This window comes from Ranitomeya variabilis, chromosome 5 (genome assembly GCF_051348905.1).
Source record: "Ranitomeya variabilis isolate aRanVar5 chromosome 5, aRanVar5.hap1, whole genome shotgun sequence".
NCBI lineage: Eukaryota > Metazoa > Chordata > Amphibia > Anura > Dendrobatidae > Ranitomeya > Ranitomeya variabilis.
The window spans coordinates 47,028,278-47,100,366 of NC_135236.1; positions in this window are offsets into that span (position 1 = coordinate 47,028,278).

Sequence of the window (72,089 nt, forward strand, 5' to 3'; positions counted from 1 at the left end):
ACTTTCTAGGGGGCAAAATGTGGGCTCTGTTTTCTACGGCACTTGCACCCGGCATTACTATATTATAGAGGGGTGCTTTAGAATTTAGAGGGTACAGAGAACCACAGAGTAGGTGCAGTAATAGGGTCACATATGGCAGCAGCGGCTCAGTATTGGGGTATCAGGGGCAGTAATAGTACACATACGGCAGCAGCGGCTCAGTATTGGGGTATCAGGTGCAGTAATAGGGACACATATGGCAGCAGCAGCTCAGTATTGGGGTATCAGGTGCAGTAATAGGGACACATAGCAGCAGCGGCTCAGTATTGGGGTATCAGGGGCAGTAATAGGGACACATACGGCAGCAGCGGCTCAGTATTAGGGTATCAGGGGCAGTAATAGGGACACATGGCAGCAGCGGCTCAGTATTGGGATATCAGCAGGATGAGGAGTTTGTGCAGGTTGGGAATAGATTGTGATGGCTGGAATGTGAGAAGTGGAATGTGTCTTTGTTGTATTCTCTGCACGTGAGTCGTTGCTGGAAGAAGTTGTCATGTCGGTCTGGGCCAGATGGAAAAGACGGGAAAAGTGACGATTCCATCATAAAGAACGTCAGCGGTAAGTCATTATCTATAACTGTGCTGTGATCTCTTATATGTTGTGTAGGGCTGGTATCTACCACTGACCATATGGCGGTAATATCCATGTTGGTCGTTATATAGAGATTATCTTCAGTAACAGCGCGGTCATTTTCTGAGGTTCTCCTCCACTATTAGGGTGCGTCACCGAGTTGTAATCAAGGTTACCTGATTAGGGGCCCACTCAGAAGCTTCGCCCCCCCTGGACCAAAACCCTAGCTACGCTTCTGCTCTGAATGTATCCATATCCATTCTGGACACCTCGTTTGCTTAGACGGTCTACCTTGACTCCAGTTTGGCGGGAAATTTCTTGCAGGAAACCATAGTGGATCACTACCAAATTTCCATCTTATGCCTCCAGAGAAGAATGCTTTTTTTGTGCTGCCTGGTCAGTTGCGCCCACTACTCCTGAGTCTTCTGTGGCTGCGTACTCATGATCCCGTCTGAGGATCCAGTGAGGTGCTTCATTGGGGACTGTCTTGTCACAAGAGATGTCTGGTCCCTGTATATCCAGTCCAGTCACCAGCAATGCCATCTTCTCCGCCAGGTCTGCTGTTGTGAATTCCGCTCTTGGGCTCCCTCCGGTGGTTGTAAGTAGCACTTTTGTGAATTCTGCTCTTGGGCTCCCTCCTGTGGTTTTGAGTGGTATAGCTGCTTCTTGGATTTAGCATCAGCAGCTGCTTCCACTGATCGTCTTTCTGGCTCGGCTATTTTAGTCTGGCCTTATCCCTCAATCAATGCCAGTTGTCAATTGTTCCTGCTTGGAGCCACTGCTCTTTTGGATTTCCCTGACACTCTGTCCAGTTCAGCAAAGATAAGTCCTTGCTTGTCCTTTTGCAGTCCACTTGTTGTGGACTTTATTGTTCAGCACATTCTATGTTTTGCTCATTTGTCCAGCTTATCAGTATGGATCTATTCAGCTAAGCTGGAAGCTCTGGGCTGCAGATTTTGCCCTCCACACCTTTAGTCAGGTGTGGAGATTTTTGCATATCTCTGCGGTGGACTTTTTCTAGTTTTTATTACTGACCGCACAGTGTTCTTTCCTGTACTATCTATCTAGCTATAAGTGGCCTCCTTTGCTAAATCTTGTTTCATACTACGTATGTCATTTCCTTCTCCTCTCACAGCCAATATTTGTGGGGGCTGTCTGTTATGGTTCTCAATGGCAAGAGAACATAGCCCAGCAACATAAGAACTAGCTCTTGGAAGGATGGAAACTAAACTGACCATGAACTAAACCTGCCGCACAACTAACAGTAGCCGGGTAGCGTAGCCTGCGTTTATCCCTAGACGCCCAGCGCCGGCCGGAGGACTAACTAATCCTGGCAGAGGAAAATATAGTCCTGGCTCACCTCTAGAGAAATTTCCCCGAAAGGCAGACAGAGGCCCCCACAAATATTGGCGGTGATTTTAGATGAAATGACAAACGTAGTATGAAAATAGGTTTAGCAAAATTGAGGTCCGCTTACTAGATAGCAGGAAGACAGAAAGGGCACTTTCATGGTCAGCTGAAAACCCTATCAAAATACCATCCTGAAATTACTTTAAGACTCTAGTATTAACTCATAACATCAGAGTGGCAATTTCAGATCACAAGAGCTTTCCAGACACAGAAACGAAACTACAGCTGTGAACTGGAACAAAATGCAAAAACAAACAAGGACTAAGTCCAACTTAGCTGGGAGTTGTCTAGCAGCAGGAACATGCACAGAAAGGCTTCTGATTACAATGTTGACCGGCATGGAAGTGACAGAGGAGCAAGGCTAAATAGCGACTCCCACATCCTGATGGAAACAGGTGAACAGAGAGGATGATGCACACCAGTTCAATTCCACCAGTGGCCACCGGGGGAGCCCAAAATCCAATTTCACAACAGTACCCCCCCCTCAAGGAGGGGGCACCGAACCCTCACCAGAACCACCAGGGCGATCAGGATGAGCCCTATGAAAGGCACGGACCAAATCGGAGGCATGAACATCAGAGGCAGTCACCCAAGAATTATCCTCCTGACCGTATCCCTTCCATTTGACCAGATACTGGAGTTTCCGTCTGGAAACACGGGAGTCCAAGATTTTTTCCACAACGTACTCCAACTCGCCCTCAACCAACACCGGAGCAGGAGGCTCAACGGAAGGCACAACCGGTACCTCATACCTGCGCAATAATGACCGATGAAAAACATTATGAATAGAAAAAGATGCAGGGAGGTCCAAACGGAAGGACACAGGGTTAAGAATCTCCAATATCCTGTACGGGCCGATGAACCGAGGCTTAAACTTGGGAGAAGAAACCCTCATAGGGACAAAACGAGAAGACAACCACACCAAGTCCCCAACACAAAGCCGAGGACCAACCCGACGCCGGCGGTTGGCAAAAAGCTGAGTCTTCTCCTGGGACAACTTCAAATTGTCCACTACCTGCCCCCAAATCTGATGCAACCTCTCCACCACAGCATCCACTCCAGGACAATCCGAAGATTCCACCTGACCAGAAGAAAATCGAGGATGAAACCCCGAATTACAGAAAAAGGGAGACACCAAGGTGGCAGAGCTGGCCCGATTATTGAGGGCAAACTCCGCTAAAGGCAAAAAAGCAACCCAATCATCCTGATCTGCAGACACAAAACACCTCAAATATGTCTCCAAGGTCTGATTCGTCCGCTCGGTCTGGCCATTAGTCTGAGGATGGAAAGCAGACGAGAAAGACAAATCTATGCCCATCCTAGCACAGAATGCTCGCCAAAATCTAGACACGAATTGGGTACCTCTGTCAGAAACGATATTCTCCGGAATACCATGCAAACGGACCACATTTTGAAAAAACAGAGGAACCAACTCGGAAGAAGAAGGCAACTTAGGCAGGGGAACCAAATGGACCATCTTAGAGAAACGATCACACACCACCCAGATGACAGACATCTTCTGAGAAACAGGAAGATCCGAAATAAAATCCATCGAGATGTGCGTCCAGGGCCTCTTCGGGATAGGCAAGGGCAACAACAATCCACTAGCCCGAGAACAACAAGGCTTGGCCCGAGCACAAACGTCACAAGACTGCACGAAGCCTCGCACATCTCGAGACAGGGAAGGCCACCAGAAGGACCTTGCCACCAAATCCCTGGTACCAAAGATTCCAGGATGACCTGCCAACGCAGAAGAATGAACCTCAGAAATGACTTTACTGGTCCAATCATCAGGAACAAACAGTCTACCAGGTGGGCAACGATCAGGTCTATCCGCCTGAAACTCCTGCAAGGCCCGCCGCAGGTCTGGAGAAACGGCAGACAATATCACTCCATCCTTAAGGATACCTGTAGGTTCAGAATTACCAGGGGAGTCAGGCTCAAAACTCCTAGAAAGGGCATCCGCCTTAACATTCTTAGAACCCGGCAGGTAGGACACCAAAAAATCAAACCGAGAGAAAAACAACGACCAGCGCGCCTGTCTAGGATTCAGGCGTCTGGCGGACTCAAGATAAATTAGATTTTTGTGGTCAGTCAATACCACCACCTGATGTCTAGCCCCCTCAAGCCAATGACGCCACTCCTCAAAAGCCCACTTCATGGCCAAAAGCTCCCGATTCCCAACATCATAATTCCGCTCGGCGGGCGAAAATTTACGCGAGAAAAAAGCACAAGGTCTCATCACAGAGCAATCGGAACTTCTCTGCGACAAAACCGCCCCAGCTCCGATTTCAGAAGCGTCGACCTCAACCTGAAAAGGAAGAGCAACATCAGGCTGACGCAACACAGGGGCGGAAGAAAAGCGGCGCTTAAGCTCCCGAAAGGCCTCCACAGCAGCAGGGGACCAATCAGCAACATCAGCACCCTTCTTAGTCAAATCAGTCAATGGTTTAACAACATCAGAAAAACCAGCAATAAATCGACGATAAAAGTTAGCAAAGCCCAAAAATTTCTGAAGACTCTTAAGAGAAGAGGGTTGCGTCCAATCACAAATAGCCTGAACCTTGACAGGATCCATCTCGATGGAAGAGGGGGAAAAAATATATCCCAAAAAGGAAATCTTTTGAACCCCAAAAACGCACTTAGAACCCTTCACACACAAGGAATTAGACCGCAAAACCTGAAAAACCCTCCTGACCTGCTGGACATGAGAGTCCCAGTCATCCGAAAAAATCAAAATATCATCCAGATACACAATCATAAATTTATCCAAATAATCACGGAAAATGTCATGCATAAAGGACTGAAAGACTGAAGGGGCATTTGAAAGACCAAAAGGCATCACCAAATACTCAAAGTGGCCCTCGGGCGTATTAAATGCGGTTTTCCACTCATCCCCCTGCTTAATTCGCACCAAATTATACGCCCCACGAAGATCTATCTTAGAGAACCACTTGGCCCCCTTTATGCGAGCAAACAAATCAGTCAGCAGTGGCAACGGATATTGATATTTAACCGTGATTTTATTCAAAAGCCGATAATCAATGCACGGCCTCAAAGAGCCATCTTTCTTAGCCACAAAGAAAAAACCGGCTCCTAAGGGAGATGACGAAGGACGAATATGTCCCTTTTCCAAGGACTCCTTTATATATTCTCGCATAGCAGCATGTTCAGGCACAGACAGATTAAATAAACGACCCTTAGGGTATTTACTACCCGGAATCAAATCTATGGCACAATCGCACTCCCGGTGCGGAGGTAATGAACCAAGCTTAGGTTCTTCAAAAACGTCACGATATTCAGTCAAGAATTCAGGAATCTCAGAGGGAATAGATGATGAAATGGAAACCACAGGTGCGTCCCCATGCGTCCCCTTACATCCCCAGCTTAACACAGACATAGCTTTCCAGTCAAGGACTGGGTTATGAGATTGCAGCCATGGCAATCCAAGCACCAACACATCATGTAGGTTATACAGCACAAGAAAGCGAATAATCTCCTGGTGATCCGGATTAATCCGCATAGTTACTTGTGTCCAGTATTGTGGTTTATTGCTAGCCAATGGGGTGGAGTCAATCCCCTTCAGGGGTATAGGAGTTTCAAGAGGCTCCAAATCATACCCACAGCGTTTGGCAAAGGACCAATCCATAAGACTCAAAGCGGCGCCAGAGTCGACATAGGCATCCGCGGTAATAGATGATAAAGAACAAATCAGGGTCACAGATAGAATAAACTTAGACTGTAAAGTGCCAATTGAAACAGACTTATCAAGCTTCTTAGTACGCTTAGAGCATGCTGATATAACATGAGTTGAATCACCGCAATAGAAGCACAACCCATTTTTTCATCTAAAATTCTGCCGTTCACTTCTGGACAGAATTCTATCACATTGCATATTCTCTGGTGTCTTCTCAGTAGACACCGCCAAATGGTGCACAGGTTTGCGCTCCCGCAGACGCCTATCGATCTGGATAGCCATTGTCATGGACTCATTCAGACCCGTAGGCACAGGGAACCCCACCATAACATCCTTAATGGCATCAGAGAGACCCTCTCTGAAATTCGCCGCCAGGGCGCACTCATTCCACTGAGTAAGCACAGCCCATTTACGGAATTTCTGGCAGTATATTTCAGCTTCGTCTTGCCCCTGAGATAGGGACATCAAGGCCTTTTCCGCCTGAAGTTCTAACTGAGGTTCCTCATAAAGCAACCCCAAGGCCAGAAAAAACGCATCCACATTGAGCAACGCAGGATCCCCTGGAGCCAATGCAAAAGCCCAATCCTGAGGGTCGCCCCGGAGCAAAGAAATCACAATCCTGACCTGCTGAGCAGGATCTCCAGCAGAGCGAGATTTCAGGGACAAAAACAACTTGCAATTATTTTTGAAATTTTGAAAGCAAGATCTATTCCCCGAGAAAAATTCAGGCAAAGGAACTCTAGGTTCAGATATAGGAACATGAACAACAAAATCTTGTAAGTTTTGAACTTTCGTGGTGAGATTATTCAAACCTGCAGCTAAACTCTGAATATCCATTTTAAACAGGTGAACACAGAGCCATTCCAGGATTAGAAGGAGAGAGAGAGAGAAAGGCTGCAATATAGGCAGACTTGCAAGAGATTCAATTACAAGCACACTCAGAACTGAGAAAAAAAAAAAAAAAAAAAAATCTTCAGCAGACTTCTCTTATCTCTCCTTTCTCTGTCAATTAATTTAACCCTTTTAGGCCGGTCAAACTGTTATGGTTCTCAATGGCAAGAGAACATAGCCCAGCAACATAAGAACTAGCTCTTGGAAGGATGGAAACTAAACTGACCATGAACTAAACCTGCCGCACAACTAACAGTAGCCGGGTAGCGTAGCCTGCGTTTATCCCTAGACGCCCAGCGCCGGCCGGAGGACTAACTAATCCTGGCAGAGGAAAATATAGTCCTGGCTCACCTCTAGAGAAATTTCCCCGAAAGGCAGACAGAGGCCCCCACAAATATTGGCGGTGATTTTAGATGAAATGACAAACGTAGTATGAAAATAGGTTTAGCAAAATTGAGGTCCGCTTACTAGATAGCAGGAAGACAGAAAGGGCACTTTCATGGTCAGCTGAAAACCCTATCAAAATACCATCCTGAAATTACTTTAAGACTCTAGTATTAACTCATAACATCAGAGTGGCAATTTCAGATCACAAGAGCTTTCCAGACACAGAAACGAAACTACAGCTGTGAACTGGAACAAAATGCAAAAACAAACAAGGACTAAGTCCAACTTAGCTGGGAGTTGTCTAGCAGCAGGAACATGCACAGAAAGGCTTCTGATTACAATGTTGACCGGCATGGAAGTGACAGAGGAGCAAGGCTAAATAGCGACTCCCACATCCTGATGGAAACAGGTGAACAGAGAGGATGATGCACACCAGTTCAATTCCACCAGTGGCCACCGGGGGAGCCCAAAATTCAATTTCACAACAGCTGTCCTATCCTTTGGGGATCTTCTCTGAGGCAAGATAGCTTTCCTATCCCTACCTTTAGGGGTAGCTAGTTCTCCGGCTGTGACGAGGTGTCCAGGGAGTGACAGGAACATCCCACGGCTACTGCTAGTGTTGTGTTAAGATCAGGAACTGCGGTCTGTATAGTTACCACCTGCTCAGAGCTAGTCGCATGTCGCTCCTAAATTACCAGTCCATAACAGTACAACTGGCCAAAAATGAGTTGAATGCATCTCAAAAGAAGGAAAAGAAAAAGAGTTCTGAGCCATTTTTTTTTTCTTTAGTCTGTTTTGTCTTTTTCCTTCCTCTTAATCTCTGGGTGGATTTGGGCGCGGACATGGATGTTCAGGGTTTGTTTTCTCGTGTGGATCAGCTTGCTGCAAGAGTTCAGAGTATCCAAGATTATGTTGTTCAGACTCCAGCCTTAGAGCCTAGAATTCCTACTCCAGATTTGTTTTACGGGGATAGATCTAAGTTTTTGAACTTTAAAAATAACTACAAATTGTTTTTTGCTCTGAAACCTCGTTCCTCTGGTGACCCCACTCAGCAAGTTAAAATAGTTATTTCTCTGCTGCATGGTGACTCTCAGGACTGGCATTCTCCCTTTAGTCAGGGGATCCGGCATTGCTTAATGTAGATGCATTTTTTTCAATCGCTTGGATTATTGTATGACGAACCTAACTCTGTGGATCATGCGGAAAAAACCTTGTTGGCCCTGTGCCAGGGTCAGGAAGCGGCAGAATTATACTGCCAGAAATTTAGAAAATGGTCTGTGCTCACTAAATGGAATGAGGACGCTCTGGCAGCAATTTTCAGAAAGGGTCTTTCTGAAGCCCTTAAAGATGTTATGGTGGGGTTCCCCACGCCTGTTAGTCTGAGCGAATCTATGTCTCTAGCCATTCAGATTGATCGGCGCCTGCGCGAGCGCAAAGTGGTGCACCATATGGCAGCATCCTCTGAACAGAGTCCTGAGCCTATGCAATGTGATAGGATGCGGAACAGAGGGGATACAGACGTCAGAATGGGCTGTGTTTTTACTGTGGTGATTCAGCTCATACTATCTCTGATTGCCCTAAGCGTATTAAGAGGGTCGCTAGATCTGTTACCATTAGTACTGTACAGCCTAAGTTTCTCCTGTCTGTGACCCTGATTTGCTCACTGTCATCTTTCTCTGTCATGGCATTTGTGGATTCAGGCGCTGCCCTGAACTTAATGGACTTAGAATTCGCCAGGCACTGTGGTTTTTCTTTGCAGCCTTTGCAAAGCCCTATTCCTTTGAGGGGTATTGATGCTACACCGTTGGCCAAGAATAAACCTCAGTATTGGACTCAGCTGACTATGTGCATGGCTCCAGCACATCAGGAAGATTGTCGTTTTCTGGTGTTGCATAATTTACATGATGTTGTTGTACTGGGTTTTCCATGGTTACAAGTACGCAATCCAGTGTTGGATTGGAAATCGATGTCTGTGACTAGTTGGGGTTGTCAAGGGGTACATAGTGACGTTCCTTTAATGTCAATTTCCTCTTCCCCCTCTTCTGATGTTTCTGAATTTTTGTCAGATTTCCAGGATATATTCGATGAGCCCAAGTCCAGTTCCCTTCCTCCACATAGGGACTGTGATTGTGCTATTGACTTGATTCCAGGCTCTAAGTTCCCTAAGGGCCGACTTTTTAACCTGTCTGTGCCAGAACATACCGCTATGCGGAGCTATGTTAAGGAGTCCTTGGAGAAGGGGCATATTCGGCCGTCTTCGTCACCATTGGGAGCGGGATTCTTTTTTGTTGCCAAGAAGGATGGCTCCTTGAGACCCTGTATTGATTATCGCCTTCTTAATAAGATCACGGTCAAAGTCCAATACCCTTTACCTTTGCTCTCTGATTTGTTTGCTCGGATTAAGGGGGCTAGTTGGTTTACCAAGATTGACCTTCGAGGGGCATATAATCTTGTTCGTATTAAACAGGGTGACGAATGGAAAACTGCATTTAATACGCCCGAAGGCCATTTTGAATACCTGGTGATGCCTTTCGGGCTTTCTAATGCTCCTTCTGTATTTCAGTCCTTCATGCATGACATTTTTCGCAATTATCTTGATAAATTCTTGATTGTGTATTTGGATGATATTTTGATTTTTTCCAATGATTGGGAGTCTCATGTGAAGCAGGTCAGGATGGTATTCCAGATCCTTCGTGATAATGCTCTATTTGTGAAGGGGTCTAAGTGCCTATTTGGAGTTCAGAAGGTCTCTTTTTTGGGGTTTATTTTTTCTCCTTTGTCTATAGAAATGGATCCTGTTAAGGTCCAAGCCATTCATGACTGGATTCAACCCACATCTGTGAAGACCCTTCAGAAATTTTTGGGCTTTGCTAATTTTTATCGCCGTTTCATTGCCAACTTCTCTAGTGTGGTTAAGCCCCTGACCGATTTGACGAAGAAAGGCGCTGATGTAACAAATTGGTCCCCTGAGGCTGTTTAGGCCTTTCAGGAGCTTAAGCGCCGATTTACTTCTGCCCCTGTCTTGCGTCAGCCGGATGTGTTTCTTCCTTTTCAGGTAGAGGTTGACGCTTCTGAGATTGGGGCAGGGGCCGTTTTGTCACAGAGGAATTCTGATGGTTCCTTGATGAAACCATGTGCCTTCTTTTCCCGAAAGTTTTCGCCTGCGGAACGCAATTATGCTGTCGGCAATCAGGAGTTGTTGGCTATGAAGTGGGCATTTGAGGAGTGGCGACATTGGCTTGAAGGAGCCAAGCACCGCGTTGTGGTCTTGACCGATCTTAAGAATTTGATTTACCTCGAGTCGGCCAAGCGGCTGAACCCTAGACAGGCTCGATGGTCCCTGTTTTTCTCCCGTTTCGATTTTGTGGTTTCATATCTTCCGGGATCTAAGAATGTTAAAGCGGATGCCCTCTCTAGGAGTTTTTTGCCTGATTCTCCTGGAGTTCTTGAGCTGGTTGGCATTCTTAGGGAAGGGGTGATTCTTTCTGCCATCTCCTCTGATTTACGGCGGGTGCTTCAGGAATTTCAGGCTGATAAACCTGACCGCTGTCCTGTGGGGAAGCTGTTTGTTCCTGATAGATGGACAAGTAAGGTAATTTCTGAGGTCCATTGTTCGGTGTTGGCCGGTCATCCTGGGATTTTTGGTACCAGAGATTTGGTGGCTAGGTCCTTTTGGTGGCCTTCCTTGTCGCAGGATGTGCGTTCTTTTGTGCAGTCCTGTGGGACTTGTGCCCAGGCTAAGCCTTGCTGTTCCCGCGCTAGTGGGTTGCTTTTGCCTTTGCCTGTCCCTGAGAGGCCCTGGATGCATATTTCCATGGATTTTATTTCGGATCTTCCTGTGTCCCAGAGGATGTCTGTTATCTGGGTGGTTTGTGACCGGTTCTCTAAAATGGTCCATTTGGTACCTTTGCCTAAATTGCCTTCCTCCTCTGATTTGGTTCCATTGTTTTTTCAGCATGTGGTTCGTTTGCATGGCATTCCGGAAAATATTGTGTCTGACAGAGGTTCCCAGCTTGTTTCCAGGTTTTGCCGGGCCTTTTGTGCTAGAATGGGCATTAATTTGTCTTTTTCTTCGGCGTTCCATCCTCAGACAAATGGCCAAACTGAGCGAACTAATCAAACCTTGAAAACCTATTTGAGATGCTTTGTGTCTGCTGATTAGGATGATTGGGTGGATTTCTCGCCGTTGGCCGAGTTTGCCCTTAATAATCGGGCCAGTTCGGCTACTTTGGTTTCACCTTTTTTTTGTAATTTTGGTTTCCATCCTTGTTTTTCTTCAGGGCAGGTTGAGCCTTCTGATTGTCCTGGTGTAGATTCTGTGATGGACAGGTTACAGCAGATTTGGACTCATGTGGTAGACAATTTGACGTTGTCTCAGGAAAAGGCTCAGCGTTTTGCTAACCGCCGTCGGTGTGTTGGTCCTCGGCTTCGTGTGGGGGATTTAGTCTGGTTATCTTCTCGTCATGTTCCTATGAAGGTTTCTTCCCCTAAGTTCAAGCCTCGGTTTATTGGTCCTTATAAGATTTCTGAGATTATCAATCCAGTGTCTTTTCGTTTGGCCCTTCCAGCCTCTTTTGCCATCCACAATGTTTTCCATAGATCTTTGTTGCGGAGATATGTGGTACCCGTTGTTCTCTCTGTTGATCCTCCTGCCCCAGTGTTGGTTGAGGGGGAGTTGGAATATGTGGTTGAGAAAATTTTGGATTCTCGTTTTTCGAGGCGGAGGCTTCAGTATCTTGTTAAGTGGAAGGGTTATGGCCAGGAGGATAATTCTTGGGTGGTTGCCTCCGATGTCCATGCTGCCGATTTGGTTCGTGCTTTTCACTTGGCTCGTCCTGATCGGCCTGGGGGCTCTGGTGAGGGTTCGGTGGCCCCTCCTCAAGGGGGGGGTACTGTTGTGAATTCCGCTCTTGGGCTCCCTCCGGTGGTTGTAAGTAGCACTTTTGTGAATTCTGCTCTTGGGCTCTCTCCTGTGGTTTTGAGTGGTATAGCTGCTTCTTGGATTTAGCATCAGCAGCTGCTTCCACTGATCGTCTTACTGGCACGGCTATTTTAGTATGGCCTTATCCCTCAATCAATGCCAGTTGTCAATTGTTCCTGCTTGGAGCCACTGCTCTTTTGGATTTCCCTGACACTCTGTCCAGTTCAGCAAAGATAAGTCCTTGCTTGTCCTTTTGCAGTCCACTTGTTGTGGACTTTATTGTTCAGCACATTCTATGTTTTGCTCATTTGTCCAGCTTATCAGTATGGATCTCATCAGCTAAGCTGGAAGCTCTGGGCTGCAGATTTTGCCCTCCACACCTTTAGTCAGGTGTGGAGATTTTTGCATATCTCTGCGGTGGACTTTTTCTAGTTTTTATTACTGACCACACAGTGTTCTTTCCTGTACTATCTATCTAGCTAGAAGTGGCCTCCTTTGCTAAATCTTGTTTCATACTACGTATGTCATTTCCTTCTCCTCTCACAGCCAATATTTGTGGGGGGCTGTCCTATCCTTTGGGGATCTTCTCTGAGGCAAGATAGCTTTCCTATCCCTACCTTTAGGGGTAGCTAGTTCTCCGGCTGTGACGAGGTGTCCAGGGAGTGACAGGAACATCCCACGGCCACTGCTAGTGTTGTGTTAAGATCAGGAACTGCGGTCTGTATAGTTACCACCTGCTCAGAGCTAGTCGCATGTCGCTCCTAAATTACCAGTCCATAACAGTCTGCCTTACACTTGCCGGTCGTGTGCTGCTGATATCTTCAACGTTAACAAAGTGAAGACTTTGTGTCCCTGGGATACCGCAGCAGAGCAAGGTCAGATGATAGTAGCGTCTAATAACACACCTGTGGCTTCACTGTTCTATTAGCAGTTCTGGCTTTCTTTTGTTCTGGTGTTTCAAGGCTTAAACTGTTTATTTGGACTTCTGGAGTTCTTTGTCTTAGGTTGTATCAGCTGTTCTGAGTTTGTTACTTCCAGGAGGTATAAGAGTCTTGAACTTGCCAGTGATAGTTACCACTGCCTGGTTCTTAGTTGATGGAGAGAGTTCAGTGTCTGAAGTAGATGGTTGGAGAGTGTTTTAAGGCAATTGAGATTGATTGAATGGAGTTGGTTTGCATGTTTATCCTTATCCTCTCCCATTTGTTTTTTTCCTTTCTATTCCTACCCAGTTTCCCATTGTGTTCTTTTCTGACTATATTTGTATGATTGTAGTTTTCTTTTACTCCTGTCTGTTTACTTGTCTAGTTAGTGTTTGCCTATATGGAGCGCCCTCCAGGGCCGTGGGGTACTCAGTACTGGGTCCGTTACTTAAAGGGATGTGTCACTGCAGCGGTGACCCAGTCCGTGGCCCTGGGCGCCCATGTTAAAGGGACGGTTTTTAAAGGGGTTTGTAAGTTAATTAATGTTCGTGACGCCACCTGTGGTATTCTATCAGAAGTCACCGACGCTGCTTAAAGGGGTTCACTGGGGTGGTATGACTTCCCGAAGGTGAAGATAGGTGTAGTAGATGAAGATGGTGGTGTAGTAAGAAACAGAGGACACAGGGTTGCAGTCTCTTTACCTCTTTACTTGGTTTAAGGCAGCCACAGTCCAGGGTACTGGATCATGGATGCTGGTGTGCTCCGGCCGGTTTGGAAGCGAATTGCAAATCCCTCTAACCAGGTGGGGTTGGAAGCCTTCCTCCTAGCCCGGTGTTGTAGTCTCTTGCTGCCTTAGGCCTCACACAAGGTCCTCAAGTTCTCCTCTCTGTCCCCCTTTAGGTAGGTCACTAACCAGTACAACAGGTAGCTCGAGCCTTTTTACAGGATCTCTATCACGCCCTGGGCTCTATCTGCTACTGTGTCCTTGGGTGTTAATGGTGGACAGGTAGCGTGCAATCAGCTGGGCGCCAGTTTCTGCTGTGGGGCATGAAGTTACCCCCACAACCTCGGTCTTCTGGCTACCGGTATCTGCACTCAGCGTGGAGAAAGCTCAATCGCAGCTTCCCTCTTCAGCTCTTCACTCTCCTGTGCTTCTTCTCTGTCTCCTACAGACTGCTCTGCTTTCTCTTTCCTTCCTAGGAGCCGCAGAATCACTCATCTCCATGGCCCCAGCTTTCCTTCCTCTCTCCTTGCTCTCCTCTTACCAACTGTCTAACTCCAACTGCCTAGCAACTGCCCAGCAACTGACTCCTCCTCCCGACCAGAGAGAGCAGCTCCCCTGAAGTAGGGTGTAGAGCTCCCCCTTCTGGCCTGGAGTCAGAACATTGTTGTATGTGCTGAATACCTGTCAAAGGGATCCTTCCTCGCTTCCAAGCGTGATATCACTCTCCCCGTGAGGAAAGCAATGCCAATGTAACAACCGGTTACCTGGGGTGTTACATATACACTTCGCCTCACAACTGTATGGGCTGGGGAGGGAACAGATAAGGGTAAGATAGGAGCATATCATGGTATGAGACCCCGGCATCTTCACCATTCGGGCTAATCCAGAGGACAGAGATAGCCTAGGGCGCCCCTAGTTCAAGGGATCGAGTAGGTGCCCACAGTCTCTTGTCACTATGTGACATTATCACTGGCCACACCTTTTTGCATCCATTTTGGATCCTGTGGCTGCTCTGGCAGGGCAGCTACAACAGCTCAGCCTGGAGATGGCACACTTGCGCTCAGTTTCATTGCAGTGCCCACTGACTCTAGGCTTAGGGCCCATGGCTCCTGGGAAACCTCTGGTGGAGCCCAAGATCATTTTGCCGGATAGGTTCTCTGGGGGTCGGTATAAGGTTTTCAGGGAGGCATTCAAACTTTATTTTAGGTTATGTCCTCACTCCTCGGGTACTGAGGAGCAATAGGTTGGGATCATAATATCTCTTCTCCAGGGTGACCCTCAAGGCTGGGCATTTTCTCTCCTGTCTGATTTCCAGTTACTTTATCAGATGGTAAAGACATTTTTACAGGTTTTGGGTCTTATCTATGACTATCCCGACCATGTATTTCTGGCTGGGTCTAAACTACATCAGCTTCAGCAAGGAGACTGTCCATGGTAGGAATATTGCTACGAGATTCGTAGGTGGTCTACAGATACTAGGTGGAATGACCCCATGCCCTATAGTCAGTTTTGTCAGGGGCTTTGAGCGAGGGTAAAGGATGCCTTTTCTCTGTATGAGACACCGGTTTCCCTGGAAGCGACCATGTGTCTAGCTATCAGTGTAGATCGCTGTCTAAGAGAGAGACAAAAGGTGACATCTCATTTTTCGGGAAGGCATGTATCTAATGAACCTAGGCCTGAGTCTACTGAGAAACCCATGCAAATGATGGGGGAGACAACACGCTGCACCGTCCTCCAGAGGATCGGCACAAAAGGGGAGTGTGTTTTTTGTAGGGGGATGGGATATTTTGTTGGTTCCTGCCCATACAGACATCACAGCAAAACTAAGAAGCCCAGGTTGTGTGGAGGTTAGCAAACTGGGTGTACATATTTCCTCCCTTGGCAGGTTGCACTTCTTAATACCTGCCAAAATCTTGGGAGGGAGAAAAATGTCTATTTCTCCATTTTTTGACAGTGAAGAGGGGTTTAATCTGGTTGACACCCAGTTAGTCCAGAGCCAGAGCCTTATTACTCATGAGTTGTCAAGACCTATTTCAATGATAGATTCTGCACCCTGGAGTCAGGTGGCTCAGGGTATACATCTTCAGATTGGGGCCATGCACACTGAATCCATCAAATGTTACAAGTATGTGTTAGAGGGCTTGCCCTCCCCAGTGATTCTTGACCTACCTTGGCTGAGGTTTCACATTCCTGTACTATACAGGCAGGCATGGGAGGTAGTAAGGTGGAGCAACTACTGTCAAAACAACTGCATGATCACTCGTTTCAGCACTTTGCAAACAACATTTTCCATCATCTGGCATCCAGTTTTCTATCAAGATGACAAATTGATTTATTCACATCAGGTACATGTCAGGCAGTTCCTACAAATACCCAGGAAAAATGCATTTTTGTGACTTGAAAGAAAGTTTATGTTTATTGTTCAGGAGATTCCTTTACCTTAATTTCTATTAACTGTCATCGACTTTCATAAGGATCTTGTGAACGTCTGGGTTGTACTGGATTGGGATCGTGCTGAAAATGTAAAAGCTGTACAGCAGTTTCTAGGTTTCACCAACTGTTCTGTCTCCGCCATCTAATTTGTTACCTCCAATTATCTGTTTGCATAATTTGCAGTTTCTCAGCCAGTATACAGGACTTGATATATTCATACCTTTATTTGTAGTGCTTTGGCTCCCTCTAGCGGTCAGAGTCATGTTGACAGTTGTATTTTTCTGTTATGTATTTTTTATGTCTGATTCTCCTCCTCCTTTGCAATGCATTATGGTAGCTCAGCCTACATTTCCCTCCATTATCATTTCACTTCCAGTTTGCCTTCCAGGAAAGAAGCTTACACTTCATCCCCCTTGCGATTGCATTGCCGGTATGTCTTTATGCTCTCTGTAGATATTTCTGCTCTATATTAGCCTAGCTTAACCAGTTGCACTCCTAGTTCAGTTACTAGCCTTCTAAATGTAATGCATAACGTTTATCATGTGTAGTATGTATTTGTTCCCTACCATGCACTGATTCTATGTATATCATTGTTCACAGTTTCACCGCATCAATATACCACTACGTTTAATAAAGCACAGACTCAACCACAGTCTCCTTATTGGAATCCGGTATAGCGGTTTAGCTGACTGGATAGCTACTTGGGCCTGTCTCATTTAATGAGGACAGAACAGTGAAACGGCAGCCATCCAACTAGTGGGATTCAAGTCACCGGCTACTCAGAGACTAAATACAGCTACAGCAATCTCTGCACAGCCAAGCACTTTCCCAAGATACCATGTCTCACAAATCGCATAGAACAAGATCTGTTACTTCCGTCTCCTCAAAGACAACATCCATCAGCAGCGCGGTCGCCATTGCCCGCGCAAATGCTAAAGCCGCCAAAATACGAGCAAGCTTTGCTGACCAAGAGATGCAACTTAAATTAGAAAAAACACGCCTAGATGATGAAGAGAGAAGGTCACGCTTAGAGAGAGCACGCATAGATGATGAAGAGAGAAGGACACAGAGAAGGCACGTGTGGATGCCGCCTTAGAAAGCTTAGCAGCAAAAAGGGAAGCTGCCGCAGCCCTCGCTGAAGCGGAGTCGCTAGAAGCCGCGCAAAGTCCCAAGCTGCATAGCCAAAGCAGTATGTCGAGTCTGGAGTTTCCACTACAAGACTCACCACAACGCACATCTCAGTATGTTAATGAACTTCCTGATCCAAACTATAACCCTGAACCAGCACCAAAACGAGAATACGACGTCTCCAGCGAAGTGAGCGAGAGTCACCACGAGGCTCAGCTCCAGGACAGAAACAAACTCGAAAACGTGACACAAAACAACTCTGCTAATGACTACCTTGCCCCTCACCAGGTAAACAACGTGGATCACCCTGCTGACACACCGTACGTCAGACCGAAGCAATACGACACCGGCTGGCGCCACCCTGAGGACACTAACAGGTATGAACGCACCTCACATCACTATCAGGGCGACCCATCACCAGTATACTCTGCTGACAACCGGTTCACGACAGAATTTGCCAGGTTCTTCACACGACGTGAACTGGTTGCCAAGGGGCTCATGAAATTCACTGACCAAGCTGAAGGATACAGAGCTTGGAAAGCTTCCTTCCAAAATGTCATTAGAGACTTGGGGCTACAACACAGGGAAGAGATAGACCTGTTAGTCAAATACCTGGGAGAAGAGTCAGTCAAACACGCAGTAAGAATCAGAGACATTAATATAAACCGCCCTGAGACTGGCCTCAAAGAGATCTGGAAGAGGCTGGATGAGTGTTACGGTTCGGCAGAGGTAATAGAAAGAGCCTTGTTAAAAAGAATCGATGACTTTCCTAAAATTTCTAACAAAGGTCTCCAGAAACTTAGAGAGCTAAGCAACCTACTAAAGGAAGTCCAAGTTGCCAAATACGAGGACGACCTACAGGGACTTGCATTTCTCGACACAGCCAGAGGTGTTAACCTTATAGTCCAGAAGTTGCCCTACAATTTACAGGAGAGGTGGCTCACACATGGTTCCACGTACAAATACAAACACAGTGTTCCATTTCCCCCCTTCTCCGTTTTTGTAGACTTTATACACCAACAAGCGAGAATTAGAAACGATCCCAGCTTTGACTTTGCAATGCCATATGCCACACCGTCACCACCTGCGAATCCACGCAGAACATCTGTGGCAGTACACAAGACTTATGTTTCTTCTCCAGGTTCTAATTACAGGTCTGCTGGCTGCTCCCAATCAGAGACAAAGGTGCAGGACCCTGACAAGCAGTGCCCACTTCATCAGAAGCCTCATCCTCTCCTGAAATGCAGAGCCTTCAGAGGAAAATCTATGCCAGACCGCAGAAGCTTCCTGAAAGAGAACGGTATCTGCTACAAGTGCTGCTCGTCCACAACTCATCTCGCCAAGGACTGCAAGGTCAGTGTAAAATGCACAGAATGTGGCACCACAGACCATAACACTGCTCTACACCCAGGCCCAGCTCCATGGAGTGCACAAAACAAGCCAGCTGACAGTGAGCATGGCGGGGAGGAAAGGAACACTGATACAGCTACGCCAGAGATCACTTCACAATGTACCGAGGTCTGCAAAGGGACAATAGACAGTAGGTCCTGTTCAAAAATATGCCTTGTCAGAGTATACCCAAAAGGCCATAGAGACCAGGCTGTAAGACTGTATGCTATCTTGGATGATCAAAGTAATCGATCCTTGGCAAGATCAACATTCTTTGACCTATTCAACATCAAAGGGCCAAGCACTCCCTACTCATTAAAGACATGTGCAGGTACTGTGACAACAGCAGGCAGGAAAGCTACAGACTACCAAATCGAGTCATTAGACGGACAATTCTGCCTACCACTACCTACGATCATCGAATGTAACCAGATCCCAGACAACAGATCTGAAATCCCTACGCCAGATGTAGCAATCCATCACGCTCACTTAAAGCGAATAGCACACCTTATACCGGAACTCGACCATCAGGCCCAGATAATTCTGCTGTTGGGGAGAGATATCCTGCAGGTTCATAAAGTGAGACGTCATATCAATGGACTCCACAATGCTCCCTATGCCCAAAAACTAGACCTAGGATGGGTCATAATTGGCAATGTATGCTTGGGACGCATGCACGCCCCATCTTCTGTGACAAGCATGCTGACAAATACATTGGAGAAAGGACGTCCATCTCTGTTTCAACCTTGTATCAATGAGTTCCATGTCAGGGAACTGCCACACAGCATCCAACTGCCCAACCATTTAATAGACTTTACTCACGACAGCAGTATAGTGTCGGGAAGCTATGAGGATCAGTTAGGGTGCACAGTCTTCCAGAGAACTAAGCAGGACAACCAAGTGGCAATGTCGGTAGAGGACAAGTTGTTCTTGGAGGTAATGGACAAGGGACTCGTTAAAGATGAGGCCAACAGCTGGGTCGCACCTCTTCCCTTCAAAACCCACAGACCACGTCTACAGAACAACAGAAATCAGGCATTACAACGTTTCTCCTCTCTCAAACGTAATCTGCAAAAGAAACCAGAGATGAAAGATCACCTTTTCTCCTTCATGTCAAAGATTTTTGAAAACTGTCACGCAGAACTAGCTCCCACTCTCAAAGACTCTGAAGAATGCTGGTTCCTACCTATGTTCGGAGTATACCACCCTAAGAAACCAGGCCAGATTAGAGTCGTGTTCGATTCCAGTGCCAAATTTAATGATGTCTCCCTAAATGACGTTTCACTAACAGGACCAGACCTCAATAACAAACTGCTGGGAGTACTTATGCGCTTCCGTAAGGATTCCATTGCCTTCATCGCTGACATCCAGCAAATGTTCCATTGTTTCCTTGTGAGAGAGAGAGACAGGAACTTCCTAAGATTCTTCTGGTACAGAGACAATGATCCTACTAAAGAAGTCACAGAGTATCGCATGAGAGTGCACATCTTCGGCAACAGTCCTTCCCCTGCCGTCGCCATTTACGGACTCAAAAGGTCAGCTCAGGAAGGAGAAGCAGAATACGGAGCAGATGTCAGACGATTCATAGAAAAGGACTTTTATGTCGACGACTGTCTAAAAGCCATGCCTTCAAATGAGACTGCCATCAGTCTTCTCAGGAGAGCCCAGGACATGCTTGCCTGCTCGAACCTTAGGCTTCATAAAATAGCCTCAAACAGCCAAGAACTCATGGAAGCATTCCCTTCTCAGGACCTATGTAATGGTCTCAGAGACCTGGACCTGGGGTCAGACCCTGCACCAATGCAATGCAGCCTTGGGCTTCTCTGGAATCTACAGTCAGACACTTTCACCTTTCAGGTCAACCAGGAAGAAAGGCCTTTCACACGTAGAGGCGTCCTGTCTACCATCAACAGTCTGTACGATCCCTTGGGTTTCGCAGCTCCTGTTACTATACAAGGCAAGGCCCTACTAAGAGACTTAACTAGGGAAACATCTGACTGGGATGCACCTCTGCCACCTGATAAGAGGATCCAGTGGGAAGAGTGGAAGAACTCATTAGCGGCACTCTCCAACCTGAATGTGCCAAGACCATACGCCCCTGTGCCATCTACTGAAATACAAAGCCAAAGACTGTACGTATTTGCAGATGCTTCCGTCAAAGCAATTGCCGCTGTTGCCTACCTCAAAACTGTAGACTCCAAATGTCAGTGCCACATTGGTTTCGCACCACAACCAGAGCACACTATACCCAGGTTAGAGCTTTGTGCCGCAGTCTTAGCCGTTGAGTTAGCAGAGTTCATCACATCCGAAATGGATATCGACCTGACACAGGCCAAGTTCTACTCAGACAGCAAAGTAGTCCTGGGATATATCCACAACGAAACCAGGCGATTCTACGTTTATGTTAATAACAGAGTGCTACGAATCAGGAGATCAGTTCATCCAAAGCAGTGGCATTACAGACCCTTGGTTCCAGTTCCTAATGACCCTGAGGAGCCCTTGCTATTGACTCCAGCTACTCTACTTACCCAGAAAACGGGACTGTCCAGTGCCCCTCCAGGAGGATTCGACGCTAAGGACCTCTACAAGCGCCAATGGAGACAGGTACAAAGTCTTCCAAATACTTTCTGGGACAGGTGGCGCAAATGCAGCGCCCCAGAGTCCTGGTCGTTGCAGTACTGTGGCTCCGCCACTATGGGGAGCTATGGTGCGTCTGATGGCACTGAAGGGGTTCATCTGATCAGGTATCACAGACACCAATACATTTCACAGCTGGGCCTCCGGGGGGAGCTAAGGGTGCTATTCATTAGGCCACTCCCCACCATAGTGGGTAAACTGGGGGTCAGGCAGGAAGTTAGAGAAAAAAGCTGACTGGGTTGGAACCAGGCAACACCTTGTGGCAGAGGGTGTTGTGGGGGAAGATACAGTAGGGTCTCTGTCAGGGGTGGGATCCTGACAGAGGCTTGGCAACAAGAAAGAACGTAACGGGACCGTGCCTGCTCCGGGTAGCGGCGGTACCCAAGAAAGGATTAGAAGCGAGATAGATTGTGCTGAGTGAGAAACGAGATCACGCAAAGGAGAAATACCAGTAGGAGTCGTGCTGTAAGACCGAAGCAACATCCTACTGAGGCGCACTACCGGTGGCCGGAACGCCGAGGGAGTAGAATAACATTCAGCTTCAAGCAATACTCCAAACAGCGGCAGGACAGTCAGTCTGAGGCGGGCTGTCTAACACATATCACCTATGCAGTCTTGGGGGGCAACTTGTGGAGAGGGGCGACTCTAGGGTCCCGGAAGAGCTCCGAGCCTACCCGTCAAACGGGTGCCGTCCCAACCAGAACACCAGGGAGGGACGGAGGATTAGCAGAACATCATCTAATCGAGTTGTGAGGGAACTTAAGAAACAGACACAACAGTTGTGGGGGACTTTCCGTAAGCACAGCAGGGAAGGACCACAACACATAGCGCTAGTAGGAAGGCACCGATTTCCACCTGTGAAGAGAACTCTGGAGGTGCCATTGGACCGGCCGGACTTGCGCAGCCTGGTGAACCGTGTTCTGGACTGAGGACTCAGAGATCTTCAGTAAAGAGGTAAAGAGACTGCAACCTGGTGTCCTCGTTATTTACTGCACTGCACCACTACAGCGTCACCACCATCATCCACACCTGTTATTCACTGAGCGCCCCACGGCAGGGTCACGGACCGGGGCCTAGCCGCCGTGACAACCCCAGAGCAGAGACTCAGAGGCCCGGTACCGGGTATCCCTCGGCCCTGCGGCGGTGGGGGCGCCGCAACTTGGCATCACGAACAGGATCTACTTAAGCCTGAAGAATCAGGTCATGTGTGCCTTGGAACTGTGATTTATGGTGCTTGGACTGTACATTATTGCAAGGACTGTGCTGCGCCATTTGCCGCCAAAATCCGCCGCCATTGCAGCGCTGAGGAGAGCGCAGGAAGAGAAGAGGGGCGTGAAGTGGGCGTAGGCAAGCTGGAGAGCGCGAACAGCAATGGCCGCCCAGTCCAAATATTTCTGTGTCCTGAGGACGTGTCCGTCAACAGCTGAGGTCCGCCTCCTGATCCTGTTTGGAGGGTGGAGACCATGGAGACGGGGCCGCCCACAAAAGAGACCGCGGGAAGAAGACATTGGAGAGGAGACAAAGATGGCGATGCCGGAGGCACCGCGCGGGAATGGTCGAACCTGGAGAGAGGCTGGACAGCCCGAGGTGGCTCAGGATACGCCGTCACTGCGGGAGCTGACCCTGACGGAGCCAACGATGGGCCGACCCCCCCAGCCGCCGTCAGAAGAGTGTATGGCCGCAGCCGAGGCCCGGCGGATCGCTGCCCGCCTGGAGGCCGATGCCCGTGTGACTGCTCGGCTGGGCCAGCCCATGGAGGTCTGCTTGTCTCCAATGTCCCCTGCTCCTCTCAACCCGGTCGCGGCTGAAAGTACGCCGCAGACACCGGGCCTGAAGCTCATGCCCGAGGCCGAGCACCTGCGGCGCTTGATGGCTGCATGGCGAGCCCGACCACAACCGGTAACCCAGGTTGACTTAACCACTGTTGCGGAGCCCCCCTTGTCCCACTGGGGTGTAGTGGTCTCCTTCAACCCCCGACATGGGCGCGGGGTTATCCAGGAGATCGGGGAGCCGCTACAAGTCCACGTGGACCGAGAGGAGGTGGAACCTTGCAGTGGAAGGTTTGATCGCGACCTGGAGCCGGGTGATGCCGTCACTTACACCAGGTGGAGGAGAGCAACCGGCGAAGCAGGCTGGATGGCGCGGGGCGTCCAGCGGTGCATTGCGCTCCAGGCCGCCGCTGTAACTCCCGAAGATAAACCTCCCGCCAAAAGGACAACGGAACCTGATCCTGTGGAGCAGCGAGGGACCCGGACCTACCGTGGGGGCGTGCTGGATCCTCGGTAAAAAGAACCTCCCGGCGAGGGATCCTGTCGTTGTTGGGGAGGGACCTGATCCTTGAACCAGCAGGACGACCCGTTGGTCTGGTGATGCCCGGGAGGAAACCATCTTCCTCCCCGAAAAACGAGTAAGCATAATGCTTTAAAGATGTACATAGTTTTTAATTGTTTGTTTCCCGATTTTTGCTGTTGAACCCGTCCAGGGTTAACTCTTAAGGGGATCCTTCTGTGGACCTGGGATCCCTATTGTTTTGTTTTCCTGTTTGTTTTCCAAGTTTTTGCACAAAGTTTACAGAACTGCTGAAATCATGAACAGTGCATGATCCGAACTTCTTGTATATAGTTTGCACCTTATTAAAGGCGCTCCCTACTGGTTTTACTTAAAGAAGGACTCTTTGTGAAGATACCACACTGGAACCTTTGCTGAGTATGGACTGGTAGCTTGAGAAGGCGTGCTACCTCATAGAGACTTGGTCCCCTCTTAAAGGGGATGTTCATTTGTTGCGCTTAAACTGTGATATTGCTTAAGATAGGAAGCAATAATATCTTGACCACAGAAAGAGATGATAATGTTTACATGAGAAAGTTATATGTATCTAATTAGTTAGTTGTGAAGAAATACTGATGATGTTCTCTGAGAAGAAAAAGGTGAAAGATAGAAGAAGGATGCAGTGGGCCCGTAGGGATAGACGTGGTGTCCAGCATGCATGATAGAAAGAAAGATAATGAGAAGGCTTAATGTTCAATAGAAAATGTTTTGATAATGTTGATAGATAGTTAGGATAGAAGGTAAACCCTGAGTCCTCATAGGAGTCATGTAGAGATGGCTCAGTGCTCTTAAACTGAAAGTAATGTTATGTTCTATACTGTGTATAGTAGTTGAAAAGGCAGTAGGCCCTGGCTGAACGGGGCGGTCCTGTAAGAAAGGAGAGGCAGAAGGTCTGGTGCCGATAGGACAGGCGGTCCTGCAGATCTAAAGAAGGAGAATGAACAAGTTAAATTACCTTATAATGTGATTATAGGAAGGTCTTTAGTGGATTAAGAGTGTATGTCCTTAAAGGCAATGTTAAATTATTGTTCAACAATTTTGCACTTAGTAGAATACCCGGTTGGGTAACAGGAGTTATTTATAGCCTGTAATTTATAATGTTAACCATGTTTGTAACGTTCAAGTGTCCTTACCTCCCATAAAGGGAAGCCTGTTCAAGTATACTTATTGTTATTGCACTCAACAAAACTGTATGTCTTTTTGCTAACTTGTATTGTTGTTTTCTTCCCAGTCCCGGAGTACTGTGTTTAACCAGGGGGGAGTGCAGCGCCCCAGAGTCCTGGTCGTTGCAGTACTGTGGCTCCGCCACTATGGGGAGCTATGGTGCGTCTGATGGCACTGAAGGGGTTCATCTGATCAGGTATCACAGACACCAATACATTTCACAGCTGGGCCTCCGGGGGGAGCTAAGGGTGCTATTCATTAGGCCACTCCCCACCATAGTGGGTAAACTGGGGGTCAGGCAGGAAGTTAGAGAAAAAAGCTGACTGGGTTGGAACCAGGCAACACCTTGTGGCAGAGGGTGTTGTGGGGGAAGATACAGTAGGGTCTCTGTCAGGGGTGGGATCCTGACAGAGGCTTGGCAACAAGAAAGAACGTAACGGGACCGTGCCTGCTCCGGGTAGCGGCGGTACCCAAGAAAGGATTAGAAGCGAGATAGATTGTGCTGAGTGAGAAACGAGATCACGCAAAGGAGAAATACCAGTAGGAGTCGTGCTGTAAGACCGAAGCAACATCCTACTGAGGCGCACTACCGGTGGCCGGAACGCCGAGGGAGTAGAATAACATTCAGCTTCAAGCAATACTCCAAACAGCGGCAGGACAGTTAGTCTGAGGCGGGCTGTCTAACACATATCACCTATGCAGTCTTGGGGGGCAACTTGTGGAGAGGGGCGACTCTAGGGTCCCGGAAGAGCTCCGAGCCTACCCGTCAAACGGGTGCCGTCCCAACCAGAACTCCAGGGAGGGACGGAGGATTAGCAGAACATCATCTAATCGAGTTGTGAGGGAACTTAAGAAACAGACACAACAGTTGTGGGGGACTTTCCGTAAGCACAGCAGGGAAGGACCACAACACATAGCGCTAGTAGGAAGGCACCGATTTCCACCTGTGAAGAGAACTCTGGAGGTGCCATTGGACCGGCCGGACTTGCGCAGCCTGGTGAACCGTGTTCTGGACTGAGGACTCAGAGATCTTCAGTAAAGAGGTAAAGAGACTGCAACCTGGTGTCCTCGTTATTTACTGCACTGCACCACTACAGCGTCACCACCATCATCCACACCTGTTATTCACTGAGCGCCCCACGGCAGGGTCACGGACCGGGGCCTAGCCGCCGTGACAACCCCAGAGCAGAGACTCAGAGGCCCAGTACCGGGTATCCCTCGGCCCTGCGGCGGTGGGGGCGCTGCACAAACAATATTTGTCTACCCTGCAGCCACGTACGAAGTGGCAATCTATTAAACCTAATCTTAACATAGGTAACCTTGTTCTTGTGAAAGACTGTCAAATTCACCGGAACCAGTGGCCACTTGGTCTAGTTACCGCAACATTCCCGAGCAAGGACGGCAACGTCCGCAAAGTTGAACTAAGGATGACCAAAGGGAATGAACCTAAGACATTTTCCAGACCGGTATCTGAACTGGTCCTATTGTTGCCTTCGGAAGAAAGGAGTAGTGACATCCGTTGATGTCAGACGGGGAGTGTTCTGTCTCCGCCATCTAATTTGTTACCTCCAATTATCTGTTTGCATAATTTGCAGTTTCTCAGCCAGTATACAGGACTTGATATATTCATACCTTTATTTGTAGTGCTTTGGCTCCCTCTAGCGGTCAGAGTCATGTTGACAGTTGTATTTTTCTGTTATGTATTTTTTATGTCTGATTCTCCTCCTCCTTTGCAATGCATTATGGTAGCTCAGCCTACATTTCCCTCCATTATCATTTCACTTCCAGTTTGCCTTCCAGGAAAGAAGCTTACACTTCATCCCCCTTGCGATTGCATTGCCGGTATGTCTTTATGCTCTCTGTAGATATTTCTGCTCTATATTAGCCTAGCTTAACCAGTTGCACTCCTAGTTCAGTTACTAGCCTTCTAAATGTAATGCATAACGTTTATCATGTGTAGTATGTATTTGTTCCCTACCATGCACTGATTCTATGTATATCATTGTTCACAGTTTCACCGCATCAATATACCACTACGTTTAATAAAGCACAGACTCAACCACAGTCTACTTATTGGACCCCGGTATAGCGGTTTAGCTGACTGGATAGCTACTTGGGCCTGTCTCATTTAGTGAGGACAGAACACCAACTATTACCACAAGTTCATCAAGGACTTTTTGGTAGTGGCCGAGCCACTTATGGATATGACCAGGAAATGGTCTAAACCGACCTGTGAAGCGTTTGCTACCTTGAAAAAACTTTTTTGCTTATGCTCCAATTCTTATACAATCTGACGTTACTCAACCGTTCATTGTGTTAGTAGATGTGTCGAAGGTAAAGGTTGGGGCTGTATTATCACATGGTTCGTTTCCAAGTAAATGGCATCTGTGTGCATATTTCTCAAAAAAACTGTCATCTGCCTAAAAGAATTATGACATTGGTAATAGGGAATTCTTTGCAATAACGTGGACCTTCAAAAAATGGCATCATTTTTTGGAAGGGGCAATTCATCCCGTCACAGTCATCACTGATCACAAAAATCTTTTGTATCTGGAAACAGCTAAACGTCTGACAACGAGACAGGCAAGGTGTTTTTTACCAGATTCAGTTATTGCTACAATAAGTCATGATCTGGAGAAGGAGGTCGTAGAGGCTCAGGGGGACGCCCCTGCTGTCTGTCCTTCAGGTAAACTGTTTGTCCCAGTGAAGCTCCATCTTAAAGTTTTGAGGGAGGCTCACAATTAGGCCCTTTCTGGACATCCTGGTAGTAAAGCAACCATAGATCTTATTACTCGTCGTTTTTGGTGGTCTAGGGTGCATCAAGATGTTTGGGAATATGTAGCTGCCTGCAGTATTTGGTGCATTCTAAGACCCCACATACTCGTCCGTCCGGGGCTCTTCAATCTTTGGTGATTTCCTGTAGACCATGGACTCATTTGTCTGTACATTTCACCACTGATCTACCCGTGTTGGCAGGTAACACAGTAATATTGGTGGTGGATGGATTCAGCAAGATGGCTCAGTTCATTGTGTTACCTTCCCTACCAAATGCGAAGACTTAGGCACAAATTTTTATCCAGGAGATGGTGAAATTACATGGTATTCCCTCTGATATTGTTTTCAACCAGGGGTTCAATTTATATCTAAATTTTGGAAAGCATTTTTCTCTCAATTAGGGATTCATTTTTCATTTTCATAGGCCTTTCATCCACAATTAGTGTTGAGCGATACCTTCCGATATCGGGAAATGTCGGATCGGACTGGATCGGACCGATACCCCAAAAATATCGGACATCGCCGATTCCGATACCGGAAACCAATGCAAGTCAATGGGACAGAAATATCAGAATGAAAATAAACCCTTACTTTCCTCGTAGGTTAATTCTACATGAAGGAAAACAACTAAGAATAATGTAGAATGTATTGGGGGAGGTGGAGGAGACATTAAAGGCATAGAGGTTTAGCCCAATCAAATGGAATAGCAGGAATTAATTTTTTTTTAAGACGTTCGGAGTTACAAAGATATTGACTATGTTAAGCTTTTTTGTATTTTGTCAGATATTTATGTTTCACTACTTCCGTGCTCTTCACCTTCTTTTTTATTTCTCTCACACTTTTTCCTTCATCATCCTCTCCAGGGTCATTGTTTTCGAGGTCGTCATCTTCTTCGGGGTGGTTTTCAGGGTCGTCGTCTTTAGGGTCATCGTCAGGGAGATCCATAGTGATTACCAAAAAAATTTCAAAAAGCTTGAACTTGGAAATGTAGCAGAAGGTACAAGAAGGCTAAGGAACTGCCGAGAACCAGCTGACGGTACAGGAACCCAGATGGGTAGCCGAAGGTACAAGAGCCAATGGAACTACGAAGGACCAGCTGATGGTACTGGAACCCGGCTACTAAGCAGGAGGTACCTGTGCCAGAAAGCACTACCAAGGACCAGCAGACATTGGTGGAACTCGGATACCGAGAAGGAGGCACCTAAGCCAAAGGCTCTGCATGGAACCAGCTGACGTTACTGGAACCCAGGGGGACATATTCAAGATTGACTTCCAAAGAACCAGCTAATGGTACTGGAATTCAGATAGGCAGCAGAAGGTGCACATTAAAAAAAAGTTGCAAGGCCGCGAGCCGGCCGTAGTTATCGAAACCCACAGTCCTACAGGGGGAGCTTGTCCTATTGGCACTACGGAACCAGCCTTCATTGCCAGATCCCGCAGCTCACATAGGAAGCACCTAAACTGCAGGCACCATAGAGTCGGCTAACCCGACCACAACATGACAGGACAACGTACTGGACGCAAAGTGACGTTGACACTACCCGGAAACAGCTGGCATGCTGGAACCAGGCTGGGCAAGAGGGAGTACCCGTGCCAAAGACACTGCCGAGAACCAGCTGACGGTACTGGAACCCGGATGGGTAGCAGAAAGTACAAGAGCCAAAGACACTGCCGAGAACCAGCTGACGGTACTGGAACCCGAATGGGTAGCAGAAGGTGCAAGAGCCAATGGAACTACCGAGGACCAGCTGATGGTACTGGAACCTGGTTACTAAGCAGGAGGTACCTGTGCCAGAAAGCACTACCAAGGACCAGCAGATGTTGGTGGAACTCGGATACCGAGAAGGAGGCACCTAAGCCAAAGGCTCTGCCTGGAACCAGCTGACGTTATTGGAACCCAGGGGGACATATTCAAGATTCACTTCCAAAGAACCAGCTAATGGTACTGGAACACAGATAGGCAGCAGAAGGTACACATGAAAAAAAAAGTTGCAAGGCCGCGAGCCGGCCAGAGTTACCGAAACCCACAGTCCTACTTGCTTGTCCTATTGGCACTATGGAACCAGCCTTCATTGCCAGATCCCGCAGCCTACATAGGAAGCACCTAAACTGCAGGCACCATAGAGCCCGACCGCAACCCGACAGAACAACGTATTGAAGGCAAAGTGACGTTGACACTACCCGGAAAAAGCTGGCGTGCTGGAACCAGGCTGGTCAGAAGGGAGTACCCGTGCTAAAGACACTTCTGAGCAGCAACTGGCTGTGTTGGAGCCCAGGGTCAATGCTAGAAACAGAGTGTAGCCAGAGGCCTAATTGGAGCAAGTTTAATATCTGTATTAGTGTGAGTGTGGACGGAGCAGGAGAAATTGCCGCACACACAGCTGGGGATCAGCTGACATTACTGAACCCCAATAACACTGGAGCATGTGTTGACTGTGCAGACAGCACTTCTGAGCAGCAATTGGCTGTGTTGTAGCCCAGGGATTACAGGAGAAACAGAATGTAGCCAGAGGCCTAATTGGAGCAAGTTTAATATCTGTAGTAGTGTGAGTGTGGACGGAGCAGGAGAAATTGCCGCACACACAGCAGGGGATCAGCTGACGTTACTGAACCCCAATAACACTGGAGCATGTGTTGACTGTGCAGACGGCACTTCTGAGCAGCAACTGGCGGTGTTGGAGCCCAGGGATTACAGGAGAAACAGAGTGTAGCCAGAGGCCTAATTGGAGCAAGTTTAATATCTGTAGTAATGTGAGTGTGGACGGAGCAGAAGAAATTGCAGCACAAACAGCAGGGGATCAGCTGATGTTACTGAACCCCAATAACACTGGAGAATGTGTTGACTGTGCAGATGGTACTTCTGAGCAGCAACTCGCAGTGTTGGAGCCCACGGTCAATGCTAGAAACAGAGTGTAGCCAGAGGCCTAATTGGAGCAAGTTTAATATCTGTAGTAGTGTGAGTGTGGACGGAGCAGGAGAAATTGCCAGACACACAGCAGGGGATAAGCTGACGTTACTGAACCCCAATAACACTGGAGAATGTGTTCACTGTGCAGACGGCACTTCTGAGGAGCAACTGGTGGTGTTGGAGCCCAGGGATTACAGGAGAAACAGAGTGTAGCCAGAGGCCTAATTGGAGTAAGTTTAATATCTGTAGTAGTGTGAGTGTGGACGGAGCAGGAGAAATTGCCACACACACAGCAGGGGATCAGCTGACGTTACTGAACCCCAATAACACTGGAGCATGTGTTGACTGTGCATATGGCACTTCTGAGCAGCAACTGGCAGTGTTGGAGCCCAGGGTCAATGCTAGAAACAGAGTGTAGCCAGAGGCCTAATTGGAGCAAGTTTAATATCTGTAGTAGTGTGAGTGTGGACAGAGCAGGAAAAATTGCCAGACACACAGCAGGGGATCAGCGGACGTTACTGAACCCCAAAAACACTGGAGCATGTGTTGACTGTGCAGACGGCACTTCTGAGCAGCAACTGGTGGTGTTGGAGCCCAGGGATTACAGGAGAAACAGAGTGTAGCCAGAGGCCTAATTGGAGCAAGTTTAATATCTGTAGTAGTGTGAATGTGGACGGAGCCGGAGAAATTGCAGCACACACAGCAGGGGATCAGCTGACGTTACTGAACCCCAATAACACTGGAGCATGTGTTGACTGTGCAGATGGTACTTCTGAGCAGCAACTCGCAGTGTTGGAGCCCACGGTCAATGCTAGAAACAGAGTGTAGCCAGAGGCCTAATTGGAGCAAGTTTAATATCTGTAGTAGTGTGAGTGTGGACGGAGCAGGAGAAATTGCCAGACACACAGCAGGGGATAAGCTGACGTTACTGAACCCCAATAACACTGGAGAATGTGTTCACTGTGCAGACGGCACTTCTGAGGAGCAACTGGTGGTGTTGGAGCCCAGGGATTACAGGAGAAACAGAGTGTAGCCAGAGGCCTAATTGGAGTAAGTTTAATATCTGTAGTAGTGTGAGTGTGGACGGAGCAGGAGAAATTGCCACACACACAGCAGGGGATCAGCTGACGTTACTGAACCCCAATAACACTGGAGCATGTGTTGACTGTGCATATGGCACTTCTGAGCAGCAACTGGCAGTGTTGGAGCCCAGGGTCAATGCTAGAAACAGAGTGTAGCCAGAGGCCTAATTGGAGCAAGTTTAATATCTGTAGTAGTGTGAGTGTGGACAGAGCAGGAAAAATTGCCGGACACACAGCAGGGGATCAGCGGACGTTACTGAACCCCAAAAACACTGGAGCATGTGTTTACTGTGCAGACGGCACTTCTGAGCAGCAACTGGTGGTGTTGGAGCCCAGGGATTACAGGAGAAACAGAGTGTAGCCAGAGGCCTAATTGGAGCAAGTTTAATATCTGTAGTAGTGTGAATGTGGACGGAGCAGGAGAAATTGCAGCACACACAGCAGGGGATCAGCTGACGTTACTGAACCCCAATAACACTGGAGCATGCGTTGACTGTGCAGATGGCATTTGTGAGCAGCAACTCCCAGTGTTGGAGCCCAGGGTCAATGCTAGAAACAGAGTGTAGCCAGAGGCCTAATTGGAGCAAGTTTAATATCTGTATTAGTGTGAGTGTGGACGGAGCAGGAGAAATTGCCGCACACACAGCAGGGGATCAGCTGACGTTACTGAACCCCAATAACACTGGAGCATGTGTTGACTGTGCAGATGGCACTTCTGAGCAGCAATTGGCGGTGTTGAAGCCCAGAGATTACAGTTCAGGTGGTAGAAACATGAACACAACAGGAGACCTGGGTACTGCTGCCAACCAATTATTTAATCTGGAAGAGGCCTTGCAAATTCCTGTGAGATCCAGGCCTTGTTAATTTTCAGAAAAGTAAGCTGGTCAATGTTATCGGAGGATAGTTGCATGCCAAGGTCTGTTAGTACACCACCTGCGTCACTAAAGGCGCGTTCAGATAATACACTAGCAGCAGGGCAAGCCAGCACCTCCAATGCATACTAGCTAAGCTCTGGCCATGTATCCAGCTTAGAGACCCACAACTTGAAGGGGGAAGAGCCGTGTGGGAGAACACTGAGAGGGCAAGACATGTAGTCTGTCACCATCTGACGGAAACGTTGCCTCCTGCTGACTGGAGCCGTCTGATGGTGTAGACATTTGTGGCAGGGACAAAACTTTGCCACATTTGGGCCATACTGGTCTTGCCTTGTGCTGAGGCGCTGCTTCTGCTCCCTCTTTGTGCAGAGCTTCCTCCACTGCCTCGATGCACTGAGCTGCTTTGTAAAGCACTAGCAGCACTGCTCTCTGGTGGAATGGAGAACATGGTGGTGTTGAGGGAGGATCTAAAGTGATCCTTCACGGTTAACTCAGTGATTTCCAAATTAATCTACAGGGCGTTGCTGGCAACTGAAAATGACCAGACGGAGACGTGTGTCTCTGTTTGGGGGGGGATCAAGCAGATCTCTGGGCCCCCGTTTATTGTGTATTACTTTTCATAGTCATAGAAATTATACTTCAACCAATCAGCATAAGAACACGCTCACAGTTCTTCACCTATAAGAATGCAGGAACAGTCTGTACGTCAAAGTCTCGTAGAACAATACACCCTCAGTCTCATGTTCTGTTTAGATTGCAACAATCAAGGTCTCATAACAGCTGTAAACTTTAGCCTACTAACAAAATTTATCTTAGAACAGCAAAATGGAGTCGAAAAGCACAAAATGGAGAATCTTTCTTAATTTGTCCCTTCACATTCCCCCCTAGATAAATTTTGTTAATTAATGTCCAGCATCAGAGGTACTATCCCAAGCTATAAGCTTGAGGGGTACTGGTCTTCACATGGCTGGTGCCATGTTACCAGCCTTGGCTGTTGCGGCGTACCCATCCCCCCTGTATACTAGAATTTACGAATAACAATTATTGATAACAGTGGTGGGGATCTTTTGAAGATAGCCATGCGCTTGGCTTCAACATCTTCATTAGGTAATTTTGTGAAATCGGTGTAGAGAAGAGCAGGGGTGGCAACGCTTTTGGTTTCATCATTAGTTGTCTTAGTGCAGAGTTTCCTAATACATACAGAAATACACCAAAGAACAAGTTTTAGTATTACATACATGACAAGGATAAAGGCAGCAATGTGTAACAAACTTTACAAGATTCCAGCTATCCAGCCCCCAGGTCCCTCAAACCAATTGGCTGGATTAAAAAAGGAGAAGTTGTCTACCCACCAACTGTCCTTATTACGGTCATTGTCTTTATCATATTGATCTCTGAGTCTTTAAATATCCTCTAACTTTAACTTCATAGTGCTATTGGGATCTATATAATGACAGCAAGCGGGTCCAATAACCTGACACATATCACCCTGTGCTGCTGTTAAGCAATCCAATACTACAGTGTATTAATTAGTGACTATGATAAGTTGGCTTTGGACAACAACAGTAGTATTAAGTATATCCAATATATCCCAAATTTGATCATCTAGATCAGAGGTGTCAAACTGCATTCCTCGAGGGCCGCCAACAGGTCATGTTTTCAGGATTTCCTTGTATTGCACAGGTGATAATTTAATCACCTGCACAGAATGATTCCAGCACCTTGTGGAATGCTAAGGAAATCCTGAAAACATGACCTGTTGGCAGCCCTCGAGGAATGCAGTTTGACACCTCTGATCTAGATAGTCTGTGGCCCTAAACAATTTATCCCACATTTGTGTAATCATAGGGTAAATGGAAACAGAGCTGACAATTTTTTTGGCTATACCCATCTGTACTACTAATCTTTCATGATATTGTACAAACTTATTATTCAAGGATATTGGGGAATTTAGGCTGTCCCATGCGGTTACCAATATTATTATATGGAAATACGAAAAACCAAAACATTATGTCCCCTTATTTGCTACTAGTCTGTTTGACCAGCTTGCAGTGCGATGCGTGGATCCACGTTGGCCCTCCTTCCAGCTTTACTGACATAGGAGTGATACTGAGGACTTGGTAGGGACCGTCATACAAGGGTTCTAGTCCATATTTTCTGACATGCCTTTTCACGACCACAAAACCACCAGACTTCAAGATGTGACAAGTGTCGGTTTCTGCTTAATCTGGAAGGTAAGAAGAAACTAAAACATGGGTGTTAGCAAGATTTTTACTAAGCTGAATAACATATTGAACAGCACGGTCAGTTTCTTCTGATAACTACTGAGACTGGAAATTTGCAACTGGGGGCCTAGCACCAAACAATATCTCATATGGAGACAGGCCATGTTTTGCCTTAGGGGTAGTACAAATGTGGTACAGTACAATGGGTAGGAGCTCTGGCCATGGAGCCGTAGTCTCCTGCATCATTTTGGTCAATTGTCCCTTCAGTGTGCCGTTCAGCCTCTCAACTTTCCCACTGGATTGTGGATAGTACAGAGTATGGAGGGCTACAGTGGATCCAAGCATTATCAAAACCTCCTGATACACATGAGAAGAAAAGGCCGGAACTTGGTCACTTTCGACAACATCTGGAACACCATATCTGCATATAACTTCCATCACCAGTTTCTTCGCTGTAGTCTTTGCAGTCATGTTGGTAACGGGGAATGCTTCTGGGCAACTGGAAAACATGTCGACAACCGCCAGACAATATTCATACCTTCCAGACTTAGGCAACGTGATGTGGTCCACCTGGAGCCTTTGGAAAGGATAGTCGGGCTTAGCAAGGTGCTTCCGGGGTACACATTGAAGTTGACCAGGATAGCAGGTCTGACAGGTATTACATGCACGGTTGAGTGCTGTCGGGACTGTAGAAATACCTGGAGCCCAGTAGAATTTTTGTACCCGGGCTAGAGCCTGGTTTTTTCCTCGATGTGTGGGCCCATGTGCCCACATGGCAATAGCAGGGTACATCCGCTTAGGGACACACACAAATTGGTCCTTTTTCCAGAGACCATTGTCCATACATGCTCCATCAGCCTTCCACTGTTTCACTTCTTCCTTTGGGGACATTCTCTGCATCGTCATTAAGCGGTCTCGCGGGGTCCGACAGAAAACTTCAGTCTGTCGTGGATCATCAGGTTCCTATAGAGTCAGTGTTTCTTGTAACTGTTTACATTGAGAGCGTGTGGTCACCATAGCTGGTATGATCGGTTCAACGGGTAGGAGAGCAGCAGCTTTTGCTTGCATATCCACAAAGGCGTTACCAACAGTGTGTGGACTTTTCCTAGGACCATGCGCCTTAATTTTGATAATGGCCACCTGGGTAGGTAATTTGATTGAGTCCATGAGGGTTATAACAGCTTCAGCATTCTTCACTAGAGTCCCAGCGGTAGTAATAAACCCTCGATTGGCCCATAGGGCTCCGAAATCATGAGCAATACCAAATGCATACTGTGAGTCCGTGTATATATTAGCCTGCCTGTCTTTGGCCAGAACACATGCAGTAGACAGAGCCTGAAGTTCTACTTCTTGTGCTGACAGTGAGGGAGGGAGTGCAGCTGCGTGCACTACACCGTATCCAGTGTGGAACCTGCCAAACTCATGAGCATATCTTGAATTGTCTTTCAGGGCATTGTAGAGAGGTTGCATTATGCAGGATGTGTCCGGTATCCACTGATGACAATAAGTACATAGTCAAAGAAAACGCTGGAGTTCATTCTCATCTTTCGGAAAAGGAAGGGAACTGATGGCTATTTTTCTTTCTTTTGTGAGGTGTCTGACACCCTGAAGGAGACAGTGACTCAAAAATATCACTTGACCAAGGCAGAACCAAAGTTTCGAGGCCGAAACCCGACAGTTCAGATCTGCCAGATACTTGAGGAGGCTAACAGTGGCAGCAATGGCTTCCTGCTCTGTTTGTGCACACAACAAAAGATCATCCACATACTGAAGCAGCGTGACATAAGGGTGATTTAACTGCCAGGGTAAAAGACACTCGCCCATATTTTTTGCAAACTGATTGGGACTATTTTGGGCCCCTTGTGGCATAACTGTCCGCGTCAATTGTCATCCCTGATAAGTGAATGCAAACAGAAACTGGCAAAGCATTGGCGAGGTCGATGACTGTGAACCAAGCAGCATCCTGAGATATCTGGGACAAAAGAGTATGTGGATTAGGCACCACCAGAGTTTCCAGAACAGTAGCTGCATTAACTGCCCATAGATCTTGTACCAGCCGGTACACAGGGGGTTGGGCGGGTGGGGTCTTTTTCTTAACGGGAAACAAGGGCGTGTTACATGGGGTAACACGGTACCATTATCGAGTAAGGTTTGTATTTGCTCCTTGAGGCCCTACTCCTGATCATGTTTCAAAGGGTATTGATGGACTTTGGGAAAAGGGGCACCAGATTTGAGAAACACTTTTACTGGTTCTACAGGCATTATTGGGGGTGTATCTGGGCCTATCAGGGCCATCATCACTGTGGGAAGGGCGTGTAAGATACAGATCTCCTCATTATGTTCTTCTGCATAGGGGTTATATAACGTAAATACCATCTGACCATCATCTTGGAATTGTATTCTGGAGCAGAACTGTGATAATAATTCTGCCCCCAGTAAATGAACCGGACATATAAGAGAGATTATGAACTGAGCAGTAACTTCAGGGAAAGGTCCCACAGGGTTTTGTAAGAGTATATTTATTGGGTCTGCCATCTACTCTAATTAAAACAAGCTCTTGGTCTGAGAATTGAAATGGCGGGGCTTGGGAGTGAGATTCCCAGACATAGGGTTAAAAGGGATATTGGAGAACTGAATTTGTGTAGGGAGGGAGGGCTATAGCTGGAGTCTGTTGTGTGTGCCACTGATAAGGAACGGAGCTGCGTCCTTGCAGCTGTGGGGGGGGCTGAGATTGGAGCAGGAATCGCTGCGGCTACTGGTTTAACCTTTTTATTTCCCTGCTGATGCAGAGCGGGTTAAGTTCTGAAAACCTTTTTTTTTTTTTTTACTACTTTTAATTTTAATGCATCATCCGGAGTGGAAGTCTCAATATCGGGTCTGACTGACATTATTGCCTCTTTCAATTCAGATTTAAGGCCGGACATTAAAGCTGCCACAAAAAGGTGTGAATGGGCTTTATGTTACAATCAGAATCCCAGATCTTTAAATACTACCATAAGACGCCCATAGAACTTCTCGGCAGTCCAGGATATATTGGTGCCTTGGGGTTAAGGGGCATAGGGCTTACAGTCAGGAGTAGAGGCTTAATTTCCTGGGGAGGGACCATATTTCACTTTCAACTTCCAACTTCAACTTACAATATTTTTTTGTACTGCAAAACGATACTGTTGCTTTAAACAAAACACAGATCTCCCAGCGCGTACTACACCAAGAAAATACAGCTACGTGCCCCCTCCATACCAAAGACACAGCATAGATAAGAAAATCGCAGCATTCCTCAGCACAGAAAGGAGAAAGCAATAGCGCAGCTGTTTGACCCCTCCCATCTGGTATCTTAGAAATTTCACACAGAAACAGAATACAGCAGTTCTCAGACTTAATTAATTTCTACAAAACCTTCATCACACAATTCACATGCCAGAACACCTTAGAAAAACCAATGATTGAGAATATTTTCCCTGCATTCCTGACAGATTTCTTTCCCCGTCTTTGGGCTAACAGTATCAGATTCATCACACAAATTCAAAGTCTTCTTCTTCTTCCACGGAAACTGATTCTCCTTTAGAGCTAAATATCCTTACTTAGTCGTGCACAATACCAGAGCGGCCGTTTTAGTTTTGTTCCACTGGGTTTACCTGTCCCCCGCTGGGACAACCCAAAAACGCGGTACTCAGTGAAAGGAGGAGGTCATCTCAGACTTTCCCTCCGGATACCCCAGAAATATACATATATATCTATATATTCCTGAGTTACGCATCCTACCCATCTTCGATCACCTCACCGCGCCTGATTCTAACAGTGATCAGGAATTCAGGATATTTTGACTATAAAGAGAATTACATCACTGGTCAATCCAGGGTGTCCGTCCCTTATGAGGTATGGTTCGAGCACTGGGCTCCCAACGGAACTACACCTCTATATGATTCCACCCAAGAATCACCCCACCATCAGGGACAAACCTCAGATCCTCTTTGCAGCACAAACACAGGAAAACCACACCAAATGGTCAGTCTGGACAGTATAACTGCCAACTTACCGTGGTTGTTGTGGGGGATGATCAGTCCCAATTTTCCAGTGCCTGCGTCCAGTCCGAGGGTCCTTTGTCTTGTTGTCCTCTGGGGGGGGCAGAGGCGTTCCTGCTTGGGGCCCCACGTTTCGAGCGCCAACTGCAAAATGGAGTCGAAAAGCACAAAATGGAGAATCTTTCTTAATTTGTCCCTTCACAATGGAATGCACCAGTGTGTCTTGGTACTCCCTCATTTTACGCTCAGTGTTCAACGGTGTTATGAGGCTTTTTAAATTGTCCCAGAAGCGAGGATCTAGGAGGGTGTACACCCAATAATCAGCCGTGTTGAGAATGTGGGCGATGCGGCGGTCATTTCTCAGGCACTGCAGCATGTAATCAACCATGTGCTGCAGACTGCCAACTGGCCAAGAAACGCTGTCCGCTGCTTGAGGCGTCATCTCTGCCTGCTCTGCATCACCCCACCCTCGCTCTACATACTGACTACTAGAGCATTGTGTACCTCCCTCCTCTGGACAGATGTCTTCCTCCTCCATTAACTCCTCCTCATCCTCCTCACAAAATGTCCCCGGCCTAGGCCTTTGTGAGGAACCACGTTGTGCAGACTGTCCAGAAGCAGATGGCATTTGTGACTCCTCATCCTCCACCTTTTCCACAACCTCCTACTTTAGTGCTTGCAGTGTTTTTTCAAGCAGGCAGATAAGGGGGACAGTCATGCTGACTAGTGCATCATCTGCACTCGCCATCCGCGTGGAATCATCGAAGGCACGCAAAACATGGCAGATGTCCTTCATAGAGGCCCACTCAGTGGTGGTGAAGTGTGAACGGCGTGCAGTGCGACTTGTTTGCGCCTGATGCAGCTGTTCATTACTGCTGCCTGCTGCTCACATAACCTCTCCAACATATGTAACGTTGAATTCCACCTGGTGGGTAGGTCACATATGATGCGATGTTCCGGAAGGAGGAATCGGCGCTGCAGTGCTGCAATGCGTGATCTTGCCATGCTGGAACGCCGCAAGTGAGCGCATTCTATGCGGACCTTGTGCAGCAGTGCATCAAGATCCGGATCATCCCTCAAAAAACTCTGCACGACCAAGTTGAGCACATGTGCCAGACATGGGATATGAGTGAGGTTGCCTAGGCCCAGAGCTGCCACCAGATTTCAGCCATTGTCACACACTACCATGCCTGGCTGGAGATTCGCTGGCACAAACCACACTTCACTGTGCTGCTTGATGGCATTCCAGAGCTCCTGCGCTGTGTGGCTTCGATTCCCCAAAGAAATTAATTTCAATACGGCCTGTTGACATTTGGCCACGGCTGTGCTCATATCGGTCGTAACAGGTAAGCGTTCACGGGTACATGTGGAGGTAGATTGTGACGGCTCCTGCAGCGCTGATTCAGAGGAACTGGAGTATGAGGAGGAGTCAATGTGTACAGACTGGAATCCTGCAATCCTTGGAGTTGGCAGAACATGTACAGCACCACTCTCAAGTAGGGTTGAGCGAAACGGGTCGATCATTTTCAAAAGTCGCCGACTTTTGGCTAAGTCGGCGTCTCATGAAACCCGATCCGACCCCTGTGCTTGTCGGCCATGCGGTACGCGACTTTCGCGCCAAAGTCGCGTTTCAATGACGCGAAAAGCGCCATTTCTCAGCCAATGAAGGTGAACGCAGAGTGTGGGCAGCGTGATGACATAGATCCTGGTCCCCACCATCTTAGAGAAGGGCATTGCAGTGATTGGCTTGCTGTCTGCGGCGTCACAGGGGCTATAAAGGGGCGTTCCCGCCGACCACCATCTTACTGCTGCTGATCTGAGCTTAGGGAGAGGTTGCTGCCGCTTCGTCAGAAGCAGGGAGAGCGTTAGGCAGGGTCCACTAACCACCAAACCGCTTGTGCTGTAGCGATTTCCACTGTCCAACACCACCTTCGGTGTGCAGGAACAGTGGAAGCTATTTTTTTTTTTTTTCCTCAGCGCTGTAGCTCATTGGGCTGCCCTAGAAGGCTCCGTGATAGCTGTATTGCTGTGTGTACGCCACTGTGCAAACCAACTGCTTTTTTCAAAGCACATATCCTCTTGTTCCTTTCTGCACAGCTATCTTTTTTGTTTGTCCACACTTTTTATTTAATTTGTGCATCAGTCCACTCCTATTGCTGCCTGCCATACCTGGCTTAGATTACTGCAGGGAGATAGTAATTGTAGGACAGTCCCTGTTTTTTTTTTGTTTTTTTTGTGGGAGATTAAGATTGGCATTTCTGCTACAGTGCCATCCCTGTGTGTGCCATCTCTCACTGAGTGGGCCATAGAAAGCCTATTTATTTTTTCCGTGATTTGTGTTCTAAATTCTACCTCAACACAAAAACACTACATCAATCAGTGGTAGAAAAATATTGGCCTCAGTCAGGGCTTGTGTGCCACTGCTGTGTGTGCTATCTCTTATTCAGTGGGCTATAGAAAGCCTATTTATTTGTTTATTTATTTTTTTTCTTATTATTTGGTTTCTAAAGTCTCCCTGAAAAAAAAAAAATAAATAAAAAAACAGTGGGAGAGTAATATTGCCCTTTCAGCTTGTGTGCCAGTCTTGACTCCTGGGTGTGCCACCTCTCTCTCTAATTGTGGGCCATAGAAAGCCTTTTTTTTTTTTTTTTTTTTTAAATATTATTGGGTTTCTAAAGTCTCCCTTAAAAAACAAAAAATACATAAAAAACAGTGGGAGAGTAATATTGCCCTTTCAGCTTGTGTGCCAGTCTTGACTCCTGGGTGTGCCACCTCTCTCTCTCATTCAGTGGGCCATAGAAAGCCTTTTTTTTTTGTTTTTTTTTAAATATTATTGGGTTTCTAAAGTCTCCCTTAAAAAACAAAAAATACATAAAAAACAGTGGGAGAGTAATATTGCCCTTTCAGGTTGTGTGCCAGTCTTGACTCCTGGGTGTGCCACCTCTCTCTCTCATTCAGTGGGCCATAGAAAGGCTATTTATTTTTTTGGTTTTTTTAATATTATTTGGTTTCTAAAGTCTCCCTGAAAAAAAAAAAAACATAAAAAAACAGTGGGAGAGTAATATTGCCTTTTCAGCTTGTGTGCCAGTCTTGACTCCTGGGTGTGCCACCTCTCTCTCTCATTCAGTGGGCCATAGAAAGGCTATTTATTTTTTTGGTTTTTTTAATATTATTTGGTTTCTAAAGTCTCCCTGAAAAAAAAAAAAACATAAAAAAACAGTGGGAGAGTAATATTGCCCTTTCAGCTTGTGTGCCAGTCTTGACTCCTGGGTGTGCCACCTCTCTCTCTCATTCAGTGGGCCATAGAAAGGCTATTTATTTTTTTGGTTTTTTTAATATTATTTGTTTTCTAAAGTCTCCCTGAAAATAATAAAAAAAAAACTTAAAAAAACAGTGGGAGAGTAATATTGCCCTTTCAGCTTGTGCGCCAGTCTTGACTCCTGGGTGTGCCACCTCTCTCTCTCTAATTGTGGGGCATATAAAGCCTTTTTTTTTTTTGTTTTTTTTTAATATTATTTGGTTTCTAAAGTCTCCCTTAAAAAACAAAAAATACATAAAAAAACAGTGGGAGAGTAATATTGCCCTTTCAGCTTGTGTGCCAGTCTTGACTCCTGGGTGTGCCACCTCTCTCTCTAATTGTGGGCCATAGAAAGCCTTTTTTTTTTTTTTTTTTAAATATTATTGGGTTTCTAAAGTCTCCCTTAAAAAACAAAAAATACATAAAAAAACAGTGGGAGAGTAATATTGCCCTTTCAGCTTGTGTGCCAGTCTTGACTCCTGGGTGTGCCACCTCTCTCTCTCATTCAGTGGGCCATAGAAAGGCTATTTATTTTTTTGGTTTTTTTAATATTATTTGGTTTCTAAAGTCTCCCTGAAAAAAAAAAAAACATAAAAAAACAGTGGGAGAGTAATATTGCCCTTTCAGCTTGTGTGCCAGTCTTGACTCCTGGGTGTGCCACCTCTCTCTCTCTCATTCAGTGGGCCATAGAAAGGCTATTTATTTTTTTGGTTTTTTTAATATTATTTGGTTTCTAAAGTCTCCCTGAAAATAAAAAAAAAAAAACTTAAAAAAACAGTAGGAGAGTAATATTGCCCTTTCAGCTTGTGCGCCAGTCTTGACTCCTGGGTGTGCCACCTCTCTCTCTCTAATTGTGGGGCATAGAAAGCCTTTTTTTTTTTTTTTTTTTTTAATATTATTTGGTTTCTAAAGTCTCCCTTAAAAAACAAAAAATACATAAAAAAACAGTGGGAGAGTAATATTGCCCTTTCAGCTTGTGCACCAGTCTTGACTCCTGGGTGTGCCACCTCTCTCTCTCATTCAGTGGGCCATAGAAAGGCTATTTATTTTTTTGGTTTTTTTAATATTATTTGGTTTCTAAAGTCTCCCTGAAAATAAAAAAAAAAAAACTTAAAAAAACAGTAGGAGAGTAATATTGCCCTTTCAGCTTGTGCGCCAGTCTTGACTCCTGGGTGTGCCACCTCTCTCTCTCTAATTGTGGGGCATAGAAAGCCTTTTTTTTTTTTTTTTTTTTTAATATTATTTGGTTTCTAAAGTCTCCCTTAAAAAACAAAAAATACATAAAAAAACAGTGGGAGAGTAATATTGCCCTTTCAGCTTGTGCGCCAGTCTTGACTCCTGGGTGTGCCACCTCTCTCTCTCTAATTGTGGGGCATAGAAAGCCTTTTTTTTTTTGTTTTTTTTTAAATATTATTTGGTTTCTAAAGTCTCCCTTAAAAAACAAAAAATACATAAAAAAACAGTGGGAGAGTAATATTGCCCTTTCAGCTTGTGTGCCAGTCTTGACTCCTGGGTGTGCCACCTCTCTCTCTCATTCAGTGGGCCATAGAAAGGCTATTTATTTTTTTGGTTTTTTTAATATTATTTGGTTTCTAAAGTCTCCCTGAAAATAATAAAAAAAAAACTTAAAAAAACAGTGGGAGAGTAATATTGCCCTTTCAGCTTGTGCGCCAGTCTTGACTCCTGGGTGTGCCACCTCTCTCTCTCTAATTGTGGGGCATAGAAAGCCTTTTTTTTTTTTTTTTTTTTTAATATTATTTGGTTTCTAAAGTCTCCCTTAAAAAACAAAAAATACATAAAAAAACAGTGGGAGAGTAATATTGCCCTTTCAGCTTGTGCGCCAGTCTTGACTCCTGGGTGTGCCACCTCTCTCTCTAATTGTGGGGCATAGAAAGCCTTTTTTTTTTTGTTTTTTTTTTAAATATTATTTGGTTTCTAAAGTCTCCCTTAAAAAACAAAAAATACATAAAAAAACAGTGGGAGAGTAATATTGCCCTTTCAGCTTGTGTGCCAGTCTTGACTCCTGGGTGTGCCACCTCTCTCTCTCATTCAGTGGGCCATAGAAAGGCTATTTATTTTTTTGGTTTTTTTAATATTATTTGGTTTCTAAAGTCTCCCTGAAAATAATAAAAAAAAAACTTAAAAAAACAGTGGGAGAGTAATATTGCCCTTTCAGCTTGTGCGCCAGTCTTGACTCCTGGGTGTGCCACCTCTCTCTCTCTAATTGTGGGCCATAGAAAGCCTTTTTTTTTTTGTTTTGTTTTTTTGTTTTTTTTTAAATATTATTTGGTTTCTAAAGTCTCCCTGAGAAAAAAAAATAAATAAATTAGGTGGGAGATTAATATTGACATTAGTGCTTGAGTGACAGTCCTGCGTGTGTGTCATCTCTGTGGTTTTGTGCCACAGAAAACAGAGTGTGTAACATTGTGCCTGATTTTCCTTGTGGTCTCACCAACCTGTTAAGGGATATTGAAATCATACTGAAGTTATAGCTCACCGTGTAAGTTGTTTGACAGCAACAAATAAAGTTACTTTGGTTAAGATTTTAAAACAATGAGGAAGTCTGGTGCAAGAGGTCGTCGTGGGCGTTCATTGTCAGCTGGTAATGATGGTAGTGGTAGTGGAGCATCAGGTGGTCGTGGGGATAAAAATATTCCACCTAAGTCTGGAGCTGTGGAGCCAGTTTCGTCGTCAGGCTACACAAGGCCTCGAACGCTCTCTTTTCTGGGAGTAGGAAAACCGCTTTTAAAGGCGGAGCAGCAACAGCAAGTTTTGGCTTACATTGCAGACTCAGCCTCTAGCTCTTTTGCCTCCTCTTCCGAAACTGGTAAATGTAAAAGCAGCGCGTCGCTTGTGGATGTTCACGGTCAGGGACAAGTCGCTTCCTTGTCCTCCTCAGCAAAAACTACAACAAGAGAGAAGGATGCAGCAGGCGACACAACGGGTCACTCCATGGAGCTCTTTACACATACCGTCCCTGGCTTAGAAAGTGAAACATTCAACAGGCCATGCCCATTACAAGTATATTCTGACATGGAGTGCACTGATGCACAGCCACAGCCAGAGTACTATGCTGCTCCTTTGACTCAGACCACCACATTGCCCTCTCAGGGTACAGATCCACAATCAGACCCTGATGAGACTATGTTGCCCCGCCACGAACGCTATACCACCGACCGACACAGTGACACAGACGAAGTTGCACACGAGCTCGAAGAGGAGGTAATAGATGACCCAGTTATTGACCCCGATTGGCAGCCATTGGGGGAACAGGGTGCAGGCGGCAGTAGTTCAGAAGCGGAGGTGGAGGAGGGGCCGCAGCAGGCATCAACATCGCAACAGGTTCCATCTGCCGGGCCCGTATCTGGCCCAAAACGCGTGTCAAAGCCAAAACCTGTTGGAGGACAGCGTGGCCATCCGGTTAAAGCTCAGTCTGCAATCCCTGAAAAGGGATCCGAGTCTAGGAAGAGTGCAGTCTGGCATTTTTTTAAACAACATCCAACTGATCAGCGCAAAGTCATCTGTCAAAAATGTTCAACTAGCTTAAGCAGAGGTCAGAATCTGAAAAGTCTAAATACTAGTTGCATGCATAGACACTTAACCACCATGCATTTTCAAGCCTGGACTAACTACCAAACGTCCCTCAAGGTTGTAGCACCCTCGGCCAATGAAGCTAGTCAGCAACGCAACATCCCTTCCGTCACTGTAAGGCCACCATTTTCCGCACCACCGGCAGTATCTGTGCAGGTTTCTTTGCCAGCCAAAAGCAGTCAGGGTCAGGGAACCACCAGTTTTGTAGGAGGAAATATTGCATCTAGGGCACCGGCGGAAACAATACCGTCTCCAACCGTCTCTCAGTCTGCCATGTACACCGGCACACCCGAAAGTTCCACGATCTCCAGCTCTCCAGTCCAGCTCACCCTACATGAGACTCTGGTTAGAAAAAGGAAGTACTTATCCTCGCATCCGCGTACACAGGGTTTTAACGCCCACATAGCTAGACTAATCTCGTTAGAGATGATGCCCTACCGGTTAGTTGAAAGCGAAGCTTTCAAAGCCCTGATGGAGTACGCTGAACCACGATACGAGCTACCCAGTCGACACTTTTTTTCCAGAAAAGCCATCCCAGCCCTGCACCAGCATGTTAAACAGCGCATCGTCCATGCACTCAGGCAATCTGTGAGTACAAAGGTGCACCTGACTACAGATGCATGGACCAGTAGGCATGGCCAGGGACGTTATGTGTCCATCACGGCACACTGGGTGAATGTGGTGGATGCAGGGTCCACAGGCGACATCAATTTAGGGACAGTTGTGCCTAGCCCACGGTCTAGGAAACAGTTGGCTGTAGGCGTTCGCACCCCCTCCTCCTCCTCCTCCTCGTCCTCCTGCAGAAGCTACAGCTCTTCCACAGAACGCAGTCTGCCAACCACTCCATCGGCAGATGACACTGTTGCACACCAGTTGTCCCATTATGGGCCAGCTACTGCCAAGCGTCAGCAGGCTGTATTGGCTATGAAGTGTTTGGGCGACAACAGACACACCGCGGAAGTTCTGTCCGAGTTCTTGCAACAAGAAACGCAGTCGTGGCTGGGCACAGTAGATCTTGAGGCAGGCAAGGTAGTGAGTGATAACGGAAGGAATTTCATGGCTGCCATCTCCCTTTCCCAACTGAAACACATTCCTTGCCTGGCTCACACCTTAAACCTGGTGGTGCAGTGCTTATTGAAAACTTATCCTGGGTTCTCCGACCTGCTCCTCAAAGTGCGTGCACTTTGCTCACATATCCGACGTTCGCCTGTACACGCCAGCCGTATGCAGACCTATCAGCGGTCTTTGAACCTTCCCCAGCATCGCCTCATCATAGACGTTGCAACAAGGTGGAACTCAACACTGCACATGCTTCAGAGACTGTGCGAACAGAGGCGTGCTGTTATTTATTTGTGGGAGGATACACGGGCAGGCAGTAGGATGGCAGACATGGAGTTGTCAGGTGTGCAGTGGTCTAAGATACAAGACATGTGTCAAGTCCTTCAGTGTTTTGAGGAATGCACACGGCTGGTTAGTGCAGACAACGCCGTAATAAGCATGAGCATCCCCCTAATGCGTCTGCTGATGCAAAGTTTGACGCACATAAAGGAGCAGGCGTCTGCACCAGAGGAAGAGGAAAGCCTTGATGACAGTCAGCCATTGTCTGGTCAGGGCAGTGTACAGGACGAGGTAGCGGGCGAAGAGGAGGTGGAGGACGAGGAGGATGATGGGGATGAGTATATTTTTAATGCCGAACCTTTCCCGGGGGCACAGGAAATTGGTTGCGTGTCACGGCCGGGTTCTGGTTCTTTGAGGGACACAAGTGACGTAGATTTGCCTGCAACTGCCCCTCAACCAATCACAACCGGAGATTTGACAACTGGAACTTTGGCCCACATGGCGGATTATGCCTTACGTATCCTAAAAAGGGACACACGCATTACGAAAATGATGAACGATGACGATTACTGGTTGGCCTGCCTCCTTGATCCACGCTATAAAGGCAAATTGCAAAATATTATGCCACATGAGAACTTGGAACTAATATTAGCAACCAAACAATCAACTCTTGTTGACCGTTTGCTTCAGGCATTCCCAGCACACAGCGCACGTGATCGTTCTCACACGAGCTCCAGGGGGCAGCAGACTAGGAGTGTTAGGGGTGCACACATCAGAAGTGGCGTTGGACAGAGGGGTTTTCTGACCAGGTTGTGGAGTGATTTTGCTATGACCGCAGACAGGACAGGTACTGCTGCATCAATTGAAAGTGACAGGAGACAACATTTGTCCAGTATGGTTACTAACTATTTTTCATCCCTTATCGATGTTCTCCCTCAACCGTCATTCCCATTTGATTACTGGGCCTCCAAATTAGACACCTGGCCAGAATTGGCAGAATATGCATTGCAGGAGCTTGCTTGCCCGGCAGCAAGTGTCCTATCAGAAAGAGTATTCAGTGCTGCAGGTTCAATATTAACCGAAAAAAGGACTCGTCTGGCTACCCAAAATGTTGACGATCTAACATTCATTAAAATGAACCACAACTGGATTTCGAAATCTTTTGCCCCACCTTGCCCGGCCGACACCTAGCTTTCCTATGAAAAGCTCTTGCCTGTGAATTACTTTTCTAATGTCTAATTTGCTGCAGCTGATTGTACAGCATACGACATGTTTACACCTCCCTAAATGGCAAAACTCCCCACACGGGGCCATGGTATCGCGACTTGGCGCAAGCACCCGTGAGACTGCTGTTTGTCTGAAGAGGTGGGTGTGCTCGCTTTTGGTTGACGGCATTGCTACTGGGTCCCTCATAGTACAATGTAGTGTCTCTGGCGGTGGCGGTGCGCACCCAACGTCAGACACACCGTTGTAACATGAGGGGCCCTGGGGCGGTCCCGCCGGCCTCAAGAGAGTTCCCCCCTACCCCAGCTCAAAATGTGCTCTACCACATGCAAAATTATGTCGCACAGCTCCACCAATCTTTAGTCTATTCGCTGACATCATTCAATGTCTGGCACTGACAATACAAATTTGTAGACATCTATGATGCAACTTAAAGTAGTCTGTGTCTGTGTCCTATATTGGCACCATTAAATAGTTACTGCCAAATTACTATGTCAGAAACTCAGTAGATGAGCCCACCCCTGTACCTAAGTATGCCACCTTTTTTTTTGTTTTGGTTGTTTTGCGAGACATTAACATCTATTTATATTTTGGGAGTACTGGGACAGACACTCCTTGCACTACTCCTCCACTCACCACCAAGCTGCCTGTGTATCCATGTAACCGCTGTAAAGCTGCCATGAGCCTATTGTTTGTTATTTTAGGCCTTTGATAGCCTGTCTGCGGTCCCTACTTTAAATACTCCTCCACTCATCACCAGCTGCCTGCCCGTGTATCCATGTAACCGCTGTAAAACTGCCATGAGCCTATTGTTTGTTATTTTAGGCCTTTGATAGCCTGTCTGCGGTCCCTACTTTAAATACTCCTCCACTCATCACCAGCTGCCTGCCCGTGTATCCATGTAACCGCTGTAAAACTGCCATGAGCCTATTGTTTGTTATTTTAGGCCTTTGATAGCCTGTCTGCGGTCCCTACTTTAAATACTCCTCCACTCATCACCAGCTGCCTGCCCGTGTATCCATGTAACCGCTGTAAAACTGCCATGAGCCTATTGTTTGTTATTTTAGGCCTTTGATAGCCTGTCTGCGGTCCCTACTTTAAATACTCCTCCACTCATCACCAGCTGCCTGCCCGTGTATCCATGTAACCGCTGTAAAACTGCCATGAGCCTATTGTTTGTTATTTTAGGCCTTTGATAGCCTGTCTGCGGTCCCTACTTTAAATACTCCTCCACTCATCACCAGCTGCCTGCCCGTGTATCCATGTAACCGCTGTAAAACTGCCATGAGCCTATTGTTTGTTATTTTAGGCCTTTGATAGCCTGTCTGCGGTCCCTACTTTAAATACTCCTCCACTCATCACCAGCTGCCTGCCCGTGTATCCATGTAACCGCTGTAAAGCTGCCATGAGCCTATTGTTTGTTATTTTAGGCCTTTGATAGCCTGTCTGCAGTCCCTACTTTAAATACTCCTCCACTCATCACCAGCTGCCTGCCCGTGTATCCATGTAACCGCTGTAAAACTGCCATGAGCCTATTGTTTGTTATTTTAGGCCTTTGATAGCCTGTCTGCGGTCCCTACTTTAAATACTCCTCCACTCATCACCAGCTGCCTGCCCGTGTATCCATGTAACCGCTGTAAAACTGCCATGAGCCTATTGTTTGTTATTTTAGGCCTTTGATAGCCTGTCTGCGGTCCCTACTTTAAATACTCCTCCACTCACCACCAAGCTGCCTGTGTATCCATGTAACCGCTGTAAAACTGCCATGAGCCTATTGTTTGTTATTTTAGGCCTTTGATAGCCTGTCTGCGGTCCCTACTTTAAATACTCCTCCACTCACCACCAAGCTGCCTGTGTATCCATGTAACCGCTGTAAAACTGCCATGAGCCTATTGTTTATTATTTTAGGCCTTTGATAGCCTGTCTGCGGTCCCTACTTTAAATACTCCTCCACTCACCACCAAGCTGCCTGTGTATCCATGTAACCGCTGTAAAACTGCCATGAGCCTATTGTTTGTTATTTTAGGCCTTTGATAGCCTGTCTGCGGTCCCTACTTTAAATACTCCTCCACTCACCACCAAGCTGCCTGTGTATCCATGTAACCGCTGTAAAACTGCCATGAGCCTATTGTTTGTTATTTTAGGCCTTTGATAGCCTGTCTGCGGTCCCTACTTTAAATACTCCTCCACTCATCACCAGCTGCCTGCCCGTGTATCCATGTAACCGCTGTAAAACTGCCATGAGCCTATTGTTTGTTATTTTAGGCCTTTGATAGCCTGTCTGCGGTCCCTACTTTAAATACTCCTCCACTCACCACCAAGCTGCCTGTGTATCCATGTAACCGCTGTAAAACTGCCATGAGCCTATTGTTTGTTATTTTAGGCCTTTGATAGCCTGTCTGCGGTCCCTACTTTAAATACTCCTCCACTCACCACCAAGCTGCCTGTGTATCCATGTAACCGCTGTAAAACTGCCATGAGCCTATTGTTTGTTATTTTAGGCCTTTGATAGCCTGTCTGCGGTCCCTACTTTAAATACTCCTCCACTCATCACCAAGCTGCCTGTGTATCCATGTAACCGCTGTAAAACTGCCATGAGCCTATTGTTTGTTATTTTAGGCCTTTGATAGCCTGTCTGCGGTCCCTACTTTAAATACTCCTCCACTCACCACCAAGCTGCCTGTGTATCCATGTAACCGCTGTAAAACTGCCATGAGCCTATTGTTTGTTATTTTAGGCCTTTGATAGCCTGTCTGCGGTCCCTACTTTAAATACTCCTCCACTCATCACCAGCTGCCTGCCCGTGTATCCATGTAACCGCTGTAAAACTGCCATGAGCCTATTGTTTGTTATTTTAGGCCTTTGATAGCCTGTCTGCGGTCCCTACTTTAAATACTCCTCCACTCATCACCAGCTGCCTGCCCGTGTATCCATGTAACCGCTGTAAAACTGCCATGAGCCTATTGTTTGTTATTTTAGGCCTTTGATAGCCTGTCTGCGGTCCCTACTTTAAATACTCCTCCACTCATCACCAGCTGCCTGCCCGTGTATCCATGTAACCGCTGTAAAACTGCCATGAGCCTATTGTTTGTTATTTTAGGCCTTTGATAGCCTGTCTGCGGTCCCTACTTTAAATACTCCTCCACTCACCACCAAGCTGCCTGTGTATCCATGTAACCGCTGTAAAACTGCCATGAGCCTATTGTTTGTTATTTTAGGCCTTTGATAGCCTGTCTGCGGTCCCTACTTTAAATACTCCTCCACTCACCACCAAGCTGCCTGTGTATCCATGTAACCGCTGTAAAACTGCTATGAGCCTATTGTTTGTTATTTTAGGCCTTTGATAGCCTGTCTGCGGTCCCTACTTTAAATACTCCTCCACTCACCACCAAGCTGCCTGTGTATCCATGTAACCGCTGTAAAACTGCCATGAGCCTATTGTTTGTTATTTTAGGCCTTTGATAGCCTGTCTGCGGTCCCTACTTTAAATACTCCTCCACTCATCACCAGCTGCCTGCCCGTGTATCCATGTAACCGCTGTAAAACTGCCATGAGCCTATTGTTTGTTATTTTAGGCCTTTGATAGCCTGTCTGCAGTCCCTCCTTCCACTAGGCCTCCACTGACCAGACCACTGCTGCCCGTGTACCCCTGGAACCAATTTTAAAGTGCCTACAGCCAGCCCATTTTATTGTGTTAGGCCTTCGAAGCCTGTCTGCGGTCCCTCCTTCCACTAGGCCTCCACTGACAAGACCACTGCTGCCCGTGTACCCCTGGAACCAATTTTAAAGTGCCTACAGCCAGCCCATTTTATTGTGTTAGGCCTTCGAAGCCTGTCTGCGGTCCCTCCTTCCACTAGGCCTCCACTGACCAGACCACTGCTGCCCGTGTACCCCTGGAACCAATTTTAAAGTGCCTACAGCCAGCCCATTTTATTGTGTTAAGCCTTTGAAGCCTGTCTGCGGTCCCTCCTTCCAATAGGCCTACACTGACAAAGGTACACCTGACAACAGACACATGGACCTGTAGGCATGGCCACGGAAGGTTACGTGTCCTTTGTGGCTCAATGGGTTAATGTATTGGATGCATGGTCCACACAGGGGACAGCCTGCTAAGTCTGTATGCAGTCCCTAATTCAAGTTGTCCTCAACTGAATAAAGCTGAGCTTCTACCTTCTGGCTCTCATTAAGTGTTTTTTAAAAAACAAAATGGTGGTTCCGGCCTACTAACGGTGTCTGCCCCTGCCTGGTGTTGCCCTCAACTGAATAAAGCTGAGCTTCAACCTTCTGGCTCTCATTAAGTGTTTTTTAAAAAAACAAAATGGTGGTTAGGGCCTACTAACGGCTTCTGCCCCTCCCTGGTGTTGCCCTCAACTGAATAAAGCTGAGCTTCTACCTTCCGGCTCTGATTAACTGCTGTTTTTAAACACATTGCTGGTTCCGGCCTACTAACGGTGTCTGCCCCTGCCTGGTGTTGCCCTCAACTGAATAAAGCTGAGCTTCAACCTTCTGGCTCTCATTAAGTGTTTTTTAAAAAACAAAATGGTGGTTAGGGCCTACTAACGGCTTCTGCCCCTCCCTGGTGTTGCCCTCAACTGAATAAAGCTGAGCTTCTACCTTCCGGCTCTGATTAACTGCTGTTTTTAAACACATTGCTGGTTCCGGCCTACTAACGGTGTCTGCCCCTGCCTGGTGTTGCCCTCAACTGAATAAAGCTGAGCTTCAACCTTCTGGCTCTCATTAAGTGTTTTTTAAAAAACAAAATGGTGGTTAGGGCCTACTAACGGCTTCTGTCCCTCCCTGGTGTTGCCCTCAACTGAATAAAGCTGAGCTTCTACCTTCCGGCTCTGATTAACTGCTGTTTTTAAACACATTGCTGGTTCCGGCCTACTAACGGTGTCTGCCCCTGCCTGGTGTTGCCCTCAACTGAATAAAGCTGAGCTTCAACCTTCTGGCTCTCATTAAGTGTTTTTTAAAAAACAAAATGGTGGTTAGGGCCTACTAACGGCTTCTGCCCCTCCCTGGTGTTGCCCTCAACTGAATAAAGCTGAGCTTCTACCTTCCGGCTCTGATTAACTGCTGTTTTTAAACACATTGCTGGTTCCGGCCTACTAACGGTGTCTGCCCCTGCCTGGTGTTGCCCTCAACTGAATAAAGCTGAGCTTCAACCTTCTGGCTCTCATTAAGTGTTTTTTAAAAAACAAAATGGTGGTTCCGGCCTACTAACGGTGTCTGCCCCTGCCTGGTGTTGCCCTCAACTGAATAAAGCTGAGCTTCAACCTTCTGGCTCTCATTAAGTGTTTTTTAAAAAACAAAATGGTGGTTAGGGCCTACTAACGGCTTCTGTCCCTCCCTGGTGTTGCCCTCAACTGAATAAAGCTGAGCTTCTACCTTCCGGCTCTGATTAACTGCTGTTTTTAAACACATTGCTGGTTCCGGCCTACTAACGGTGTCTGCCCCTGCCTGGTGTTGCCCTCAACTGAATAAAGCTGAGCTTCAACCTTCTGGCTCTCATTAAGTGTTTTTTAAAAAACAAAATGGTGGTTAGGGCCTACTAACGGCTTCTGTCCCTCCCTGGTGTTGCCCTCAACTGAATAAAGCTGAGCTTCTACCTTCCGGCTCTGATTAACTGCTGTTTTTAAACACATTGCTGGTTCCGGCCTACTAACGGTGTCTGCCCCTGCCTGGTGTTGCCCTCAACTGAATAAAGCTGAGCTTCAACCTTCTGGCTCTCATTAAGTGTTTTTTAAAAAACAAAATGGTGGTTAGGGCCTACTAACGGCTTCTGCCCCTCCCTGGTGTTGCCCTCAACTGAATAAAGCTGAGCTTCTACCTTCCGGCTCTGATTAACTGCTGTTTTTAAACACATTGCTGGTTCCGGCCTACTAACGGTGTCTGCCCCTGCCTGGTGTTGCCCTCAACTGAATAAAGCTGAGCTTCAACCTTCTGGCTCTCATTAAGTGTTTTTTAAAAAACAAAATGGTGGTTAGGGCCTACTAACGGCTTCTGCCCCTCCCTGGTGTTGCCCTCAACTGAATAAAGCTGAGCTTCTACCTTCCGGCTCTGATTAACTGCTGTTTTTAAACACATTGCTGGTTCCGGCCTACTAACGGTGTCTGCCCCTGCCTGGTGTTGCCCTCAACTGAATAAAGCTGAGCTTCAACCTTCTGGCTCTCATTAAGTGTTTTTTAAAAAACAAAATGGTGGTTAGGGCCTACTAACGGCTTCTGTCCCTCCCTGGTGTTGCCCTCAACTGAATAAAGCTGAGCTTCTACCTTCCGGCTCTGATTAACTGCTGTTTTTAAACACATTGCTGGTTCCGGCCTACTAACGGTGTCTGCCCCTGCCTGGTGTTGCCCTCAACTGAATAAAGCTGAGCTTCAACCTTCTGGCTCTCATTAAGTGTTTTTTAAAAAACAAAATGGTGGTTAGGGCCTACTAACGGCTTCTGCCCCTCCCTGGTGTTGCCCTCAACTGAATAAAGCTGAGCTTCTACCTTCCGGCTCTGATTAACTGCTGTTTTTAAACACATTGCTGGTTCCGGCCTACTAACGGTGTCTGCCCCTGCCTGGTGTTGCCCTCAACTGAATAAAGCTGAGCTTCAACCTTCTGGCTCTCATTAAGTGTTTTTTAAAAAACAAAATGGTGGTTCCGGCCTACTAACGGTGTCTGCCCCTGCCTGGTGTTGCCCTCAACTGAATAAAGCTGAGCTTCAACCTTCTGGCTCTCATTAAGTGTTTTTTAAAAAACAAAATGGTGGTTAGGGCCTACTAACGGCTTCTGTCCCTCCCTGGTGTTGCCCTCAACTGAATAAAGCTGAGCTTCTACCTTCCGGCTCTGATTAACTGCTGTTTTTAAACACATTGCTGGTTCCGGCCTACTAACGGTGTCTGCCCCTGCCTGGTGTTGCCCTCAACTGAATAAAGCTGAGCTTCAACCTTCTGGCTCTCATTAAGTGTTTTTTAAAAAACAAAATGGTGGTTAGGGCCTACTAACGGCTTCTGTCCCTCCCTGGTGTTGCCCTCAACTGAATAAAGCTGAGCTTCTACCTTCCGGCTCTGATTAACTGCTGTTTTTAAACACATTGCTGGTTCCGGCCTACTAACGGTGTCTGCCCCTGCCTGGTGTTGCCCTCAACTGAATAAAGCTGAGCTTCAACCTTCTGGCTCTCATTAAGTGTTTTTTAAAAAACAAAATGGTGGTTAGGGCCTACTAACGGCTTCTGCCCCTCCCTGGTGTTGCCCTCAACTGAATAAAGCTGAGCTTCTACCTTCCGGCTCTGATTAACTGCTGTTTTTAAACACATTGCTGGTTCCGGCCTACTAACGGTGTCTGCCCCTGCCTGGTGTTGCCCTCAACTGAATAAAGCTGAGCTTCAACCTTCTGGCTCTCATTAAGTGTTTTTTAAAAAACAAAATGGTGGTTAGGGCCTACTAACGGCTTCTGTCCCTCCCTGGTGTTGCCCTCAACTGAATAAAGCTGAGCTTCTACCTTCCGGCTCTGATTAACTGCTGTTTTTAAACACATTGCTGGTTCCGGCCTACTAACGGTGTCTGCCCCTGCCTGGTGTTGCCCTCAACTGAATAAAGCTGAGCTTCAACCTTCTGGCTCTCATTAAGTGTTTTTTAAAAAACAAAATGGTGGTTCCGGCCTACTAACGGTGTCTGCCCCTGCCTGGTGTTGCCCTCAACTGAATAAAGCTGAGCTTCAACCTTCTGGCTCTCATTAAGTGTTTTTTAAAAAACAAAATGGTGGTTAGGGCCTACTAACGGCTTCTTCTCCTCCCTGGTGTTGCCCTCAACTGAATAAAGCTGAGCTTCTACCTTCCGGCTCTGATTAACTGCTGTTTTTAAACAAAATGGTGGTTCCGGCCTACTAACGGTGTCTGCCCCTGCCTGGTGTTGCCCTCAACTGAATAAAGCTGAGCTTCAACCTTCTGGCTCTCATTAAGTGTTTTTTAAAAAACAAAATGGTGGTTAGGGCCTACTAACGGTGTCTGCCCCTCCCTGGTGTTGTCCTCAACTGAACAAAGCTGAGCTTCCACATTCTGGCTTTCGGCCTATACTATCAGATATTAAACTGCATTTGGCCTACTAGTGTGGTTAGGCCCTTGAAACAGTGTCTGCTGCTCTTGGGTTTGCTACTCCACTGAACAAAGCAATGCCGCCTGTTTAGTCCTGTTACCAATTTTGATCTGCATTTAGCCTACTTTATTCTTTGGCCCTATATCTGTTTCCTCATCATCCTGCCCATTGCCCAGCCACTGCTAGATGAGTCTGCAGGTACATTGACCTAGACCACTACATTCCCCTTGTACTCTACACAGCCAGAATCTGACCCTGCTGAAAGTAAGGTTCCCCTTCCCGCATATTATACCACCTTACACAGGGACAAAGAGGAAGGTGCAGATGAAAGTGCAGGTTCCTTCATCAGGTGGGGGGGCATACTCGTTGGCGACGTCACTGGCACAGGGCCACTCAGAGTACGCAAAAGTGTCGCTGCTGGTGGGAGGCGCCCCCGCCATGCAAACACACCGCCGTACTTTGAGGGGCCCTGTGCCAGTGCCAATGCGAACGAGTGGGCCCCCCCTGCTTGCTCAGGATCACAGCACTTGCAACGTTGAAATACTTACCTCTCCCTGCTCCACCGCCATGACGTAGTCCATGTTTCCTGGGCCCACTAAAACCTTGAACCAGCCCTACCCCCACAACTTTTGCCAAATGACCCCCAATTTCCAGTGCCCAACTATTATTATAAAGTTAATTAAGATTGACAAGCTTCAGAAAACAAGAATGGATGTTTTTGGCAGTAAAATGTGCACTGTAGGTGTTTTCCTGGCCTCCACTCACTGCCGGCTATGCTTCCCCATTGACTTGCATTGGGTTTCGTGTTTCGGTCGATCCCCGACTTTTAGCGATAATCGGCCAACTTCACTCGACTCGACTCTGGACTAAATCGGGTTTCACAAAACCAGACTCGATCTTAAAAAAATGAAAGTCGCTCAACCCTACTCTCAAGTTCTGTATCCGGCTCCACAACATTTACCCAATGGGCAGAGAGGGAAAGATATCGTCCCTGTCCATGGTTACTGGTCCACGCATCGGTGGTCAGGTGGACCTTGCTACTGACGGCGTTTAGTAGCGCATGTTTAATTTTTCCCTCCACATGCTTTTGCAGGGCAGGGACAGCTTGCCTGCTGAAATAAAAGTGGCTGGGCACGTTGTATTGTGGGACTGCCAATGCCATGAAGTTACGGAAGGTGTCAGTCTCCACCAGCCTGAAGAGCATTTCAAGGGACAGTAGTTTTGCAATGCCAGCAATCAGAGCCTGTGCTCTGGAGTGGTTTGCCGAGTATGGGTGCCTTTGCTCCCATGCCTGTGCTACCGATGGCTGTAGACTGGCCTGGCAGTGTGAGGATGACAGCGAACGTGGTGCTGTGTGTGGAATGACACTGTGTCTCTGTACAACAGTGCCAGAGGTTCTACAATGGCGATCCTGCGAGGAAGCCGAACCAGCTGTGTGTGAGCTGGAGGAAGAGGCTACAACATGAGCTGAAGAGATGGTAGGTGGTGCTATAGGTTGGCCTAGGTCTTCAGTGTGTCTTTGTAACTCCACCACATGCTTGGTCCGCACATGTTTCCACATATTTGTGGTATTGAGGTTGCTGACACTTTTCCCTCTTCACTTTCTGATTTCACAGCTTGCATTTGACAAAGCAAATGTCGTCTGCAACTGTGTCAAAAAAGGACCAGGCACTGCAAGTCTTGGGAGCCCTGTTTTGGGTTTTGGAAAAGGCATGCTCCTAATGGCTGCTGAAGTGGACTACAGGCAACCGAGTCTGCCCCCTCCCTCTCCCTCCTTTTTTGGCCGTTCGGGGAATCTCTTCCTCAGAGCTGCTCCCACCACCTTCCTGTACCTTACGCCATGATGGGTCAAGGACCTCATCATCTACACTACCCTCTTCAGATGACTGCTTCTCCTGGGTAATCCAAAATAAGAGAAAAAGGACAGCGCCACAACGGTCAGTGATGAAAAACTTACAAGTTTAATCTGCCAACTGCATTGCTTGATAAAGGTCATTGTACCGAAACGTCGCCGCAGTTGGCAGATTAAACTTGTAAGTTTTTCATCACTGACCGTTGTGGCGCTGTCCTTTTTCTCTTATTTTGGATTGGACTTTGAGGCTGGGTTGACCCCCTGGCAGGGACTTGCGCCAAACAGGCTAATGAAAGCCATATGGATACAGGGTGCGGTTTAACTTATTTTGGATTTTTATATGCTTCTCCTGGGTAGTCTCGACAGCACAGTGCGCACCAGAAAGTGGCACCTGAGTCTCATCATCAGATGTGTATTGAGGTGTGCTGACCATAGGCACTGGCCCACCCGCCTCTTCAGATTCAGAGAGACAAAGCTGTTGTGCATCACTGCATACTACCTCTTCTTCAAATTCTCGAATGCTGCTTGGCTGGCCCCCTCTTTCCAAGCCAACATTCAGAGAACAGAAGTAGAGATGGCTCCTGTCCAGGGCTCTCTGACTGCCTGGGCAATTTGGCAGGCGGTGAAGAGACAGATGGGTGCTCTTCAGTGCTCTGGACCTGAGAGGATCTGGAACTAATTGAAGTCGATGCGTTAGCTGCCATCCATCCGACAACAGCTTCAATTTGTTTGTCCTGCAGCAGTGGGGTACGGCGAGCTCCTACAAAGCTGTGCATAAAGGACTGTTCCCTGGTAAAACTGGGGGATGCTGAGTCACTGGTGCCCACAGCAGGCATAGAATCCCCACATCCTCTCCCTGCAGAAACTCCACGCACATGACCACGTGCCTTACTCCCTGCCTTCTTCATCTTGGTAGACTGATAAAGATAGGCAGAAAAGTACTAAGGGCTTAGTGTGCTTATTCCTGAACAGCTGCTAACAGGTATAAGAAACACTAATTTTATAAAGTGTGGACTAGACTTTATTATGAGCTAATGTGGCCTACACAACTGTAAAGTGGAGTGTTTGGTGAACTTTATTAACTTTTTATTTTTTCACAAAAAGACACTGGATGTGCCCAAAGATGTAAAAACGATAGTATCACAAACTTTTTGTAGCTATTACAATGCAGGAAGGTAACCTACAATGCAATAGATGAGGCTTCAAAAAATAGGCTAATACTAATCTGGCTGGGGCTGCAGGGCACACGCCAGCAGAAAGGCTCCTCTATCTACTCCTATATCGTGTTTGCAAGCAATCTAGCTGGATATGGATAGAACCACACTAATAAGAGAAATCAGGAAAAATGAGCAGCACTTATGCAAAAAAAGGACAATGTATGAGGCAGTGACGCACGCTGAGCGGACTACAACCAGAGGTGGCTGCAGAACACACTACAGTGTGAGCTGCACTCACACACAGAGACCTCGCAGACAGCCGTGAACAGCGCTGCAAGGCTGCAGAAAAGCTCCTCTATCTACTCCTATATAGTGTTTTCAAGCTATCTAGCTGGATACGGATGGAACCACACTAATAAGAGAAATCAGGAAAAATGAGCAGCACTTATGCAAAAAAGGACAATGTATGAGGCAGTGATGCATGCTGAGCGGACTACAACCGGAGGTGGCTGCAGAACACACTACAGCGTGAGCTGCACTCACACACAGAGACCTCACAGACAGCCATGAACAGCGCTGAAATGCAAAAAAAGCTTCTCAATTCTCACACAGCGGTTGCTAAAGTAGCCTTTGTAAAGCACAATAAAGCAAATTGCTAGCTCAAACTGTCCCTCAGAGTCAGAACAGCAGCGTCCTGTCCCTAAGTAAATTCACAGCAGGGTGAACCCAAAATGGCGGCGGCGGCTTTTATAGTGCATCATGACATCATTTCAGCAGCCAATCACAGCCATGCCATTAGTTAACATGCCTAACATGCATAACAGGATGTGCCCACACTTCTTAGGACTCCTCATTGGCTGAATAAAATCAAACTGGCTCATTGCATTATCGGAACTTCCGATTCAGGTATTCAATATTCTAAAAGTATCGGAACTCAGTATTGGAACTCCGATACCGCGAATATTGGCCGATACCTGATATTGCCGTATCGGAATGCTCAACACTATCCACAATATAATGGGCAAACTGAGCGAGTGAACCAAAATCTTGAGTCATATCTTAGGTGCTTTGTGTACAAGAATCAGGAGGAATGGTCTTCGTATTTACCCGTTGCAGAGTTCACTGTAAATAATCATTGTCACTAGGACCCAGGTTCATTGGTCCCTATAAGAATGTTTCCATTGTCAATCCAGTGGTGTTTCACCTTTCCCTACCATCTACTTTTAAGAACCACAATGTATTTTACTGTTTTCTTCTCTAAAATATGTGGCCTCCTCGGTACCATCCTTACCACCACCTTCCCCTCTCATGGTTAATGGAAGTGATATAGAAGGGTTAATAGTTTGCCTTTAAGTGCCTTTTGCCTTTAATTGCTAGAATTACTCGAATCTGTTGACGCAGTAGTCTGATGGTCTCCTCTCAAGGAGACTACACTTCTTATCATGTATGCTTTCAATAGTCAGCCACAAGATGTTCTGAGTGCGTGGTAAATAAAGTATGACCCTGGGTGATGGTGGGGGCTACACGAATTACATTGTGTGTTACATTTGTTGTAAATGGTATAAAATACTGCATCTTGCTGCATTACATCAGATAAAAGTGACTTGCTCACAGGATATGTGTGAGGTGTCTTTTTGTCTCCAAGCGCGCTTGTAATATGACGGGCGTAACCTCTTGATTTGGCCTCACTGGTGATCTGGCGTACTGACATTGGCTCAGAATGAAAACAGCTATGACAATTTTGGCGCCCGAACGGGGGCCGTGGTAACCAGTCTATTCGGAATCCGTATGTGGGAGCTTTCTGAGAGATTGGACATGTAAAACACCAGCTGCAGCAAGGTGAGAAATGTTATTCTTACACTGTTTTGCATTTGCAATCTCTCTTCTGGATCTCTCCATACCTCTGGGTAAAAGGCTGCGAACACAGTTCAAAGAATCCACATCACCAGTGAGTTTTGTGTTTTGTCTGTTTATGTCCATATGAGAGTTGAATAATAGAGTTATAAGATGATAATTGTGATAATTGTTATCTGTATTATTTGTCAATATCCTAATTGGTTGTGTATTTGTTTAGTGTGTGTGTAATACAGAGCTGGGATAGACTCTGTGCAGTGTTATTATTTTGGTCATTTTGGATTGGCAGTACATTATATGAAGCTGTATTTTGTATAAGGCCGTGGTTTTTGTTGTTTGGCCTTACAGTGCTTTCAGAGTGTCAGTGGACACTGCTGCAGTTTTATTTATATAGAGTTGTGTTAATTCCAAAGTGCAAAATAGGCAGGCTGTGTGAACCTCATATGTATGTATGTATGTCTATGAGAACCTCTGAATGAGATGAGAGGTGAGTAAATGAGTATAAGGGATAAATAGATAAATCCCTGATTGATGAGGGGTTCCGTTAGGTGTGGTCCTCTGTATGTGACAGGAGACATTATTCAACTCAGTTTGAGTTGAATTAGGTGGAGTGATTGAGATAAGGGATTTTCTTCTTGTAAAACTCAACTAAAAAGTGAAAGGAAAAAGGAAAAAACAATCCCTGAATGAGCATGTATGAATGAGTGATCACATAAGTATCATTACTTATCTAACTGTTGTTGAGGGTCCAGGATGAATGAGTTGTGGATATTTTTAATGTACGTTTAATTACATCTGAGATTCAGTGAAACCAGTGTTATATATGGTTTGGCATTGGATAGGTTTCTATATGTGTTTTGGCCGGACGCGGTCAGAATCAGCTTATTCAAGTTGTGCAGTGATCTGCCTGTATAGAGAAACTGTTTTTAATTCCGAGAGGATGAATTTTTTGTAGAGATTAAGTCTGAAAACTGCTGCATTCCATTTCTGTGTAGAAGACACTGAGCTCTTATCTGTGCTGAATACCAGATGGGAGGAGGGAGTCGAACCCCTGCGTGACTTGCTTGTGATTTCTCCTCTCTATCCTTATCTGTGCTGAGTGCCAGAGGAAGGGGGGCATAGAGCTGTGCTCAAATATTCTGTCCTTGGTATTGTACGCGCTGGGAGATTTGTGTTTAAAGCAATAGTACTGTATGTATTGAAGTAGAAAGAAATATTGTAAGTTGAAGTTGGAAGTTGAAAGTGAAAAGAACTGTGCCTAGTTTAGAAGGAAACTTGTAAGTGATTGAAAGATTGGTAAAAGATTCACCTGCTTCAAATTGAGTAATTGATATGTATATATAGCCAATTGAGGATCAACAGAGGAGGTAGCCAACTGCACGGCTGATGTAGTAGGTGAGAGTCTTCCTGCTACAGTCAGCTTGCGGCACATAGGTGGATGTAACCTTGCCGTTCCATGGAGCTGTGCTAGCCAGCTGATCTACCGGGTGATAGGTGGGTGTAACCCTTCCCCGCTAAATCCTTTAGGTCTACCGGGTAATAGGTGGATGTAACCTTTCCCGCTAAATCTTGACACTCGCTCTGACTTGTCACGTGTGGCCGCCTGGTTAAGGCAAGGCACACTAAAAAAGGCATTTAAAGAGGTGAGTTGTTTGAGCGAATAAGTTGAAGCCATGGGCAACAGGTTCTGTATGCAGTCAGGGCCCCCAATGGGATCCAGAACCGTTATACAGATTGAAAAAGGAAGCAGTGAAAGATGTGAGACCAATATTGAAAAAGGCAAAAATGCCAGTGAGTGGATGTTTGGATGTTCAAAAAGGCACAGACAAAGGAGGAAAAATAGCAAGTGAATAAATGGTGTCTGAGAGAGTGCAGCAGGACGGAAGTAAGGTGTAATATGAATGTTTTGATGCTCAAAAGTCCGATTATGACTGACACGTTACTTCTACGGTCATACTTTTGTATAACCAGAGACCCAGACAAGACAGATGGACTTGTAAACATTGAGGTCAGACAAACCCAGACTGGAGAAATACTTGCATGATCTGTGCTGCAACCTGACCTAAGAGAATTGCACTGAATCCTGTCCAGACAAGATCACATGTAGTGACTTAAGAAGCTGACACAGGATAGTGGTTGGTGGATAGTGGGGACATTAACTTTTGGGAGTAGGCTGACAGTAATCCTTTTGGGAAGGAGCTGTAGACCAGCATGTCTAGTCACCCCCAACCGGTCATCTAGTCACCCCCAACCGGTCATCTAGTCACCCCCACCACCAGAGAACCAACCACATCAGGTAGGGTAAAACAGATACAGGAGTATTATCCCTGGAGGCCCTCTGACTAGCTAGCTATGATAAAACAATTGGCTGATCCTGAGAACCAACCTTTTCCAGTTTACAGACAAAGACAATATGATGGACGTATAAGTGCACCTGGGTAGACATAGAGAGTTGGTGAGCACAAAAGCAGGTGACGTACTAGGATGCAAATTAAGACTTTTACAGATGTGACAAAAGGAGAGGGTGTAGAGATGTACTTTGGACAGTTACAGCTGAAATGGGCAGATGTCACAGGGATACAAGGAGGGCGAGAGCTAATAACCCGGGCCCCTGCAATTTCCCTCAGACTAGGGAAACCCTGTCTGACCCTCTACCTGAAGTTTACACTGAAGGTGTGCATGTTCAGGCCTCCACCCTCACCCTGTCTCCTGATTCAGCCCTAGACTGAACACCACCACCAACCACCCAGTGAATGCAATAGACCAATACCCACAGTTATAACAAACAAGGATAAAGGAAAATATACACCACGCAGCAGTCAATCAGGAATACACTATAAAGGTGCAGGGCAAAATAAATACAAATAAAGGAAGGAGTAAATAAGACAAAGGAAAATACACCACCAGCAACGATTCTCCAACAACCAGCTCTCCACTCCGGACCGAGATAACTACGGATAAGACAGAAGCTATAATCGGCGACGCCCAAAGATCAGGAGAACCATTTAAAGGAAATGGGCATGGCCCAGCTTCCAATCCGAGGATCAGATAAATTAACCCCGGAGCAGCCAGATGAAAACTAGCCAACGCCAATGAGCAAACAGTGGTCAAACGCGGAATTACCGCTGTCTGTCAGACGACCTGGTCTGGACAGTGTCTGACATGACAGTACCCCGCCTTCTACGAGGGACCCCAGGGCCCTCACGGCTTATAGGACCCGGCTTGTCCAGATGGCGACGATGAAAACACCTGACCAGCCGATCCGCATGAATGTCCGAGGCTGGTACCCAGGACCTCTCCTCAGGCCCATAACCACGCCAGTGTACCAAATATTGTAAAGTGCGGCGCACCACACGAGAGTCAACCACCCTGGAGACTTCAAATTCTAGGTTACCATCCACCAAGACTGGAGGTGGCATAGGCGCCGTGTCCACAGAACCCACCACCTTCTTAAGAAGAGACCTGTGGAACACGTTGTGTATTTTATACACCATAGGGAGCTCCAGTCGGTACGCTACTGGGTTAATGACGGCGGTGACCCTAAATGGACCAATAAACCTTGGACCCAATTTAAGGGATGGTATCTTGAGTCTTATGTTTTTTGTGGATAACCACACCCAGTCATCCACACTCAGGTCCGGACCTGGCACACGCCTACTGTCAGCCACACGTTTGTACCTAGCACACACACTCAACAGGCACTGTTTCATTCTCCTCCAGACTGATGACAATTGTGTTCCTAACTGGTCTTCCTCCGGAACGCCGGAAGAGCCTCTCTGACTCAACGTACAAAACTGAGGATGTAGCCCGTAAACACAAAAAAACGGAGACTCCCCAGACGACTCCTGGCGGTGATTATTGATGGCAAACTCAGCCAAAGGAAGAAAGGTAGACCACTCCTCCTGGTTATCAGAGACAAAGCAGCGCAAGTACTGCTCCAAATTTTGGTTCATACGCTCGGTCTGACCATTTGACTGGGGATGAAACGCAGACGAATGAGACAACTTGATCCCCAGCCGTGAGCAAAATGCTTTCCAAAATTTTGCTACAGAGTACCCCTATCTGACATGATGTCAGACGGAACTCCATGAAGCCTGACCACCTCCTGCACAAACACCTGAGCAAGAGTCTTAGCGTTAGGTAAAGAAGGCAAAGACACAAAGTGCGACATTTTTGAAAACCGATCCACAATCACCAAAATGACCGTGTTCCCAGCGGAGGGAGGCAAATCAGTGATGAAATCCATGGAGATTTCCGTCCATGGCTTACTAGGTACCTCCAGAGGAAGTAGTGTGCCAACAGGACGGGAGTGGGGCGTCTTCGCCCTAGCGCACGTGGTGCAAGCTGACACATATGAGACCACGTCCTGTCGGATTTTGGGCCACCAAAACCGATGTGACACCAACTCCAAAGTACCTCTAACCCCTGGGTGGCCAGCCAGGACAGTATCATGATGCTCCGCCAACACCTTTAGGCGGAGATGAAGCGGTACAAAAGATTTGTTGATGGGAAGCTCAGATGGTACCTCCTCCTGAGCCTCGGCAATCTCAGCCTCAACCTCGGTAGTGAGGGCTGAAACCACAACACCCTTTTGGAGAATGGGTACTGGGTCTTCCCGAGGTTCTCCCCCCGGAAAACACCTGGACAGAGCATCCGCCTTAGTGTTTTTAGACCCTTGTCTGTAAGTGACAACAAAGTTGAACCGCGTGAAAAACAATGCCCAGCGAGCCTGCCTGGGAGACAGACGCTTGGCAGACTCCAAATACAGCAGATTCTTATGGTCGGTAATAACAGTGACCTGATGTACCGACCCCTCCAAGAAGTGTCGCCATTCCTCAAAGGCCAACTTAATAGCCAACAACTCCCTGTTGCCGCTATCGTAGTTACGTTCAGCGGACGACAGTTTTTTGGAGAAATAGGCGCACGGACGCAAACCACTCAAGGATGAGCCTTGAGATAGTACCGCCCCCACACCAACCTCAGACGCATCGACTTCCACGACAAAGGGTTTAGATACGTCTGGCTGCACAAGAATGGGGGCTGAAACAAAACTGTTCTTGAGAAATTCAAATGCGCGAACAGCAGCCTCAGGCCAAACAGAGAAATTGGTACCCTTTTTAGTCATGTCAGTTAGCGGTTTAGCAATGATAGAAAAATCCTTGATAAATTTCCTATAGTAGTTAGAAAACCCAAGGAACCGCTGAAGTGCTTTCAGGTTATCAGGACATTCCCAATGCAGCACCGCTTGCACCTTAGCGGCGTCCATTTTAAAACCAGAAGCAGACACAATATAACCCAAGAACGGCAACTCTTGAGCAAAAAATACACATTTCTCAAGTTTAGCATACAGCTTATTCTCTCTGAGAAGCTGTAACACCTGCCTGACATGATCTAAATGAGCATCACGGTCGCAAGAATATATGAGGATGTCATCTAGGTACACGATAACGAATTTCCCCAAAACATGCGAGAACACATCATTGATGAAATGTTGGAACACTGCAGGTGCGTTAGTTAACCCAAACGGCATCACCAAATTTTCAAAATGACCCTCAGGGGTATTAAAAGCCGTCTTCCACTCATCACCTTGACGGACTCTTATGAGGTTGTACACCCCCCTGAGGTCAAGCTTGGTAAACCACTTAGCACCTGCCACCTGGTTGAACAAGTCAGGTATCAGTGGCATAGGGTATGGATCACGAACCGTAAATCTGGTTCAACTCCCTGAAATCCAAACACGGGCGTAATCCGCCATCTTTCTTCTTCACGAAGAAGAACCCTGCTGCCACCGGCGAGGATGACGGCCTGATGTGCCCTTTGCTCAAACTTTCAGAAATGTAATCCTTGAGCGCTTGTTGTTGTGAATTCCGTTCTCGGGCTCCCTCCTGTGGTCGTGAATGGTACTTTGGTGAGTTCTGTCCTTGGACACCCTCTGGTGGCTTTGAGTGGAACTGCTGATCTTTGAGGTTGGCTTTCTCAGCTGCCCTCGTTTATTGCTTCTGCTCGCTTCCCTATTTAACTCTGCCCAGGTCGTTAGTTCATGCCAGCTGTCAATGTCTCAGTACTGGTTCAGATCTCTCTTGGAATTCTCAGATGACCTGTCTACTCCAGCAGAAGCTAAGTCCTTGCTAGTCATTTGCTGTTCATTGGTTTTTGAATATATTTTTCAGTACATGCTATGTTTCAGTCCAGCCTGCTATTATGATATTTCCTTGCTAGCTGGAAGCTCTGGGGGTGCAGAGCTGCACCTTCACACCGTGAGTCGGTGTGGAGGTCTATTTGCATACTCTGCGTGGTTTTTGTAAGTTTTATACTGACCGCATAGTTCCCTTTGCTATCCTCTGTCTTTCAAGAGAAGATCCGGCCTCCTTTGCTAAAATCTGTTTAATTCCTGTGTTTGTCACTTCCCTCTTAACTCACAGTTAATATTTGTGGGGGGCTACCTTTACTTTGGGGAATTTCTCTTAGGCAAGGTAGGCTACTATTTCTATCTTTAGGGGTAGTTAGCTCTTAGGCTTGAAGAGGCGTCTAGGGAGAGTTAGGTATGCTCCACGGCTATTTCTAGTGTTTGTGATAGGATTAGGGATTGCGGTCAGTAGAGTTACCACTTCCTCAGAGCTTGTCCCAGGTTTTCTGTTTTAACCATCAGGTCACTTCGGGTGCTCCTAACCACCAGGTCATAACAGTACAGCTGGCCAACAAAGTGTTAATGCATCTCAAAAGAGGGATATGAGAAGTTCTGAGTCAATTTTTTTTTCTTTGCAGCTTGTTTTGTCTTTCTTTTCCCCTTAACCTCTGGGTGGTTCAGGACTCAGGTGTAGATATGGATATTCAAGGTTTGTCCTCTTGTGTGGATCAACTCACTGCTAGGGTACAGAGTATTCAAGATTATGTAGTTCAGAATCCGATGTCAGAGCCTAGAATTCCAATTCCTGATTTGTTTTCTGGGGATAGATCTAAATTTTTGAATTTCAAAAATAATTGCAGACTGTTTCTTGCTCTGAAACCCCGCTCCTCTGGTGATCTCATTCAGCAAGGAAAGATTATTATTTCTTTGTTGCGTGGTGACTCGCAAGACTGGGCATTCTCCCTTGAGCCAGGAAATCCTGCATTGCTTAATGTGGATGCATTTTTTCTAGCGCTTGGATTGTTTTATGATGAACCTAATTCTGTGGATCAGGCAGAAAAAATCTTGCTGACTCTATGTCAGGGTCAGGATGAAGCTGCAGTATATTGCCAGAAGTTTAGAAAGTGGTCTGTGCTTACTCAATGGAATGAGTGTGTCCTGGCAGCAATTTTCAGAAAGGGTCTTTCTGAAGCCCTTAAGGATGTTATGGTGGGGTTCCCCACGCCTGCTGGTCTGAATGAGTCAATGTCCTTGGCCATTCAGATTGATCGGCGTTTGCGCGAGCGCAAAGTTGTGCACCATTTGGCGGTGTCCTCTGAGCGGAGGCCTGAGCCTATGCAATGTGATAGGACTTTGACCAGAGCTGAACGGCAAGAACACAGACGTCAGAATGAGCTGTGTTTTTACTGTGGTGACTCCTCTCATGCTATCTCTGATTGTCCTAAGCGCACTAAGAGGTTCGCTAGGTCTGTCACCATTAGTACTTTGCAGCCTAAATTTCTCTTATCTGTTACTCTGATTTGCTCACTGTCGTCCTACTCTGTTATGGCATTTGTGGATTCAGGCGCTGCCCTGAACTTGATGGACTTGGAGTTTGCCAGGCGCTGTGGTTTTTCCTTGGAGCCTTTGCAGAGTCCTATTCCCTTAAGGGGGATTGATGCTACGCCATTGGCCAAGAATAAACCTCAGTACTGGACTCAGCTGACTATGTACATGGCTCCCGCACATCAGGAAAATATCCGCTTTTTGGTGTTGCATAATTTGCATGATGTTGTCGTGTTGGGTTTGCCATGGTTACAGGTTCATAATCCAGTACTGGATTGGAAATCAATGTCTGTGTCTAGTTGGGGTTGTCAAGGGATACATACTGATGTTTCTTTGATGTCAATTTCTTCTTCCACTCCTTCTGAAGTCCCTGAGTTTTTGTTGGATTACCAGAATGTATTTGATGAGCCCAAGTCCAGTGCCCTACCTCCTCATAGGGACTGTGATTGCGCTATTAATTTGATTCCTGGTAGTAAGTTCCCTAAGGGCCGACTGTTCAATTTATCTGTGCCAGAACATGCCGCTATGCGGAGTTATGTAAAGGAGTCCTTGGAGAAAGGGCATTTTCGCCCGTCTTCGTCGCCGTTGGGAGCAGGGTTCTTTTTTGTGGCCAAGAAGGATGGCTCTCTGAGACCCTGTATAGATTACCGCCTTCTCAATAAAATCACGGTCAAATCTCAGTACCCTTTGCCTCTGTTGTCTGATTTGTTTGCTCGGATTAAGGGGGCTAGTTGGTTTACCAAGATTGACCTTCGAGGGGCGTATAATCTTGTGCGTATTAAACAGGGCGATGAATGGAAAACAGCATTTAATACGCCCGAGGGCCATTTTGAGTACCTGGTGATGCCATTCGGGCTTTCTAATGCTCCATCTGTGTTTCAGTCCTTTATGCACGACATCTTCCGGAAGTATCTGGACAGGTTCATGATCGTATATTTGGATGATATTTTGGTCTTTTCGGATGATTGGGAGTCTCATGTAAGGCAGGTCAGGATGGTGTTCCAGGTCCTTCGTGCTAATGCATTGTTTGTGAAGGGCTCTAAATGCCTCTTTGGGGTTCAGAAGGTTTCCTTTTTGGGCTTCATTTTTTCCCCTTCTACTATCGAGATGGATCCTGTCAAAGTTCAGGCCATTTATGATTTGACTCAACCTACATCTGTGAAGAGTCTTCAGAAGTTCCTGGGCTTTGCTAATTTTTACCGTCGCTTCATCGCTAATTTTTCTAGTGTGGTTAAACCTTTGACTGATTTGACGAAGAAAGGCGCTGATGTGGTGAATTGGCCCCCTGCGGCCGTTGAGGCCTTTCAGGAGCTTATATGTCGTTTTACTTCGGCCCCTGTGTTGCGTCAGCCAGATATTTTGCTCCCTTTTCAGGTCGAGGTTGATGCTTCTGAGATTGGGGCAGGGGCTGTTTTGTCTCAGAGAAGTTCTGATGGCTCCTTGATGAAGCCATGTGCTTTCTTTTCTAGAAAGTTTTCGCCTGCCGAGCGTAATTATGATGTCGGCAATCGGGACTTGTTGGCTATGAAGTGGGCATTTGAGGAGTGGCGACATTGGCTTGAGGGAGCCAAACATCGCGTGGTGGTCCTGACTGATCACAAGAATCTGACTTGCCTCGAGTCCGCCAAGCGGTTGAACCCTAGACAGGCTCAATGGTCACTGTTTTTCTCCCGTTTCGATTTTGTGGTCTCATACCTTCTGGGATCTAAGAATGTGAAGGTTGATGCCCTTTCTAGGAGTTTTTTGCCTGATTCTCCGGGAGTCCCTGAGCCGGCTGGTATTCTTAAAGAGGGGGTGATTCTGTCTGCCATCTCCCCTGATTTGCGGCGGGTGCTGCAGGAGTTTCAGGCTGATAGACCTGACCGCTGCCCAGTGGAGAAACTGTTTGTCCCTGATAGATGGACTAGTAGGGTTATTTCTGAGGTTCATTGTTCAGTGTTGGCTGGTCATCCTGGGATTTTTGGTACGAGAGATTTGGTTGCCAGGTCCTTTTGGTGGCCTTCCTTGTCACGGGATGTGCGTTCTTTTGTGCAGTCCTGTGGGACTTGTGCTCGGGCCAAACCTTTCTGTTCTCGTGCCAGTGGGTTGCTTTTGCCTTTGCCTGTCCCGAAGAGGCCCTGGACACATATTTCCATGGATTTTATTTCTGATCTTCCTGTCTCTCAAAGGATGTCTGTCATCTGGGTGGTTTGTGATCGGTTTTCTAAGATGGTCCATTTGGTACCCTTGCCTAAATTGCCTTCCTCCTCTGATTTGGTTCCATTATTTTTTCAGCATGTGGTTCGTTTGCATGGCATTCTGGAGAACATTGTGTCGGACAGAGGTTCCCAATTTGTTTCTAGGTTTTGGCGATCCTTTTGTGCTAAGATGGGCATTGATTTGTCTTTTTCTTCAGCGTTCCATCCTCAGACAAATGGCCAAACCGAACGAACCAATCAGACCTTGGAAACCTATCTGAGATGCTTTGTTTCTGCTGATCAGGATGATTGGGTGACCTTCTTGCCATTGGCCGAGTTCGCCCTTAATAATCGGGCTAGTTCTGCTACTTTGGTTTCGCCTTTTTTTTGTAATTCTGGTTTTCATCCTCGTTTTTCTTCAGGGCAGGTTGAGTCTTCTGTAGTGTTGAGCATTCCGATACCGCAAGTATCGGGTATCGGCCGATACTTGCGGGTATCGGAATTCCGATACCGAGATCCGATACTTTTGTGGTATCGGGTATCGGTATCGAAACAACATTAATGTGTAAAAGAAAGAATTAAAATAAAAAATATTGCTATACTCACCTCTCCGACGCAGCCTGAACCTTACAGAGGGAACCGGCAGCGTTCTTTGCTTAAAATGCGCGCGTTTACTGCCTTCCGTGACATCACGGCTTGTGATTGGTCGCGTGCCGCCCATGTGGCCGCGACGCGACCAATCACAGCAAACCGTGACGTAATTTTCAGGTCCTGAATGCCTAATTCTAGGCATTCAGGATTTGAAAATTACGTTACGGCTTGTGATTGGTCGCGTCGCGGTCACATGGGCGACGCGACCAATCACAAGCCGTGACGTCACTGGAGGCAGGAAACGCGCGCATTTTAAAATTACGTCACAGCTTGTGATTGGTTGCTTGCCGCCCATGTGACCACGACGCGACCAATCACAGCAAGCCGTGACGTAATTTTCAGGTCCTGAATGCAGAATTAGGCATTCAGGACCTGAAATTACGTCACGGCTTGCTGTGATTGGTCGCGTCGCGGTCACATGGGCGGCAAGCAACCAATCACAAGCCGTGACGTAATTTTAAAATGCGCGTGTTTCCTGCCTCCAGTGACGTCACGGCTTGTGATTGGTCGCGTCGCCCATGTGACCGCGACGCGACCAATCACAAGCCGTAACGTAATTTTCAAATCCTGAATGCCTAGAATTAGGCATTCAGGACCTGAAAATTACGTCACGGCTTGCTGTGATTGGTCGCGTCGCGGCCACGTGGGCGGCACGCGACCAATCACAAG